Raw genomic sequence first — 61,187 nt, 5'->3', positions numbered from 1 at the left:
TGGGACTGTGGGCAGTGGTCAGGGTTTGGGGCTGTGGGCAGAGGTCAGGGTTTGGGACTGTGGGCAGAGGTCAGGGTTTGGGGCTATGGGCAGTGGTCAGGGTTTGGGACTGTGTGCAGAGGTCAGGGTTTGGGACTGTGGGCAGAGGTCAGGGTTTGGGACTGTGGGCAGTGGTCAGGGTTTGGGACTGTGGGCAGAGGTCAGGGTTTGGGACTGTGGGCAGAGGTCAGGGTTTGGAGCTGTGGGCAGAGGTCGGTTTGGGACTGGGCAGAGGTCAGGGTTTGGGACTGTGGGCAGTGGTCAGGGTTTGGGGCTGTGGGCAGTGGTCAGGGTTTGGGACTGTGTGCAGAGGTCAGGGTTTGGGGCTGTGGGCAGTGGTCAGGGTTTGGGGCTGCGGGCAGTGGTCAGGGTTTGGGGCTGCGGGCAGTGGTCAGGGTTTGGGACTGTGAGCAGAGGTCAGGGTTTGGGACTGTGGGCAGAGGTCAGGGTTTGGAGCTGTGGGCAGAGGTCAGGGGTTTGGGACTGGGCAGAGGTCAGGGTTTGGGACTGGGCAGAGGTCAGGGTTTGGGACTGTGGGCAGAGTCAGGGTTTGGGGCTGTGGGCAGAGGTCAGGGTTTGGGACTGTGAGCAGAGGTCAGGGTTTGGGGCTGTGGGCAGAGGTCAGGGTTTGGGACTGTGGGCTGTGGTCAGGATTTGGGACTGTGGGCAGTGGTCAGGGTTTGGGGCTGTGGGCAGAGGTCAGGGTTTGGGGCTGTGGGCAGGGTTTGGGACTGTGGGCAGAGGTCAGGGTTTGGGGCTGTGGGCAGAGGTCAGGGTTTGGGGCTGCGGGCAGAGGTCAGGGTTTGGGGCTGCGGGCAGAGGTCAGGGTTTGGGGCTGCGGGCAGAGGTCAGGGTTTGGGACTGTGGGAAGAGGTCATGGTTTGGGGCTGTGGGCAGTGGTCAGGGTTTGGGGCTGAGGGCAGTGGTCAGGGTTTGGGACTGTGGGAAGAGGTCATGGTTTGGGACTGTGGGCAGAGGTCAGGGTTTGGGACTGTGGGCAGTGGTCAGGGTTTGGGGCTGTGGGCAGAGGTCAGGGTTTGGGACTGTGGGCAGAGGTCAGGGTTTGGGGCTATGGGCAGAGTCAGGGTTTGGGGCTGTGGGCAGAGGTCAGGGTTTGGGACTGTGAGCAGAGGTCAGGGTTTGGGACTGTGGGCAGAGGTCAGGGTTTGGGACTGTGGGCTGTGGTCAGGGTTTGGGACTGTGGGCAGTGGTCAGGGTTTGGGGCTGTGGGCAGAGGTCAGGGTTTGGGGCTGTGGGCAGGGTTTGGGACTGTGGGCAGAGGTCAGGGTTTGGGGCTGTGGGCAGAGGTCAGGGTTTGGGGCTGCGGGCAGAGGTCAGGGTTTGGGGCTGCGGGCAGAGGTCAGGGTTTGGGGCTGCAGGCAGAGGTCAGGGTTTGGGACTATGGGAAGAGGTCATGGTTTGGGACTGTGGGCAGAGGTCAGGGTTTGGGACTGTGGGCAGTGGTCAGGGTTTGGGGCTGTGGGCAGAGGTCAGGGTTTGGGACTGTGGGCAGAGGTCAGGGTTTGGGGCTATGGGCAGTGGTCAGGGTTTGGGGCTGTGGGCAGTGGTCAGGGTTTGGGACTGTGTGCAGAGGTCAGGGTTTGGGACTGTGGGCAGTGGTCAGGGTTTGGGACTGTGGGCAGTGGTCAGGGTTTGGGGCTGTGGGCAGTGGTCAGGGTTTGGGACTGTGTGCAGAGGTCAGGGTTTGGGGTTGTGGGCAGTGGTCAGGGTTTGGGGCTGTGGGCAGTGGTCAGGGTTTGGGGTTGCGGGCAGTGGTCAGGGTTTGGGACTGTGAGCAGAGGTCAGGGTTTGGGACTGTGGGCAGAGGTCAGGGTTTGGAGTTGTGGGCAGAGGTCAGGGTTTGGGACTGGGCAGAGGTCAGGGTTTGGGACTGGGCAGAGGTCAGGGTTTGGGACTGTGGACAGTGGTCAGGGTTTGGGGCTGTGTGCAGTGGTCAGGGTTTGGGACTGTGTGCAGAGGTCAGGGTTTGGGGCTGTGGGCAGTGGTCAGGGTTTGGGGTTGTGGGCAGTGGTCAGGGTTTGGGGCTGTGGGCAGTGGTCAGGGTTTGGGGCTGCGGGCAGTGGTCAGGGTTTGGGACTGTGAGCAGAGGTCAGGGTTTGGGACTGTGGGCAGAGGTCAGGGTTTGGGACTGTGGGCAGAGTCAGGGTTTGGGGCTGTGGGCAGAGGTCAGGGTTTGGGACTGTGGGAAGAGGTCATGGTTTGGGACTGTGGGCAGAGGTCAGGGTTTGGGGCTGTGGGCAGTGGTCAGGGTTTGGGACTGTGGGCAGAGGTCAGGGTTTGGGACTGGGCAGAGGTCAGGGTTTGGGACTGTGGGCTGTGGTCAGGGTTTGGGACTGTGGGCAGAGGTCAGGGTTTGGGACTGGGCAGAGGTCAGGGTTTGGGGCTGCGGGCAGTGGTCAGGGTTTGGGTCTGCGGACAGTGGTCAGGGTTTGGGACTGTGGGCAGTGGTCAGGGTTTGGGACTGTGTGCAGAGGTCAGGGTTTGGGACTGTGGGCAGTGGTGGGGGTCGAAGCAAATGATGAGGAAGAGGGGTGAGGCAACAAATGACAGAGTGGCAACATTGGGAGGCTGAAGGACAGAGAAAAGAACTCGGTAAACTTTGACTGCACACATACAATGCGCTTTCCCCATCCCGTGTTTTGGCTGCACACAGCACCATGCCGGATTTGTCTGGGCTCTGGTTGCAGACGTGTTTTGTGGACTATACCAGAAGTCCTGTCATTGAGTAAAGGCACTAGTAAAAATTAAGACCGGACATACTTGTTGCCTCGTTCCAATTGGTTGGCCACAAACAGGAGAAAATCTGCAGGTGCCGGGAATACAAGGCAACACACACACAAAATGTAGGGGCAGGTGTGGCACTTGTTCCACTTGCAAGGAGAAGTGCCAGGAGGGAGATCAGTGGAGAGGGGTGAGTGGACTAGGGAGTCGCGCAGAGAACGAACCCTGCAGGAAGGTTGGCGGGGAAGGAAAAGATGTGCTTGGTGGTGACAAAAGTTATGAGGTATTATATGCTGGACATGGAAGCTGGTGGGGTGGTAGGTGAGGACAAGAGGAACCCTACCCCCGGTGGGTGATTTCAACTTCCCTCATATTGACTGGCACCTCCTGACTGCAAGGGGGATAGATGGGGCTGAATTTGTCAGGTGTGTTCAAGAAGGATTCCTGACACAGTATGTGGACCAGCCGACAAGAGGAGAGGCCATACTGGATCTGGTTCTGGGTAATGAACCTGGTCAGGTGACAGACCTCTTGGTGGGGGAGCATTTTGGTGAGAGTGACCACAACTCCCTTAGCTTCAGCATAGCAATGGAAAAAGATAAAAACAGACAAAATGGGAAAGTGCTTAACTGGGGAAGGGCTAACTATGAAGGGATGAGGCAGGAACTAGCGAGAGTAAATTGGAAACAGATGTTCAAGGGTGAAAGCACAAAGTAATGTGGAGGAAGTTTAGGGACCACTTGGGCTAGGTTCAGGATAGGTTTGTTGCACTGAGACAAGGAAAAAATGGTAGGAAAAGGGAACCGTGGCTGACTAAACATGTGAAGTAACTCATCAAGAGGAAGAAGGAAGCATATGTTAAATATAAGAAGCAGGAAGCAGGATGGGTTCATGAGAAATATAGGGTAGCTAGGAAGGAGCTTAAGAAAGGACTTAGGAGAGCTCAAAGGGGGCATGAGAAGGCCTTGGCATGTAGGATTAAGGAGAACCTCAAGGCGTTCAATGCGTATGTGAAGAACAGAAGCATGTCAAGAATGAAGGTGGGGTCGCTAAAGAATAAAGAAGGCAACATGTACCTGGAGGTGGAAGAGGTTGGGGAGGTCCAAAATGAATACATTGCTTTAGTATTCACAAGTGAAAAGGACCTTGATCAGGGTGAGGTTGAAATAGAACAGGCCTGTGTGTTGGACAATGTGGAGATTAAGGAAGAAGGAGTGTTGGATCTTCTTAAAAACATCAAGATTGTTAAGTCCCCAGGGCCAGATGTGATATACCCCCGGTTGCTGTGAGAAGTGAGAGAAGAGATCGCTGGAGCAGTAACTATGATCTTTGAATCCTCTTTGGCTGCAGGGGAGGTGTCGGAGGATTGGAGAATGGCATATGTGGTTCCCTCGAACTATAGACCAGTGAGTCTTACGTAGGTGGTCTGCAAACTATTGGAAAGAATTCTTAAGGATATGATCTACAAGCATTTGGAGAAGTACAGTCTACTTAAGGATAGTCAACATGGCTTTGTGAAGGGAAGGTCATGCCTCACGAGTTTTTTGAAGAGGTAACAAAAGAAATTGATGAGGGTAGGGCGGTAGATGCGGTCTATGAGGCATGGGTTTAGTGGAACCTTGGCTGTTTGGATGAAAAATTGGCTTACAGGAAGAAAGCAGAGGGTAGTAGTGGAAGGAAAGTATTCTGCCTGGAAATCAGTGACTGGTGGAGTGCCGCAAGGATCTGTCCTGGGACCCCTGCTCTTTGTTATTTTTATAAATGACCTGGATGTAGAGGTGGAAGGATGGGTGAGTAAGTTTGTGGATGACACAAAGATTGGAGGAGTTGTGGATGGAGCTGCAGGTTGTCGAAGGTTACAAGAGGATATAGACAGGATGCAGAGTTGGGCAGAAAAGTGGCAGATGGAGTTCAATCCGGATAAACGTGAGGTGATGCATTTTGGAAGGACAATTCAGAAGGCTGAGTACAGGGTTAATGGTCGGTTATTTAAGAGAGTGGATGAACAGAGGGACCTTGGATTTCGAATCCATACATCCCTTAAGGTCGCTGCACAGGTTGATAGGTTAGTTAAGAAGGCCTATGGGATTGAGTCCAAGAGTAGAGAGGTCACGTTGCAACTCTATAAATTTCTGGTGAGACCGCACTTAGAGTACTATGTTCAATTCTGGTCACCTCATTATAGGAAGGATGTGGAAGCTATGGAGAGGATGTTGCCCAGATCGGAAAACAAGTCTTATGAGTCAAGGTTAGCAGAGCTGGAACTTTTCTCTTTGGAGCGTAGAAGGATGAGAGGGGACTTGATAGAGGTCTACAAGATTGAGAGGCAAAGATAGGGTGGATAGCCAGTACCTGTTTCCCGGGACATGAATACCAAACATCAGAGGGCATATATACAAAGTTAAGGGAGGGAAGTTTAGGGGAGACATTGGGGTAAGTTTTTTTTACACAAAGGGTGGTGGGTGCCTGGAATGACTTGCCAGGGATGGTGGTGGAGGCTAAAACATTAGGGGTATTTAAGAGCCTCTTGGACAAGCACATGGATGAAAGAAAAACAGAGGGTTACTGGGTAGCGTGGGTTTAGTACTTTTATAAAGGAATATTTGGGTCGGCACAACATTGAGGGCCAAAGGGCCTGTACTGTTCTGTAGTATTCTAGAGTCTAGTGAAACGTTGACTGTTCGTTTCCACGGGTGCTGCCCGACCTGCTGAGTTCCTCCAGCGTGTTGTACGTGTTGAAGGGGAGATTTGAACTTCTTCAGGGTAGGCATCCCTGAAGAGACTTCGCAGTATAGTAGTCCAATCACAAACAGGAGAAAATCTGCCGATCTTCTAGCACAAGAGATTCTGCAAACACACACACAAAATTCTGGAGGAACTCAGCAGGCCAGGCAGCATCTATGGAAACGAGTAAATAGTCGACGTTTCGGGCCGAGACCTTTCATCAGGACTCATACCCCCGTCCATCCGTTTCTGGAGGAACTCGCCAGGTCGGATAGCATCGTGAAGAGTCTCGGCCTTAAACGAGGCTGCCTGACCTGCTGAGTTCTTCCTGCATTGTGTGTGTGTGTTGCTCTGGATTTCCAGCATCTTCAGAAGATCTTGTGTTTTGTTTTTGTTTTTCCTGCGAGTATGTTGGATTTTTTAAAAACAAAATATACTTTATTCAAAAATAAAATTATGTACCTTGACTATTAAAGCATTGAGTGACTGTTGTTAATTATAGTATTTTAGGATCTTGCTGTTAAATTAAGCGCTAAGTTCTCCACATTTAAACATTGACGGATTTGAGGCAGGTGGCAGAGGGGAGCCGGTACTGGCAGACACGGTTAATTCATTTTCAAAGCAACTCACACTAACTGCCGGGGGAACGTTTCGCACCGAGACCCTTCTTGCAACTCATTTTAAACCCCCATTAGCTAGAAATCAGAATTCGCCTTTTGTTTGGGGGGAGGGGTATGGCAGCTGATTAGGCGCGCATGCGCCGAGAGGAACAGGTTGGATCAGAAACCGCGCGTGCGCGGGGTGTAGTCGTTGTATCAGACAATCTGCGCATGCGCCAAGGGTAGCGATTTGTATCAGAGAAATGCGCATGCGTTGAGAGTAGCAATTTGTGCCAAAAAGTTGCGCATGCGCTCTGTTAACAGCTCCGGAGGATCGGCAGCAGGTAGGAGGGGGGGGGGGTACTGGGTCGGGGTTTGAGATCGGGAGTGGCGTCTGCACCCCGACTGGGGCCAGTTGCCGCGAGTTCTGGACAAGCCATCATAACCCTACACACTGGGAGAGTCCCAGTCTTTTCCCACCCTCTCTACCCTACGATCCGCACCCGGGCCCTGGGGAATTCTCGGCTGATAAAGCCAAGTGCTGGTGCCGGGTCCGGGGCGGAGAGACGATTCACTGGCTTGTGGGCATTTTGGGAGGGGAGGGCAGGCATGAGTGACTCCTACAGCTCTCCCCGACCCCCTCGGCTCCGGAAGCACAGGCGGAGGGACCTCCCAAACACTGTCGAGCTTCCGGTATCTAAACACAAGGATTTGGAACTCTTTGAGTAAAGATACAATTCCGATCCAATCCCGGATGGAGAACTTCTGACTGTCTGCCGGTGGTGTTTAGGGCAGCAATGAAGGTCCTCCATATCTGGCGGTGTCCAGGGCTTCTAAAACAGGTTCAAAGTTTCATTTATTAAAGTATACAACTCTGAAATTCTTCTCCGGGTAGCCAAGAAAGGCAGCACGATCATCAACCCCAAAAATTTCCCCACCCCCCCACCACCACCTCCACTCAGAAGCTTCCAAAACCCTTCAACAAGGTTGTGGTCCTCTTAGAGAATGGAGAACTTGTAACACAAGAGATTCTACAGATGCTGGAAATCCAGAGCAGCACACACACAGAACGCCGGAGAAACTCAGCAGGTGGGGAAGTGTCTGTGGAAATGACGTTTTGGGAGGGGACTCTTCAGGACTGGAAAGGAAGTGGGAAGAGCCACAATGGGGGTGGGGGAACAGAAGGAGTACAAACTAGAAAGTGATTGGTGAGTCATACAACACACGCAAAATGCTGGTGGAACACAGCAGGCCAGGCAGCATCTATAAGGAGAAGCACTGTTGACGTTTCGGGCCGAGACCCTTCGTCAGGACTAACTGAAAGGAAAGATAGTAAGAGATTTGAAAGTAGTGGGGGGAGGGGGAAATGCGAAATGATAGGAGAAGACCGGAGGGGGTGGGATGAAGCTCAGAGCTGGAAAGGTGATTGGCGAAAGTGATACAGAGCTGGAGAAGGGAAAGGATCATGGGACGGGAGGCCTCAGGAGAAAGAAAGAGGGGGAGAACAAGAGGGAGATGGAGAACAGGCAGAGTGATGAGTCATGTTCATTGCCACAGATGCTGCCTGACCTGCTGAGTTCTTCCAGCATTTTGTCTGTGTTGCCATGTAATAGGTGAAATGGGAGGCAACAGGTGGAAAAGGTAAAGGGTTGGAGAAGAAGAAGGAGAGAGGAGTGGACCATTGGAGGAAGTGAAGGAGGAGAGGAACCAGAGGGAGGTAATAGGAAGGAGAGAAGTGGCAATGGGTCAGAGTGGGGAATTGTAGAAGAGGGTTGAGTAAGGGGGAATAAGCAGTGGACCTTGAGAAATCGAAATAACTCATTCCATCAGAACATGAGATGTTGTTCCTGCATCCAGAGAGAGGCCTCATAGTAGTGTTAGGAGACAGGTTGGAATGTGAATGGGGATAGGAATTAAAATGGTTGGTCACTGATAGATCTTTTTGTGGATGAAGTAAAGGTTCTCGCCAATGCAGCCCCCCAATCTACAACAGGTCTCATCTGTATCAGAATCGTAATCAGTTTTAGACCATAAGGTATAGGAGCAGAATGGGGCCATTTGATCCATCGAGTCTGCTCCATCATGGCTGATCCAATTTTCCTCTCAGCCCCAATCTCCTCGTATCCCTTAATGCCCTGACCAATCAAGAATCTGTCAAGCACGGCCTTAAATGTACAGATGGACTTGGCCACCACAGCTGCCTGTGGCAAAGAATTCCACAAATTCACCAGCTTTTGGCTGAAGGAATTCTTCCGCATCTCCCTTCTAAAAGGACACCCTGAAGGAATTCTTCTGCATCTCCTTTCTAAAAGGACACCCCTCCATTCTGAGGCTGTGTCCTCTGGTCTTAGACTCTCCCACCACAGGAAACATCCTCCCCATGTCCACTCTATCAAGACCTTTCACCATTTGATAGGTTTCAGTGAGGTCACCCCTCATTCTTCTGAATTCCAGTGAATACAGACCCAGAGCCATCAAACGCTCTTCATATGACAAGCCTTTCAGTCCTGGAATCATTTTCGCAAACCTCCTTTGAACCCTCCCCAGTTTCAGCACATCTTTTCTAAGATAAAGGGCCCAAACCTGCTCACAATACTCCAAGTGAGGCCTCACCAGTGCTTTATAAAGTTCCAGTTCTCTTGAAATGAATGCTAACATCACACTTGCTTTCCACAGACTTAACCTGTAAATTAACCTTTGGGAATCCTGCACAACACTCCCAAATCCCTTTGTGCCTCAGACTTCTGTATTTTCTCTCCATTTAGAAAATAGTCAACCCTTCCATTTCTTCTACCAAAGTGCATGACCATACACTTCCCAGCACTGTATTCAATCTGCTATTTCTTTGTCCATTCTCCTAATTCTGTAGCTTCTCTACTTCCTCAGAACTACCTGCCCCTCCACCTAGTTTCATATCGTCTGCAAACTTTGCAACAAAACCAACAATTCCATCATCAAATCATTGACATATAACGTTAACAGAATCTATCCCAACACAGACCCCTGTGGAACGCCACTAGTCACCGGCAGCCAATCAGAAAAGGCTCCCTTTATTCCCACCCTTTGCCTCCTGCCAATCACCCACTGCTTTATCCTCACTACAGTCTTTCCTGCAGTACCATTGGCTCGTAGCTCGTTAAGCAGTCTCGTGTGCAGCACCTTGTCAAAGGCCTTCGAAAATCCAAGTACACACCATCAACCAGTTCTCCTTTGTCTATCCTGCTTGTTACTTCTTCAAAGAATTCCAGCAGAATCATCAGGCAAGATTTGCCCTTGAGGAAACCATGTGGACTAGGGCCTATTTTATCATGTGACTTCAAGTACACTGAGACCTCATCATTGACTCCAACACCTTCCCAACCACTGAGGTCAGACTAACTGGCCTATAGTTTCCTTTCTTCTGCCTCTCTTGAACAGTTTAATATCACTGACATATGTTGTGAAATATTTTGTTTCGCAGCGGCGGTACATTGCATTACGTAGTTTAAAAAAAGCTATAAATTACAATAAGATATATAAATTAAATAAGGAATGTAAAAAGAGAACAAACAAATGAACCCCATCTTTTCACAAAATCAAACATAGGTTCGACTTATAATTTTCTCCAAACTAAGACATAACATCACTTGAGAGAACCATTGTGATAGAGTGGGAGCCGACGTATCCTTCCACTTCAACAGAATGGCCCTCCTAGCTATCAATGTAACAAACGCAATAACAAGTTGGTCAGGCAAAGAACTACCGCGGGTATTTTGAGGAATTATTCCAAAGAGCACACAGTTAATTTGTTAGGTTGTAGATTAATTTTAAGCGCTTTAGAAATTGTAGGAAAAAACCTGACTTCCAAAACTGTTCCAGTAGAGAACAAGACCAAAACATGTGTGTCAGTGTAGCTGTCTCAGTTTTACATCTATCACAGTAACTATCAACGTTAGGAAAGATCTCTCCTTCGTCAAATAATAACGATGGGGTTCATTGGCTGGTTCGTTTGTTCATTTGAGTTAATTGATAGATTTTCTCCACGATCTAATTGTAAATTTTGGTGTAATTTTATTTTTGCTGGCGGTTTGATGTTCATCTTTAGAAGCTTTTTGTATGACGCGTGGCTCCGGGGTTGAACACCTAATGGGTCTTTTTTTTCCCCACACCTTTTTCTTGCTTTAGTAGGGTTTTTTCCTTTTTTTTTGTGTCACCATATTTTTCAAACCTTAATATTGTTTTTTTTTCTTTCTTTTGAGACATTGTAAGTGTTACCTACTTTGATGTACCCTTGTATTCTGGATAATAATAATTTAAAAAAAGATTTGAAAAGAGAGCAAAAAAAAAAGGAAAATTCAACCTGAGGTAGTGTACAAGGATTCATTGTCCATTCAGAAATCTGATGGTGGTAAAGGAGCTGTTCCTAAAACTTTGAGAGTGTGTCTCCAGGCTCCTGTACCTCCCCCTCAATGGTAGCAGTGAGAAGAGGGCAGGTCCTGGGTGATTGGGTGTCTTTAGGGGTGGATGCGGCCTTTTTGAGGCATCGCCTTTTGAAGGTGCCCTCAATGTTGGGGAGGCTGGTGCCCACGATGGAGCTGGCTGAGTTTGCAACTCTGCGGCTTTTTCCGATCCTGTGCAGTGGCCCCTCCGCGCCAGAAGGTGATGCAACCAGTTAGAATTATCTCCATGGTACGTCTGTAGAGTTCTCACCAATGAAGGGGCACCTCTCCTGATGTTCCACCTCCTTCCTTTTCGTCCACGCTCCACTCTCCTCTCCTATCAGACTCCTTCTTCTCCGGCCTTGTACCCTCACCACCTATCACCTCCCAGTTTCTTACTTCATTCCTCCTCTCCCACCCGCCTGGCTTCACCTATCTCCTTCGAGCTTGTCCTCCTTCCCCCTCGCCCAACTTTCTTATCCTGGCTTCTTCCCCCCTTTTCCAGTCCTGATGAACGGTGCCAGCCAAGAGTCTCGCTCATTTGTGCGTTTCGGTAGATGCTGCCTGACCTTCTGAGCTCCACCAGCAGTTTGTGTGTGTGTGTGTGTGTGTGTTGCTGAAGAACTTTGAAGGCTCCTTTGGGCAAATGGGTTAGCAATTTTCCACCAACTGAATCACAAGCTGAACACTGCACTGAGATCGGGTTTGGTGATCAGAACTAGCTGATTACCAAATCTTGGTAGTTAACTCAGTCGTAATTTTCACTGCATGTACTTCACTTCCCTAACACTCTTGCGTGTCCAGTGTACTGCAGATGCCTTCCACTGTGAAGACTTTCAAAATACGCATTCATTTGCTCTGCCATCTCTGCATCTATCATTACAATATCCCCAGCATCATTTTCTATTGGTCCTATATCTACCATCAACTTTCTTTTACCCTTTATATACTTAAAAAAGCTTTTAGTATCTTCTTTGATATTAGTTTCCAGCTTCCTCTCATAATTCATTGTTTCCTTCCTGACCTTAGTTTCTTTCTGTAAGTTTTTAAAAGCTTCCCAATCCTCTATCTTCCCACTAACTTTGGCTTCCTTGTATGCCCTCTCTTTTGCTTTTACTTTGTCTCTGACTTCACTTGTCAGTCCTTCTTCCATTCAAAAATTTCTTCTTGTATTCCATATATCTGGCTTGCACTTCCCTCATTTTTCGCAGAAATTCCAGCCATTGCTGCTCTGCTGTCCTTCCTGCTAGTGTCCCTTTCCGGTCAACCTTGGCCAGTTCCCCTCTCATGCCATTCTAATTTCCTTTATTCCATTGGCATTTAGTTTCTCCTTCTCAAACTTCAAAGTGAACTTGATCGTGTTATGATCACCGTTCCCTAACGGTTCCTTAACCTTAAGCTCTCTTATCACCTCCAGATCATTGTACAACACCCAATACAGCACAGCCGATCCCCTAGTGGGCTCAACAACGAGCTGTTCTAAAAAGCCATCCCTCAGACATTCTTACAAATTCTCTCTCTTGAGGTCCAGTATTGGCCTGGTTTTCCTAATCACTTTCATGTTAAAATCCCCAAATGATGATCATGACATTGTCCTTCTGACATGCCTTTTCTATCTCCTGCTGTAATTTGAAATCCACATCCCGGCTGTTGTTTGGAGGCCTGTATACAACTGCCATTTAGGGTCCTTTTACCCTTGCCATTTCTTAACTCAGCCCATACAGACTCTGCACCTTCCGATCCTATGTCATCCTTTAATAAAGCTTTAATATTATTTCTTATACACAGGGCCACACCACCCCCTCTACCTACTAACCTATCTTTCCAATACACTGTATATCCTTGGATGCTCAGCTCCCAGTGGCAGCCATCCTTTAGTCAAGTTTCAGCGATGGCCACAACGTCGTGCTTGCTGATCTATAGCTGAATTTCAAAATCGTCCATTTTATTTTTTATGCTGTGTGCATTCAAATATAACACTTTCAGTCCAGTGTTGCTTTCTGTTTTAACTGCACCTTGCCTCTATTGCCCTGTAAATCATCCCACTGGTTGTGATTATGCCTCATCTCCTGCCTGTTCTTTCTATAATTTGCATGCTACCTTTAATTTATTTCTGTTTTCCCCTTCCTCAGCCCTATCACTGGTTCCCATCCCCTGTCAAATTAGTATAAACCCTCCCTAACAGCTCTGTTAAACCTGCCTGCTGGGATATTGTACCCCTTTGGGTTCAGGTGTAATCTGTCCTCCCCCAGAAGAGGCCCCAGTGATCCAGGATCCTGTACACCAGTCTCTCAGCCACACATTAATACGCCTGATCATGCTATTCCTGCGCTCGTTAGCACGTGGCACAGGCAGCAATCCTGAGATTACTGCCCTGGAGGTCCTGTTTTTCAGCTTCCTACCCAACTCCCTGAATTCTCTCTTCAGGACCTCCTCCCTTTTTCTACCCATGTCATTGGTACCAACGTTTACCGAGACTTCAGGCTGTTTACCCTCTCCCTTCAGAATACTCTGCACCCAATCCGAGACGTCCCGTACCCTGGCACCTGGGAGGCAACACCCCATGTAGGTATCTCCATCACTATGGAATCCCCTGTGACTACCACATTCCTCATCTGCTTCTGTCCCTCTGCACCAGGGAACCAGGCTCAGTGTCAGAGACCCGGGCGCCGTGGTCGTCCTCTGTCAGATCACCCCCCCCCCCCACACACATTTTTGTGGATGTGCTGTATTTCTTTCTCTACAAAAAAATCTTTTAACAAACCAGACTTGAAAACCACAGCAAGGCTGTTTACAAGAAGGGTGTGAGCAGACTCTGTTTTCTAAGGAAGCTGAGATATTTCAATGTGTGCAGCAGGATGTTGGAGATCTTTTACCAGTCTGTTGTAGCGAGGGCAGTCATTTTTGTGACTTCATGTTGGGGGGGGGGGCAGCATCGGTGCTGGAGATACAAAAGGTCCAAATAAACTCATCAAAAAGAATCAATGGAGTGGGAAGCTCAAGAAGAGATCATACAGTATGGCCAAGTGAAATAGGAATTGAAAAGGAGAGGGGAGTAACGAATTAAAAGTATTATATATGAATGCACAAAGTATAAGGAATAAAGTAGGTGAGCTTGAGGCTCAGTTGGAAATTGGCAAGTACGATGTTGTGGGAATAACAGAGACATGGCTTCAAGCGGACAGGGCCTGGGAAATGAATATTCAAGGATATACGTCTTATCGAAAGGACAAACTAACTGGCAGAGGGGGTGGGGTGGTTCTGTTGGTGAGGAATGATATTCAGTCCCTTGCGAGGGGGGACATAGAATCAGGGGATGTAGAGTCAGTATGGATAGAACTGAGAAATTCTAAGGGTAGAAAGACCCTAATGGGAGTTATCTACAGGCCCCCAAACAGCAGTCTGGATGTAGGGTGTAAGCTGAACGAAGAGTTAAAATTGGCATGTCGCAAAGGTAATGATACAGTTGTCATGGGGGATTTCAACATGCAGGTAAACTGGGAGAATCAGAATGGTACTGGACCCCAAGAAAGGGAGTTTGTGGAGTGTCTCCGAGATGGATTCTTAGAACAGTTTTTACTGGAGCCTACCAGGGAGAAGGCAATTCTAGATTTAGTGTTGTGCAATGAACCGGATTTGATCAGGGACCTGGAAGTAAAGGAACCATTAGGAGATAGTGACCATAATATGATATGTTTTAACCTACAATTTGAGAAGGAGAAGGGAAAATCGGATGTGTCAGTATTACAGTTGAACAAAGGGAACTATGGAGCTATGAGGGAGGAGCTGGCCAAAGTTCAATGGAACAAAACCCTGGCAGGGAAGACAGTGGAGCAACAATGGCAGGTATTTCTGGGAATAATGCAGAAGGTGCAGGATCAGTTCATTCCAAAGAGGAAGAAAGATCCTAAGGGGAGTAGGGGGCGGCCGTGGCTGACAAGGGAAGTAAAGGGCAGTATAAAAATAAAAGAGAAGAAGTATAACATAGCAAAGATGAGCGGGAAACCGGAGGACTGGGAAGCTTTTAAAGAGCAACAGAAGATAACAAAAAAGGCAATACGCCAAGAAAAAATGAGGTACAAAGGTAAACTAGCCAAGAATATAAAGGGGGATAGTAAAAGCTTCTTTAGGTATGTGAATAGCAAAAAAATAGTTAAGACCAAAATTGGGCCATCAAAGACAGAAACGGGTGAATTTATTATGGGGAACAAGGAAATGGCAGACGAGTTGAACAGGTACTTTGGATCTGTCTTCACTAGGGAAGACACAAACAATCTCCCAGATGTAATAGTGGCCAAAGGAACTAGGGTAAAGGATGAACTGAAGGAAGTTTATATTAGGCAAGAAACGGTGTTGGATAGACTGTTGAGCCTGAAGGCTGATAAGTCCCCGGGACCTGATGGTCTGCATCCCAGGGTACTTAAAGAGGTGGCTCTAGAAATCGTGGATGCATTGGTAATCATTTTCCAATGTTCTGTAGATTCAGGAACAGTTCCTGCTGATTGGAGGGTGGCTAATGTTGTCCCACTTTTCAAGAAAGGAGGGAGAGAGAAAACAGGGAATTATAGACCGGTTAGCCTGACGTCAGTGGTGGGAAAGATGCTGGAGTCAATTATAAAAGATGAAATTACGACACATTTGGATAGCAGTAGAAGGATCAGTCCAAGTCAGCATGGATTTATGAAGGGAAAATCATGCTTGACTAATCTTCTGGAGTTTTTTGAGGATGTAACTATGGAAATGGACAAGGGAGAGCCAGTGGATGTAGTGTACCTGGACTTCCAGAAAGCTTTTGATAAAGTCTCACATAGGAGATTAGTGGGCAAAATTAAGGCACATGGTATTGGGGGCAGAGTACTGACATGGATTGAAAATTGGCTGGTTGACAGAAAACAAAGAGTAGCGATTAACGGGTCCCTTTCGGAATGGCAGGCTGTGACCAGTGGGGTACCGCAAGGTTCAGTGCTGGGACCGCAGCTGTTTACAATATATATTAATGATTTAGATGAAGGGATTAAAAGTAACATTAGCAAATTTGCCGATGACACAAAGCTGGGTGGCAATGTGAAATGTCAGGAGGATATTATGAGAATGCAGGGTGACTTGGACAGGTTGGGTGAGTGGGCAAATGTATGGCAGATGCAGTTTAATGTGGATAAATGTGAGGTTATCCACTTTGGTGGCAAGAACAGGAAGGCAGATTACTATCTAAATGGAGTCAAGTTAGGAAAAGGGGAATTACAACGAGATCTAGGTGTTCTTGTAATGAAAGCAAGCATGCAGGTACAGCAGGCAGTGAAGAAAGCTAATGGCATGCTGGCTTTTATAACAAGAGGAATTGAGTATAGGAGTAAAGAGGTCCTTCTGCAGCTGTACAAGGCCCTGGTGAGAGCACACCTGGAGTATTGTGTTCAGTTTTGGTCTCCAAATTTGAGGAAGGACATTCTTGCTATTGAGGGAGTGCAGCGTAGGTTCACAAGGTTAATTCCCGGAATGGCGGGACTGTCATATGTTGAAAGATTGGAGCGACTGGGCTTGTATACACTGGAATTTAGAAGGATGAGAGGGGATCTGATTGAAACATATAAGATTATTAAGGGATTGGACACGCTGGAGGCAGGAAGCATGTTCCTGCTGATGGGTGAGTCCTGAACTAGAGGCCACAGTTTAAGAATAAGGGGTAGGCCATTTAGAACAGAGATGCGGAAAAACTTTTTCACCCAGAGAGTGGTGGATATGTGGAATGCTCTGCCCCAGAAGGCAGTGGAGGCCAAGTCTCTGGATGCATTCAAGGGAGAGTTAGATAGAGCTCTTATAGATAGCGGGGTCAAGGGATATGGGGAGAGGGCAGGAACGGGGTACTGATTGTGTATGATCAGCCATGATCACAGTGAATGGCGGTGCTGGCTAGAGGGGCCGAATGGCCGACTCCTGCACCTATTGTCTATTGTCTAAAAAGGCTGGATCCGTCCTTGGCTACAACCTGGACTCTTCTGAGTTAGCGGTGGAGAAGAGGTCACTAAACAAACTATTATCCATTATGGACAATCTGACACATCCCCTATCCATGACCTACTGAATAGGCAAGTCAAGTCAAGTCAGGTCACTTTTATTGTCATTTTGACCATAACTGCTGGTACAGTACACAGTAAAAATGAGATGTTTTTCAGGACCATGGTGTTACATGACACAGTACAAAAACTAGACTGAACTACGTAAAAAAACACAACAACACAGAGAAAGCTACACTAGACTACAGACCTACACAGGACTGCATAAAGTGCACAAAAACAGTGCAGGCATTACAATAAATAATAAACAGGACAATAGGGCAAGGTGTCAGTCCAGGCTCTGGGTATTAAGCAGTGGAGCACTCTTTCAGACAGACTCATTCAGCCCCACTGTCACAAGGATTGTTACAGAAAATCTTTCCTACCAAATGCAATAAGCGTATACAACAGTTCATCTCTGAGTGACGGGAGAACGCATGTCATAGTAAATAGTCTCTGTTTTATTATTTCATATGTTATTGAACATTATTGCACATTGGTAAATTTTTATCGTGCATATTATTATTCTGTACTTTATCATTAGTTAAGTCTGCACACTTAAGTATGTGTTTATAAATCTTGCTGCTGTAACGAAAGAATTTCCCACTCGGGATCAATAAAGTAATTATTATTATTACAGATATCTTTTCCTGGGGTAACAAGTGACCAGTAAGATTTTACATTGCAAAAATGCCACACTTTAACAATCTGCATCACTAAAATCGAGTCTCCTCCCCTTTGTATTCACATTGCGGTCAGTGAATTTACTACTGGCAAGCATCTGGTGATTGGTCAGGGTAGTTAGACTGTCTCCTGGATGTAGTCCGATGTGCTCTGTGTATTGCTGGTGGGACGTGCCCAGAACGTGAAGTTGTACGAATGGGGAGAGTCAAACTGAGCCAAGCCGCAGATTGATGACGGGCAGAAGTGACCCATTCCGCTGCAGGCAGAAAGATAGAGAGAATTTGGTGTCGCGCCTGTTTGTCTGAACTGTGCTCCGTTAAAGATGAGGAGTCATGCCTCCGACTTGGGTTGAGCCTGGATATAACGGTGTTTTAAGTAAGATTCACTGTCAGGACTAAACTTGTCTTTAATGCTGTCCTTAAGAAATTGATTTTTTTTTGTCCTGTTAATCTTTTTACAGGGTAGAAAAGGCAAAGGATTTGTAGATGCAAAGCTTGACCACACCAACACGTCAGATCCACCGTATCGGCCAGTGTACCAGCACTTGAGTTCCGTCAGTCTCTGATTATGGAGGATGCTTAAGGACAGAGAGTTGGGTGAACCTGCCTGGAGTTTGTGTTATGAAGGAGCGACCAGTTATTCCCTTCGTAACACCGATATTTCTGGCGCCGATCCTTGGAGAAGGCGACGCATCTCGTCCCAGCTGGAAACGTGCTTTGCGTCTGAGGCCTCGTGCGGAGCCCACTGGAGCTGGGGTGCATCTGTTCACCGGAGACCAGGTCTTCGACTGCATTGAGTGTGCGAGGGATTCACTACATCAGGTCTCACTCGCTGAGTCGTCGGAGGATTGATAGCAGGGAGAGCGGAAATCAGCGACTCTTCACAACATAAAGAACACTCACCTGCTTTCAGTGTGGTAGGAGATTCACTCACTCAGCCCAACCTCAAGCACATGAGGTTGTTTGAGGGAATATACTCAGTCATCCCAGCCTGAGGATAATCAGTAAGTCTGGGCGACGTAGGGACTGTTCAGATGTTCTGACTGTTGGGGCGGGGCACGATTCATCCTAGCTGAAGATACTAACCAAAGAATTCACCGTGGTGAGAGGCTCTGGGTCTGAAGAGATCCACTCACTCCTACATCCTACTGACGCCAGCGAGTTCGCGTGTGAGAGGTGGAGGGGGGGGTACCGTTCATCTGTCAACGTGTGGGGGCTGGGACCCGCCAGTTCGTCCCACGGGATGAGTCTCCAGCAAGCTCACTCCACTGCCAGGCCGTTCACCTGCTCCGACTGCGGGAAGGGATTCACTCGGTCCTCCCACCTGCTGGCCCACCAGACGGTTCACACCGGGGAGCGGCCGTTCACCTGCTCGGACTGCGGGAAGGGGTTCACCGAGCAGTCCCACCTGCAGGCGCACCAGCGGGTTCACACCGGGGAGAGGCCGTTCACCTGTTCGGTGTGCGGGAAGGGGTTCACCCACTCCTCGCACGTGATGAGACACCAGGTGGTTCACTCCGGGGAGAGGCCGTTCAGCTGTCCGGACTGTGGGAAGGCGTTCACTCAGTCATCGTCCCTGCAGACGCACCAGCGGATTCACAGAGGGGAGAGACCGTTCGTCTGCCCCGACTGCGGAAAGGGATTCACTCAGTCATCTGAACTGCTGAAGCATCAGAGAGCTCACTCTGGGGAGAGCCTGTTCACCTGCTCTGAATGTGGGAAGGGATTCTCTCATACCTGCTATCTGAGGAGGCACCAGCTGATCCACTCTGGGGAGAGGCCATTCAGTTGCTCCGACTGCGGGAAAGGATTCACTCGGTCCTCCCACCTGCTGGCCCACCAGACGGTTCACACCGGGGAGCGGCCGTTCACCTGCTTGGACTGCGGGAAGGGGTTCACCGAGCAGTCCCACCTGCAGGCGCACCAGCGGGTTCACACCGGGGAGAGGCCGTTCACCTGTCCGGTGTGCGGGAAGGGATTCACCCACTCCTCCCACGTGGTGAGGCACCAGAGGGTTCACTCCGGGGAGAAGCCATTCACCTGCCCGGACTGCGGGAAGGCGTTCACGCAGTCGTCCCACCTGCAGGCGCACCAGCGGATCCACACGGGAGAGAGGCCGTTTATCTGCTCCGTCTGTGGGAAGGGGTTCATCCTGTCGTCTCAGCTGCTCAGGCACCAGCGGGTTCACACCGGGGAGAGGCCGTTCACCTGCCCCGTATGTGGGAAGGGATTCACGCAGTTGTCCCACCTGGGAAAGCACAAGCGCATTCACACTGAGCGGCCACACCCCTCTCCCGTGTGAGCAAAGAGGTCCACGCGGGCAAGATAGACCGGCGAGGTCAGTCAGGGAGTTCAGCTGCTCAGACAGTGGGAAACAATTTACTGTGTCGTCTTGTGAGGGTCACTAGCCTCTCAAGTGCAGGAATCAGGGAGGCTTTGGCTGTTAAAACAAAACTCAAGATCTCTTACAAAATTTAACTAGGAAAACTAACAAGAGGTCAGACAAACACAGAATCGTGAGGAACCCAAATCACTGACAACACACAGAAGGACTCTGTCCGAGTTTCACCAGACAAGGGAGCAAAAAGACCCAACACAGAGACACAGCATGGAGCATGCTCATTAAATTGCCCCAAATTGAATAAAAGTGATAAATACAAAGAAAGCTTAACAATCCCCATCATCCCACATGAGACACAAAGTGAAAACCCAGAGCTGGTCCAAAAACAATTAGACATAAAGGTAAACATGTGCAGTAGGTGACCCCAAGAAATTACAGTCCATATACTAGTTGACAATAAAAATCACTGTTTATAAATGACCTCTGATTTGACACATCTCACCTGCAGACACACCAGTGAGTCCACAGTGCAGTGAGACTGGTTGTCTGCTCGATGTGCGGGGAGGGGTTCACTCACTCAGTTCACCTGTGGACACACCAAGTTCACACTGGAAGAGGGCATTCGGCTGCTCTATGTGTGGGGGCGGTGGGGGGGTATACTCAGTCATCGGACCTGAAGACGCATCGGGGACCGTTCACCCGTTCTGACTGTCGGAAGCGATTCATTAAGTTGTCTGGCCTCGGGACAGGCCACAGAGTTCACACTGGAGAGTGGTCGTGCCACTTGTTCTGAGCACGGAAAGGGTTGCATTCGATAATCACAACTGCTGAGGCACCAGCGAGTTCACAGAGGGGAGAGGCCGTTCACCTGCTCGGGATTTGGGAAGGTATTCCCTCAGTTATCCCACCTCAGAAAGCATAAGCGCAATCGCATTGAGGGGCCACTGTGTGAGCAAAGAGATTTATTCGATTGTCACTGTTAGGGCGTATTCTGGAGTTAGGATATATAACAGACATTAAGTTCAACAGCAGCTATTCTCCAGACCTGAACATGGATTGTAGATTAAAGCCCTGAACAGTAGTTTTCCTGGAGTTGACTGCAAACCAGGCAATGCTGATTAACATTCATTTTGGGTGTCTGGAGTGTGGGTGCGAAGACGAAGGCGATTGAAAACTGTCTGTAATTTACAGGAAGCATTGTACATACATCGTAACTACAGAATTGTTCTGCCATCTTTGATCTTTAGCATATAAAATGTCGTGTAATATCTGGTCAAACAGCCCTCTTCCTCCCAGAGGGTCTCATTTTGTTGAATAAAGCACTTCTGTATCCACTAGCTTCAGTATCTCTCCACTGGCTTCAGTCACACTGTAACTGTCCCATCTGCTGAAATGCCAGCAACTTCACATGAGGGAGGATGTTCAAATAGCTGTCTATTAAATACCTAACCATCATGATGACTGAATCCAGTCGCAGATCCCCAAGGGGTTGTTGATGTCAGGTTTTGCGGTTATTGTGGCTGCTCGTCGCGCTCGGGACTGGACCCTGGTCCTTGAGGGTTCTGCGAATGCCGGCCTTAAACGAGACTGACGTTTAATAACGTGGACCTGTGACAAATAAATTTCTGTTTCATACCCTGTGTTTCAGCTGCTTACTGCTTCTGCCACAGGTCCAATATACAGTAGGGAGGCCACTCAGCCCATCTGGTCCCTGCCCATTTTTCTCTTCCACGTCAGTCCTTTTAAATCCATCCCTGCTGTTCGCCTCTCACTCTTCCCACGATGGCAGGTTCCACTGGATCACCACTCTGGGGTGAAGTGGTTACCTTGAATTTTATAGAAACATAGAAAACCTACAGCACAGTACAGGCCCTTTGGCCCACAGAGTTATGCTGAACATGTCCCTACCTTAGAAATTACTAGGCTTACCCATAGCTCTCTATTTTACTAAGCTCCATGTACCTATCTAAAAGTCTCTTAAAAGACCCTATCGTATCCGCCTCCACCACCGTTGCCGGCAGCCCATTCCACACACTCACCACTCTCTGAGTAAAAAACTTACCCCTGACATCTCCTCTGTACCTACTCCCCAGCACCTTAAATCTGTGTCCTCTTGTGGCAACCATTTCAGCCCTGGGAAAAAGCCTCTGACTATCCACACGATTGATGCCTCTCATCATCTTATACACCTCTAACAGGTCACCTCTCATCCTCCATCGCTCCAAGGAGAAAAGGCCAAGTTCACTCAACCTATTCTCATAAGGCATGCTCCCCAATCCAGGCAACATCTTTGTAAATCTCCTCTGCACCCTTTCTATGGCTTCCACGTCCTTCCTGTAGTGAGGTGACCAGAACTGAGTTTGGACCTCACTCCAAGTGGGGTCTGATAATCCAAGATTATCTCTGACAATTCCAGACGACAGAAAAGGACTCTGGACTTCAAGGAAATGTGCCTCATAAAGGCGGCCCCCATTAATTAAGGACCCCACCATCACCCAGGACGTGGCCTCCAAACTGTTACCGTCAGGTAGGAGGTACTGAACCCTGAAGGCACACACTCCGCGATTCAGGAACAGCTTCTTCCCTGTGCCATCCGATTCCTAAATGGACATTGAACCCCTGAACACTGCCTCTCTTTTATTATTTCTGTTTTTGCACTATTTTTAATTTAACCATTTAATATAGGTAAATATACTTACCGTAAATTATTTACTGTTTTTTTAAATATGTTTTGTATTGTAATGCTACCCCAAAAGTTAACAGATTTCACCACACATGCCAGTGATATTAAACCTGATTCTGATTTTGCCTCAAATATTCTGCGTTTCTCGGGGCTCCGGACGAGTGGAGAATATCGTGGGTTGTTGCAACACGCCGCTGCTCTCTGGAGTCCGACAGCGGAAAACGAGGAGGGCCCAGCACAGGGCAGGCTTGGGCTTCCAGATCAGACCAGGAGTATGTGGCAACGAAAGGCCGATTGATAACATTTCCTGAGGTCGCGGCCCGAAACATTAACTGTTTATTCATTTCCATAGATGCTGCCTGACCTGGTGAGTTCCTCCGGCATTTTGTGCGCGCGTTGCTGATTCCCAGCATCTGCAGATTTTCTCTGGTTTGGACCAGCCGCATTTGGAAGCTGATTGGCTGAATAAAAATGTTTTACAAGTGCAAAATGCTGGAGGAACTCCAGTAGGTCAGGCATGATGGTGCAGAGTCTCGGCACTTAATGTCAGCAGTCTGACCTGCTGGATTTCTCCGGCAGTTTGTGTGTGTCGCTCTGGGTTTCCAGCATCTGCAGAATCTCCTGTGGGTTTTTTTTTTGTTTCTGTGAGCCTGTTGGACTTTGACTTTTGACACAGAGATACTGAGTACATTGTTTTTGGGAGATGTCATGTTACATTGACCGCTTTGCTCTCGACCTGACGGGTCTTTGAGCCAGTGGCAGACACGGTCAGAGACTCTGCAGATGCTGGAAAGCCAAGCGACACACACACACGCAAAATGCCGGAGGAACTCAGCAGGCCAGGCATTTCCCCCCCAGCACTTTGTGTGAGTGTCGCCATCGATTGCCAGCCTTCGTTAATCCGAAACGTTCCTGCTTCCGAATTCGCCAGCAGACCGGGTGCGCATGCGCCTAGAATCGCAGTGTGGGGGGGGGGGGCAGAAAGTCGCGCATGCGCTCAGTGGATAAAAGGGGTTTGGAGTGGAGGGGGCAACTTCTTGCGAGTTCCGGGCACACTGGGGCATTCCCGGCCCTTCCCAGACACTGCCGGGCTTCAGCTGTCCAAATCCACGATTTAAAACTCCGAGTTCCGGTTTAATCCCCTATGAAGAACGCCCAGGGCCTTTCTAATAGGAGGATTTTCTGTGTTGTACTAGTTCAGAGTATTTTTTGTACTGTTTCATGTAACACCAAGGTCCTGAAAAACGCTGTCTCGTTTTTACCGTGTACTGTACCAGCAGTTATGGTCGAAATGACAATAAAAAGTGAGTTGACTTGATGTTATGGCAGAAACACAAGGCGGACACTGAGATCAGGTCCGGGGTTCAGAACCAGCTGTTGTCCAAATCCTGGTAGATAGTTGACACTGAGGTCCAAAGGAAGGTACTGGATCAATCCCGTACAAAGTACATCTATAATCAAAGTATGTGTACATAACGTATCCAACCTTGAGATGTGTCTTCAAAAAGACACAACACAAATAAAACGCCGTACAACCTATTAACCCACAGAACGGAGACGGTCAAACACCCAGTGTGCAAACATTAAAAAAGAGTAAACAACACAAGGGTCATGAACCGCAGTGTCTCCAAAAGTGAGTGCGCAGCCACGGAGCCAGCTCAGCCGCGTGTTGCAGGCCTCAGCTGAGCTGTCAGTGGAGGACTACACAGAAAAAAAGCAAACACAATCTCTACATCTGCTTTTGTTCTATAGAAATCCATCTTTCTTCAACCTCCTCTGTCTGAGGACCTTTCTACTCATGAGAACACGTTTTGCCCCATTCTCTCTGGGAACATAATTGATATCAGGCATTTTCCTCCAGGGTAACAAGTGATCCATAACATGCCCCACTTTAACAATCTCCTTCGTCAAGATCGAATCGCCTCCCCTTTGGATTCACATTGCCATCAGCATCAAATTCTCCGACTTTCTGCATCAGAATGGGGCATCTCTGCCCGTCATCAGTCTGTGGCCTGGCACAGTTTTCTCTCTGCTTCACACGCTGGGCATGTCCCACAGAGACACAGAGTGCTAATCACATGACATGGCTGTTCCTTGAGACTTTCTAATCCCTCTGACCACTCACTCACCCACCTTTGATGTAGAAAACGCTTATGTTATGGAAAACATGGGAACAGGTGGTAGAACGTCCAGCTGAATCCAAGATTTTTTTATGTGGCCGGAAGGTAGAAGTTAGGGTGGGAGCAATGTTCTCTAAAGAGTATGAGATTGAGCATGGCACATCACAGGAGTGACAGTGTAGCCCAGGCAGCGGAGAAATGGGGATGTCAGTAGAGGTGTAAATTGTCTGTTGCAGTGCCTCAAGTTACTTGTTTTTCTATGAGGAACATTACACCCATAATTGATCTCAAGCTATATGGTACAACTCTTAAGAGTCAGTGGTGAAGTTTCCAGGTATATGGATGGGCACAAGGCTAACATGGAAGGTGCATGTGAAGACAATTCTTGAGAGGTGTAAAAACCCTAATGTGCTCAGCTGGGTGGATTGGGGTGCGAGTTGGAGGTTGCTTAAGAAAATGTATATTGTTTTAGTCACATCTGTCTTTGATTTTGGATGTGTTGCTTATGGGTCAACCTTACCAGTGATCGTGAAGCGCCGAGATAAGATTCAAGCTCAAGCATTGAGATTATGTTGTGATGGTATTAAATAATCCCCGATTCCGGTATTACTGGTAGAATGGGTGAAGTGCCTTTACATCTACGCAAGTTACAGTTTGTAATTGTTTATTGGAAGAGGGCATAAACTTGGTCATCCAATATTGGCAACGCTGGCAGAGCGTTGGGAGCAATGCATTCGTAAGGTTTTCAGTTTTGGGTGGATGGGAAATGAACGGGCACAAAATCTTGGGTTGTTCAGTGTGGATTGTGGTCCCAGTGTATCTCTTTCTATCACTCCTCTATGGTGTTTCCATTTGCCTGTGGTTCAGCAATATATTCAAGGCAAATATTATAGAATATAGAAATCTACAGCACATTACAGGCCCTTCGGCCCACAATGTTGTGCTGACCATGTAACCTACTCTAGGAACTGCCTAGAATTACCCTACCACATGGCCCTCTATTTTTCGAAGCTCCATGTACCTATCTAAGAGGCTCTTAAAATAACCTATTGTATCCACCTCCACCGCCATCGCCAGCAGTGTATTCCACACACCCACCACTCTCTGTGTGAAGCAGTTACCCCTGGCATCCCCTCTGTACCTACTCCCAAGCACCTTAAAACTATGCCACCTTGCGTTAGCCCTTTCATCCCTGGGAAAAAGCTATCTGCGCGATCAATGCCTCTCAGCATCCTATACACCTCTATCAGGTCACCTCTCGTCCTCTGTTGCTCCAAGGAGAAATGGCCAAGGACAAGGAGTTATGGCCTCATGCATATTTATACAGATGATTGAAATGCTCCAATGACAGGTTATTCAGGTGTGTCTGTTTACCTTTCAAACTTTCAGGCAACTATTCAGAAAAGGTTATCAGACAAAGTATCAGTATTCACATCTGAGATGGTTACTATCCTTGTAGCCTTGGAATGGGCTGACAAAGAATGCCCTGATTATGTACTTCTGTGCTCTGATTCATTGTAGGTTTTGACATCCATCAAAGCTCTTATTTCAAATTGTAGGCCAGACATCCTTCTTGAGATCGGAAAACATCAGTTGAGGCTGCAAGGTCTAGGCTTGTGTTAAGGGTGAAAACCACAATTAAAAAATCTATCCAATCACTGTGGCAACGAAGTTGGGATGAGGAACAGGAAGGACAGGCCCTGAGAATATCTTCACTGGAGATCAGAAGATCAGCTGCTTGAAGTGTGGGAGGCATTCACTTCGTCATCGGACCCGATGAGACAGCAGAGAGCTCGTAGCGAGGAAAAAGCATCTGAGCATGGAAAGAGTTCCAGTCTTTCATCTAGCCTGCAGACACGCCAGCAGGTTCCTGGCCTGGGGAGACCAACTGTGGGAAGGGATACACTCAATCCCCTCATCTGGTGATACAGCAGTGAGTTCCAGCAGGGGACAGACCGATCATTGTGGGAAGAGACTCATTCATTTGTCCCATCTGATAATACACCAGCAAGTTCACATGGGGAGAGGCCATTACCAGTTCAGGCAGCGGGAAGGGATTGACTGGCTGCATCACGGCCTGGTATGGAAACACCAATGCCTTTGGCCCAGTGCATCATGAGTAAAGTACTCCATTGAGCACATCTACGTGAAACCCCGTTATAGGAAAGCAGCATTCATCATCAAAGATCCTCACCACCCAGGCCTCACTGCTGCCATCAGGTAGAAGGTACAAGAGCCTCAGGACTCACACCACCTGGCTCAAGGACAGTTACTACCCCTCAACCATCAGGCTCTTGAACGAAAGGGTATAACTTGCCCATCCATTGAGATGTTCCCACAACCAATGATCTCACTTTGAGGACCCTTTATCTTGTTATTTCAGGTTCTCATTATTTATTAAACGCAAAGCACACTGCAGATGCTGTGGTCAAATCAACACGTACAAACAAGCTGGAGGGACTCAGCAGGTCGGGCAGCATCCGTGGAAATGAACAGTCAACGTTTCGGGCCGAGACCCTTCTTCAGTCCTGACGACCTGCTGAGTTCCTCCAGCTTATTTGTACGTGTCTCATTATTTATTGCTGTTTATTTACATTAGCATTCACAGAGTTTGTTGTCATCTGCACTCTAGCTGATCTTTCACTGATCCTGTTATAGTTATTGTTCTATAGATTTGCTGAGTATGCCCGCAGGAAAATGAATCTCAGGCTTGTATATAGCGACATGTATGTACTTTGAAAATAAAATTTACTTTGAACTTTCTCATTGTATTTCTGCTGTCAGGGTTTCCTGACCGGAGTTCGAAAGCCGCCTGCACAGGAGGCAGAGGTCAGTGGTGTCCCATTGGAGGTCTCCACTATTCAGCCAGGTGACCCAAGGTATTGTTGGACCTTGGACATCCCTCCCAGGGAAGGCGGCTGTGCACGGTGAAATCCCCCGGATTCACGTCTCCTCCAAACTAGCTCATTTCTTCTCAGCGTGCGGCCACACACAAGGAACTTCTGCACAGAGCCTGCAACCAGTTTCCTGGAGTTGGGCCCGAGGGCGTGAGCCGTGGTCTCGAGAGGCCAGCTGAAATTAGAACAGCGTAGCCAGCTCTTTCCTTTCTGTCTGACCCCACTTCCTCATTCTGGAACCGCTCCTCCACACACACTCTTTTTCTCTTTCCACCTCACACCCTCCTCTTTGTCCCCCATTCTCACTTTGTGTCCCCTTGTCTCCGTCCCCTCCCTCTCTCTCTGCCCATCTGCCCTCATTCAGTCCCCTCCCTCCACTCTTTCTCTCACAGTCCCCCCCCCTCTAACCCGCTGCTGCTCTCGCACTGCCCAGTATGCCATCCCTGTCTTTGCGATCACATCCTCTCCCCCACCCCCGCGCCGGCTCTCCGTCCCGTGCACTGCTGAGAGAGAGGTTGTTACAGTGGCACCACTCAGCCCGATGACCAATCCCACTCCGATAAACTGACTCATTATCACCCAGAGCCCATTCAACAACAGCTGGTGAATCCCTTCACCCATCAAAAGGACTGTTTAATCTCTCCGAAGGGAGAGCGGTGCTGGCAGAACCTGTGGAGTTGTTACCGAGCGGAAGGGAGCGTCACGGTAGCGTACGGGTTAACGCGACACTATTACAGCTCGGGGCGTTCTGGAGTTCCGAGTTCAATTCCAGCATCATTCTGTGAGGCATCTCTGTACGTCCGCCCTGTGCTTGGCTTTTCCCCGGTCTGTTTCCACAGTCCAAAGACATGGTGGATTAACCTAGCTTAATTGGTCTTTGGTTAGGTTGGGGTTAATCGGGGTTGTGGGACAGCATGGCTCGAAGGGCAGGAAGGGCCTCCTCTGCGGAGTATTGCTAAATAAATAAATAGGAGGCCATTCAGGCCATCAGTCCTGGCTCCCGGTGTCACAGTCCGGTCCGTGGACAACGGATTCCGGGTCTTCCGGCTGTCCCCTGTTTCCGTTGGGCTTAATCACAGGCACCTGATGCTCGTCTTGGGGATGGGAATGTAAGTGGCCCTGGGATCGAGTGTGGGTGCTGGTTTGTCTCGTCAGTATCCCCTTGGAGCAGCTTGCTGCTGGAAGGCTAGAGCAGCTGTTCATGATCCCTAGGCCTGGTTGGAGGACCATTGCTTCAAACAGCCTTGTTGTCTCTAGTCGGGGCAGTCATCGGGGTATGGATTCGGCCGTTTCCAAGGCCAGCCAAGGTTGCTGGCCGTCCCGAGACTCTGAGCCACCCCGGATTGTGCTCCCTTCCTGTCCTTGCCTCCATGGGGTAAGTCAGGCTGACTTTGCCATTATTCTGAGGCAGGACTGTTCTCTTCCCCTCCCCATCTGAATCCCTGTCAGTTTCCTCAGTGGTTTACCTCGGCAGTCATCCCGATCCCGCATCCTAGAAAGCATCCTGGCCCTGCGTCCTAGAAAGGGTCCCGGCCCTGTGATCCAAGAAGGAGTACCTTGTCCTGCCCGGAAAAGCCTCAAAGAATCCAAGCCTCATCCAGTCCTGTAGCCACATCATGTCCTCGCCTAGTTCTGGGGTCTGAGCCCGAAACAAGACCCAGGTTCTGGGTCCTTGTCCAGTCTCTGGCTAGGAGTCCAAGCCCAGGCTCCTAGTTCCCAGTTCCTCGTCCTGGTCCCGTTTTCCTAGCCCTAGTCTGTGTCCAGTCCCATCCCTAACTCTAGTCCAGTCCAGTTCCCAGTACTTCAGTGTCCGTGTCTTGCATTTGGGTCTGTTCCCAGCGCCCTGTGGTCTGATGACCTTCCCTGCGCTCTGTCCCAGAGGCCTCACGGGCTGCTTCCGGGTTGACCCTTGTGTCTCAACAAGGGTTGTGGAGAACCCCCTGACTCTCCTCTCCTTCCACCCAACCACCACCCCCTCCTCTCTCTGCCAGGCAAAACAGCCCCAGAGAAATGAACCAGCTGCCTGCCTCCACGGAGACTCTAGGGTGCCATGGGCCCTCCTCCTGCCCAGAGGTAGGTTGGGGTTGGAGGTGGCAGGTGGCTGGGGATGATGTAGGGGAGCAGCTGATCTCTTTGGCAAGGATGCCTCCCCCACCTTGCACCGACAACCCCTTCTCCCACCATTGCAGACGTTGGACACGTCATCGCATCATGAGAAACGCCTGGCCAGCGTAGACACTCTTCCCGAGGATTAACCTCTCTCTTCTCTGCATGATCATGGAGGATCAGGGAAGCTTAGCAGATGTGCACGCAGCTATTTCATTGCATCAGTTCACATCCTTATGAACTGAACTAATACAGGGGCTTGCCAGCAAATACAGATTCGGTCTGTGCCTAACCCATGATTGTCATGAGGACTTAATCCTTGTAGCAAAACAAACAACATCCGCTGATTCTCCTTTGTCTATCCTGCCTGTTGTTTCCTCAAAGATTTGTCGGATGAGATTTCCTTTTCAGGAAACCAGCCTGACATTGGCCTATTTTATCATATGTCTCCAAGTACCCTGAACCTTCATCCTTAACATTTCACAATAACACCTTCCCAACTACAGAAGTCAGGCTAACTGGCTTATAATTTCAATTTTTCTGCCTCCCTCCTTTCTTATAGAGTGGAGTGACATTTGCAATATTCCAGTTCTCCGGGACCGTTCCAGGATCTATTGATTCTTGAAAGATCATTACTAATGCCTCCACAATCACTTCACCTACCCCTTTCAGAATGTAGTTCATCTGGGGCAGTTATTTCCTTTCAGACGTTTCAGCTCCCTAAGCACCTTCGCCTTAGCAACAGCAGCATTCACACTCACTTCTACCTCCTGACACTCTCCAATTTCTGGCACACTGCCAGCGTCTTCCACAGTGAAGACTGATGCAAAGTACTAATTAAGATCGACCACCATTTCTTTGTCCCCCATTTCTACCTCTCCAGCATCATCTCCCAGTGGTCTGATATCCACTCTTGTCTCTCTTTTACTCTGTAAATACTTGATTAAAAAGTTTTTTCTATCCTCTTTTATATCTTTAACTAGATTGCCTTCATATTTCTTCTTTTCTCTTTCTATTGCTTTTTCAGTTGCCTTCTGTTGATTTTTAAAAGCTTCTAAATTTCCTCTATTATATGCCCTCTCTTTTTCTTTTACGTTGTCTTTGATTTCTTTTGTCAGCCATGGTTGCATCACCCTCCCTTTAGAATGCTTCTTCTTTGGGACCTATTTATCCAGTGCCTACCAAATTGCTCCTCTGCTGTCATCCCTGCTGGTGTCCCCTTCCAATCAACTTTGGCCAGCTCCTCTCTTATGTTTCTGTAATTCCCTTTACTGTACTGTAATACTGCTTCACATTCCCATTTGGATATGTCCATACATGGCCTCCTCTACTGCCATGATGAGGCCAAACTCAGGTTGGAGGAGCCTCATATACTGTCTGGGTAGTCTCCAGCCCCTTGGCATGAACATCGAATTCTCCAACTTCTGGTAATTCCCTCCCTCTCCCTTCCCCCATCCCAGTTTCACTCTGCCTCCTCCTCCAGCTGCCTATCACCTCCCTCATGATTCTGCCTTCTTTTACTATCCATAGTGCTTTCCCCTTACATTCCTTCTTCACCTTTGCTGCCTATCCCCTCCCTGCTTTCCCTCCCCCACCCCTTGATCTTTCCTCTGATTGGTTTTTCACCTGGCACCTTCCACCCTCCCCCCACCTTCTTTATAGAGACACTGCCCCCTCCCTCTTCAGTCCTGACGAAGGGTCTCGGCCCGAAACGTTGACTGCTCGTTTCCATGGATGCTGCCCGACCTGCTGAGTTTCTGCAGCGTGTTGTACGTGTTGCTTTTTACAAAAGCATCTGCAGTGTACTTTTGTATTTACTGATATATATATGACCTTAGCTTCTGCCTTTCAAACTGCAGGGTGAATTCTATCATATTATGATCAATGCTCCCCCAACAGTTCCTTTACCTCAACCTCCCTAATCAAACCTGGTTCATTACAAAACACCCAATCCGGGATTGCCTTTTCCCGAGTAGGCTCAACCATAAGCTGCTCTAAAAATCTGTCTCGTAAGCATTCTACAAATGCCACCTCTTGGGATTCAGCACCAATCTGATTTTCCCCATCTACCTGCATATTGAAATCTCTCACTATGATCGTAACGTTGCCCAAGTTTCATGCCTTTTCTAGCTCCCATTGTAATTTGTACCCCACATCCCGGCTACTGTTCAGAGGCCTGTGTTTAAATCTCATGAGGGTCTTTTTACCCTTGCAGTTTCTTAACTCTGCTATATAACCATATAACATATAGCAATTACAGCACGGAAACAGGCCAGCTCGGCCCTTCTGGTCCATGCCGAACGCTTGCTCTCAACTAGTCCCACCGACCTGCACTCAGCCCATAACCCCCCATTCCTTTCCTGTCCATATACCTATCCAATTTTACTTGAAATGACAAAATCAAACCTGCCTCTACCACTTCTACTGGAAGCTCGTTCCACACAGTTACCACTCTCTTAGTTAAGAAGTTCCCCCTCGTGTTACCCCTAAACTTTTGCCCCTTAACTCTCAACTCATGTCCTCTTGTTTGAATCTCCCCTACTCTCAATGGAAAAAGCCTATCCACGTCAACTCTATCTATCCCCCTCATAATTTTAAATACCTCTATCAAGTCCCCCCTCAACCTTCTACACTCCAAAGAATAAAGACCTAACTTGTTCAACCTTCCTCTGTAACTTAGGTGCTGAAACCCAGGTAATATTCTAGTAAATCTCCTCTGTACTCACAAGTATTCCACATCTTCTGATTTCATGTCACATCTTTCTAAGAATTTGATTTCATTTTATGCCACGTCACCCCTTCTGCCTACCTGCCTGTCCTTTTGATACAATGTGTACCCCTGGATGTTAAGCTCCCAACTATGATCTTCTTTCAGCCACGACTCAGTGATATCCACAATGTCATACCTGCCAATCTGGAACTCTGCTACAACATTATCTACCTTACTCTGTATACTGTGTGCATTTGAATACTGTACTCAACACCTTTTTCAACTTTGCCCCCATGTTACACTTCAACTCATCCCACCTATTGCAATTTTGCCCATCTGCCTGTTCCTTCTCACAATCTCTCTACACACAGCATCAATTTGTATACCAACCACCCCATTCTCAGTCCTGTTGCTCTGGTTTCCAAACCCCTGCCAAATTAGCTTGAGCCGGCTCCAAAAGCTCTAGCAAACCTGCCCACAAGGATATTGGATCTCTCCCCAGAGTTCAAGTGTAACCCGCCCATTTTTTCCCAGGTCGTGCCTTCCCCAGAGGAGATCCCAAACTTTAGATCCTGCTGGAGGGTCAATCTACACCATACAGAGGTGTTCTATACTGGCCTCCTATTCCCTTTCCTTTTCCTGACGATGCTTGACCGCAAGACGTTCCAGGCCAGGGGCCAGGTGAGCAAGACTGAGGCAGAACCATCACGACTGAGCACAACGAAGAGTTAACCATGGAGCGCGGTCATTAAAAGAGATCCCAGAAGAAATCTGAAACCCTGATTCTTGCACCAGTTCCTCAGGCACGCATTCCTCTGCCAAATCTTATCCTCATTGGGGCATTAAACAAATCATTACTACCCTTTAGCTTCTGCTTTTCATTTTGGTACAGATATCAGCCTCCATAAATCAAAGTATTGAGTACAGGAGATGGGATGTTATGTTGAAGTTGTATAAGACATTGCTGGGGCCTAATTTGGAGTATTGCATGCAGTTTTTGTCATCTACCTGCGGGAAAGATGTAAATAAGAGTACTGAAAACATTTACAACTATGTTGCCAGATCCGGAGGACCTGAGTTATATGGAAAGATTGAATAAGTTAGGACTTTATTTCTTGGAATGTAGAAGATTTGAGAGAGGTTTACAAAGTTATTAGGGGTATAAGTCAAGTCAAGTCACTTTTTATTGTCATTTCGACCATAACTGCTGGTACAGTGCACAGTAAAAATGAGACAACTTCTTTTCAGGACCATGGTGTTACATGACACAGTACAAAAACTAGACTGAACTATGTAAAAAACAACACAGAAAAAAAACTACACTAGACTACAGACCCACCCCGGACTGCATAAAGTGTACAAATCAGTGCAGGCATTACAATAAATAATAAACAAGACAATAGGGCAGTAAGATGTCAGTCCAGGGTCAGTATTGAGGAGTCTGATAGTTTGGGGGAAGAAACTGTTAAATATGGTTTTGTTGCACTGGGGTTGGGTGGGACTGCAACTAGAGATTATGGATTTTTAGAGGTATAAGTCAAGTCAAGTTGAGTCAAGTCACTTTTATTGTCATTTCGATCATAACTGCTGGTACAGTACACAGTAAAAATGAGACAATGTTTTTTTCAGGACCATGGTGTTACATGACACAGTACAAAAACTAGACTGAACTACGTAAAAAACAACACAGATAAAAACTACACTAGACTACAGACCCACCCCAGACTGCATAAAGTGCACAAAACAGTGCAGGCATTACAATAAATAATAAACAGGACAATAGGGCAGTAAGATGTCAGTCCAGGGTCAGTATTGAGGAGTCTGATAGCTTGGGGGAAGAAACTGTTAAATAAGGTTTTGTTCCACTGGGGTTGGGTGGGACTACAACTAGAGGGTGTGGGTTAAGGGTGAAAAGTGAGAAGTTTGAGTTTCCCAGAATTGGAAAATCAGAACCAGAACTGAGCACGGTACTCCAAGTGGGGTCTGACCAGGGTCCTATATAGCTGCAGCATTACCTCTCGGCTCCTGAATTCAATTCCACGATTGATGAAGGCCGTACGCCTTCTTAACCACAGAGTCAACCTGCGCAGCTGTTTTGAGCATCCTATGGACTCGTACCCCAAGATCCCTCTGATCCTCAACACTGCCAAGAGTCTTACCATTAATACTATATTCTGCCATCATATTTGACCTACCAAGATGAACCACTTCACATTTATTTGGGTTGAACTCCATCTGCCACTTTCTTTTACTCTTCCAGTTTACAATACAGTGCATTGGCCTTCATAATTGTGGGATTGAGTTTGAGCTGAGAGGTAATGTTGCAGCTATATAGGACCCTGGTCAGACCCCACTTGGAGTACTGTGCTCAGTTCTAGTCACCTCACTACAGGAAGGATGTGGAAGCCATAGAAAGGGTGCAGAGGAGATTTACAAGGATGTTGCCTGGATTGGGGAGCATGCCCTATGAGAATAGGTTGAGTGAACTCGGCCTTTTCTCATTGGATCTGATAGAGGTGTACAAGATGATGAGAGGCATTGATGGTGTGGATAGTCAGAGGCTGAATCCCAGGGCTGAAATGGCTAGCATAAGTTTTAAGGTGCTTGGAAGTAGATACAGGGGTAAGTTTTTTACACAGAGTGTGGTGAGTGCATGGAATGGGCTGCTGGCGGTGGTGGAAATGATAGAGTCTTTTAAGAGACTCCTGGATGGATACATGGAGCTTAGAAAAATGGGTAAGCCTATGTAGTTCTCAGGTAAGGACATGTTCAGCACAGCTTCGTTTCTATGTTTCTTTATATATCTGAGAAAGATTGTATCCTCTTTTATGTCATTGGCTAGCTTAGCTTCATACTTCTTTTCCTTTTAATGGCTTTTTAGTTGCCTTCTGTTGGTGTTTAAAAGCTTCCCTTACACAGGCAAGTGTGCAGCCCACCTTGTGACAGAGGGGCTGCTCCTGAGCTTCTCTGCTCTTACCCGAATACCAGCCCGTGCTCAGTTGTGGCAAGCTCCACTGTTAGTGTTAATGAAGTTCCACTGTGTCCCCAACAGTGCATTGGTCTTCACATAACTGGACAACAAAGATTTTGTTTTCTGAATACTTTTGGGTGTATCTTGGGGACTTTGGTCTGCCAACCATGACATTTCCCTATCATGCTCCATTTTAAATCGACTATGTTCGCTACTTCAATTCATAATTCACGTCAGAATAACTGATGCCAGAATTAAGGAAGTTTTGTTGGTCCACAAACCAAATAGGTCATCAATGACAGGCAAATCGAAGAACTTCTAGTGGGACGGGAGAAAATCACATGGAAGGCATTCAAGGATGTTGCTGAAAATTTTCTTGGCAACTACAGAGCACCAAACTACCTGGAGCTGGTTGACAACGTGCTTCAAGCATACAAAGATTCATTTTCTGCATTCCCATTTAGACTTCTTCCCTGCAAATCTTGGCGCTGTCAGTGACGAGCACGGTGAAAGGTTTCACCAGGACATTGCGGTCATGGAAAAACGGTATCAGGGCAACTGGAATCCATCAATGCTGGCTGATTCTTGTCGGACACTTAGGCGAGAAGGCTCAGATATTTTTAGCTTAGTGGAACCATTGGAAAGTCATGCAGTCAAATGTATTATATTTAATAAAAATTAATTTCTTGTTTCTCCAAATTCCTACATAATACATATAGTCTGAAATTACATTTGTGTTCAGCTTCAAACGGTCTATGATAAAAAAAATTCAGAGGAAGCAACACTTTCGGAAAAACTCGTTGCCCAGTGTAATTGGTGCTTCCTGTGTTTGAATGTTACTTAAACAAATAAATTGCTCACATCCGACTGCGCTCAGAGTTTGCGCTCCGTTCTGTGCAGAAGTCGTTTATCCACACTTTCGGTCATCACCCACTCCCATTTTCCATCTCGCGTTTTTCATAGGGCTCGATTAACCCGCTAACAGGAAAATGGAGCACCGGTGGGAAAGCTAACTCCACGCACATGCACCTCGGTGGAGGTTCGGATCGAACCCCACTTGCTGAGTCTGTGAGGCAGAGTCAGACTCTGTACGCCACTCCCGACGAAGGCTCTCAGCCCAAGACCTTGACTCTCTTTCCATAGGCACTGACTGTCCTCCAGCATTCTGTGTGTGTGACTGCGCTCAGGAAGAGGCACGTAACCTCAGCTCATGTTACCGGGAGAAATCGCAATCGGCCCACAACGAAATGTTAAATATTTTAAATAGTTGGTTACTAAGGGCGTGGTAATTCTCCATCTGCCCTCCCCCCCCCCCCATTTAAAATTTACAGACAGAAAGACACATAGACAGGCGGGGAGACACACACACCCACACAAAGAATGAGAGATAGATAGAGAGAGAGAGATAGGTAGATAGGAGAGTGAAAGAGGGGGAAAGAGAGAGGGAGGAGAGAGGGGGGAGATGGAGAGAGAGGGGGAGAGGGAGAGATGGAGGGGGAGAGATGGAGAGAGAGGGTAGGAGAGAGATATGTTCACTAAAATACAGAGGTGCTGTTCAGCAAGGTAAAGTTCACACAACGTATTCACATTGGGAGAGACTCACACACACAGGACTTGAGACAGCACACCAGTCATGGCGAGGAGAACCCGCACATGTGTTCAGTGTACGGGTGAGATTTTAATGAACCAGCCCAGAGGTAAAACCTGAAATTTACCTTCAGTTGGACCAAGGCCCTAAGAGCACACCACCATCATTAGAGACCAGGTGCTCAACGGCTTTAAGTGTATGGGGGGGGGGGGATTCATTGCGTCCTGGTCTGACCTGAAAAATCGCCCTCGAGTTAATAGCTCTGAGATGTCACTCACTGGCTCTCACTTTAGAAGATATTCGCTGACTGGGCCATCGAATCTGCACATACACCAGCGAGTTCACACCGGGAAGAGGCTTTTCACGTGCTGTGTGGATGGGAAAGGATATACTCTGTCAGTCTGAAGGTACTTCAGCAAGGTCACACTGCACAGAAACTGTTCTGACAGTGGGGAAGAACTCATGCAGTTGTCCAACGTGAGAACGCATCCGAAAGTTCACACTGGAGAGCGGCTGTTCACCTGTTCCTACTCAGTCATCCCAACTACAATCACGTCAGTGAGTTCACATTCAAAGTAAATTTTTTATCAAAGTACATGTAAGTCACCACATACAACCCTGAGATTCATTTTCCTGCGGGCATACTCAGCAAATCTATAAAATAGTAACTGTAACAGAATCGATGAAGGATCAACCAGTGTGCAGAAGACAACAAACTGTGCCAATGCAAATGTAAATAAATAGCAATAAATAACGAGAACATGAGATAATGAGTCCTTAAAGTGAGATTATGGGTTGTGGTAGCATTCAACTGCTTTCTGTGTGGGAAGGGTTTAATTCAGTCACAATGGAGAGAGGCCATTTATTTATTCCGAGTGTGAGGAGGGATATATAAACTCACCTGAGCTACTGAAATATCAGGGAGTTCACACAGGGGAGTCGCTCTATACTTGTTCTGAGCGTGGGAAGGCATTCAGTTAACCCACCTTAATATGCTCCAGTGAGTTCACAATAAGTACAAGCCCAGAGTGAGCAGAGAAATTCATGCAATTGTCCCACCTGCGGAAACACCAGTTACTTCATGTTGAGGAGAAAGTTCAAATAAGCTGTGCGTTAAAGTTTTAATCATCACTGTGGCTGAATCCAGTTGCAAGTTCACTAGGGAAATGTCAAATGTTTATTCCTCTCCATCAAAGCTGTCTGACCCAGTGAGTTCCTCCAGCATTTTGCAGAAATAAAGCATTTATTTTTAGTCAATGTCTCCACGTGTTGCTGATCTTTCATTTATAGACACATCCTTCTGATCTGCTTCCCTCTTCCTCCTCTCTGTAGACTATTCCCCACTCAGCCCTAAAGCCCTGCCCAGTGCTTTCCGACCCTGCCCCATTGAGTGTTTTCCTGCACATTTCCAGCATCTGCAGAATGATTTGTGTTTTTAATCTGCATTTCTAAGTGGGTTGGACTTTGACAGCCTGTTGACATATTGTTGAGTATATTGTCTGTGCGAGCTTACTGCATTAAAGTAAGTGCAGAGTTCCCCACATAAAAATGTTGACTGGTTTCAAGGCTCGTGGCACAGGGGAACCGGTGCTTCCAGTAACTTTAAATGGCACCTTACTTACTGCCCGATATACTTTTTGTGTTCAGAACAGCAAGGAAGGCTATTTCCAAGAGGATCACAACCTTGTTGTAGTGTTTGGAGGCTTGAGTGCCTCAATGACCTGGAGAGCTATTTGGCTGGAGTCAGGGCGTTCTGCTTTGATTCTTGGTAGGATTACCCATGCCAAGCATGTGAAAGGGTAGAGGCCAGACTAAGGGTGGTCCACCAGTCCTCTAGCTTCGGGATTTTAGCTCAGGGCTAACAACCCCAGCTGCTGAAAACAAATTGTTAGGGAAATGGCACCTTGCTTACCCAGAAATCTCCGGGGTGCCAGAATCTGCCTGCTGTGACCCACTGATCAAATGCGCAGGCGTGAAGTCTGCCGAGAGTTCCGGAAAACCGCGCATGCGCCTGGAGGACAACAGGCTCTGGAGGATCGGCAGTCGGTAAGGAGCGGGGCTCCGAGGGGTGAGGGAGATAGAGACGTTGAGTTGATCGGCTCTCATTTTTTCTTTTTCGCGTTGAGCTAGACTCTGAAAATGGTCCCGAGGGCGTGTACGCGGCCAGGATCCGGCGGAGCGGGTTGCAGAATCGGGGTGGCTCCCACAAAAGGACCGAGCCCGCTGCTGCGACTTGCTCTCACGCCGGAAGTGGGGGGTGGGTAGCGGTGGCAGGAAGTGACGGAGAAGACGGAAGTAGCGAACGGGAGGTGGAACTGGGTGACTGGGCTTGTATAAAAGAAGGTGAAAGGCAAGTTTCTGGGAAAAGGGAAAATTTGGCGGCTTATCCACGATTGTAGTGGTGTGTCGTCTAGTGATGGAAACGGTAGACAGCGCTAAATAAGTTTAAAAAAGAGTTTAAGCTTTTGTTGAGTTTTGAATGTGGCCTTGTTTCTGATGTTAAAAAAAATCCAATTAGATTAACTAAGGATTTGAAAAAATAAGCATTTGGGGATATTGTGGACGCAGAACTTATGGGGCGCTCTTAGTATCCTGCAAATATAGTAAACGTTGTAAGGAAGCTTTGGGGTTAAAGCTGTGGGAAGGAAGGAAAGTACCTCCAAGGAATTATATTCAATAACAGTAGCTTTGGGGAGTATTCTCTGTCAGGTGTCTTAAAGTCAGAAGCAGGTTTAATATCACTGGCATATATCGTGAATTTTGTTAAGTGACAGCAGAACATTGCAATACATAATAAAAACTGTAAATTACAGTAAATATATATATTTAAAAAGTTAAATAGGTAGGTAGAACAAAAAGTAGTGAGGCAGTGTCCATAGGTTCAGTGTCAGTTCAGAAATCTTGTGGTGGGTGGAAGAAGTTGTTCTTGAATCATTGAACGTGTGCCTTTAGGCTCCTGTACCTCCTCCCTGATGGTAGCAATGAGAAGGTGTGTGGGTGATGAAGGTCTTCAATGATAGATGCAATATTTTTATTTTTTTTTAAATTTAGAAAGCATAGTACAAAGGACTATGAAATAGATGCACCCATAGTACAATCGTGCTTTGGTTGCCTCCCTGCCTCGACCTACCCCTCCCAATTCCCATCTCCAAGCCATCATTGCATTAGCAAAAAGGATTAAACAGAACCTTTATCCCCACAGAGCTCCATTGGTATAGAGAAGGTGTATTTTCCTAACACACAAACAGTTGTATGTTTACACATCTGAGTTGGTAGAATTTTACTGGAAAATGCTAAAAGTTAGGGAGTTATGTGCAGAGGAAAGGAAGAAGGGATGAACCTTTAGTTTGGCTGGGAATTCTGAAAGTATTCAAGAAAGGGCCCCCCACACCTTTTTGAACTTTATGTCTGAATTGAGAGTTGAATAATGGATCTTCTCAAGATATAGACTGGATATGATGTCCCTAAGCCACTGAGGCATCGCTGCTTAAAGATGTCCTGGATACTATGGAGGCTAGACAGAACTGACCGAGTTCACAACTCTTTGCAGCTTTTTCCAACCCAGCTGCTGCCCCCCACCCCCTTCCCCCACATACAAAATGGTGATGCAGTTTGTTAGAATACAGTCGGCCCTCCTTATCCGCGAATTCAACCAACCGTGAATCGCGAAAACCCGGAAGTGCACTTGCAGCGTTTGTTGTTCGAACATGTACAGACTTTTTTTCTTGTCATTATTCCCTAAACAATGCACTATAACAACCATTTTTAAATAGCATTTACATTGTATTAGGCATTATAAGTAATCTAGATATGATTTAATGTACAGTATATGGGACGATGTGCGTGGGTTATCGTGGATTGGGATCGAAAAAAATCGGAAGTTCTCTTACTAAATAAGTCGGAACAGGTACATCTGGTATTATTTAGCGTCAGTCAAACTTTTGCATTTGTATATCGTATATATTTTACCTTTCTATGCATATAAAACACTTAAGAACGTATGTTTCAGCGCCGGGCTTGGGAAGTTCCCGAGTTCGATCTGCTGACAGATCGCTATGCAGTGCGCTGTCCACCGTGCTGGGTTGATGTGGAGGATCAAAAACCCAAAACCCAATAATTAAACCAGTGCATTGCTTAGCAATAATTGTAGATTTCATCGAGGCACAGCCTTTCTCACTTTATCCTTTAAAATTGTTCCAATCGTTGACCAACATAGCCTAACGCTTTTCCAATGACCGATGGCATTTCACCTCTTTCCGATCGCTTTATTATTTCCACTTTAATTTCAATCGTTATTGTGATTATTTTCGTGAACAGAAACACTGCGGATTCAGAGCTCTGCCGCTGGGTCCTGAGGTCCACTGCATTGATACAGGTCGAATAAGGGACTTACTCGAGGGGTCCCAGAACCAATCCCTCGCGGATAAGGAGGGCCGACTGTACTCTGCACGGTGCATCAGTAGAAATTTGAAAGTGTCTTTGGTGACATAACTAATCTCAAATTCCTAATCTGCTATCTTACCTTCTTTGTAACTGCATTGTTCTGTTTGGCCCAGGATATATTCTGTGGACCAAGTTAAAGCTGATTTGTTGATTTATCATTGTTGATTAAATTTGATAGGAAAAAGTTGCTGGATAGGGTAATTTAGGTTAAATGGTTGAAGTCTATGTGCTGTTTTCTCCGCTGTAACTGATGTTTTTAGTGCCAGAATTTGATCATGCAGGGGTTAAGTGGGGCATGGTCAAGATGGTGGAGAACATGATTATCAATAGGTGCTCTTGATGTCAGAGAGATGTATACAATATACCTCCTGAAGTTCTTTTTCTTCACAGACATCCATAAAAACAGAGGAGTGCCCCAAAGAATGAATGATAGTTAAAATGTTAAAACTTCCCCACCACACACAGCAGTAAGGCAACGACCCCCCCCACCCCCACCCCCAGAAAAGCAGCAGCGCCCTCCACCGAGCGCTCAAGCATGCAGCGAGCATTATTAAAGACATGGGCTTGCAGTACCCCAAAATCTACTCATTCACCCGATAATTCCACACACCACCAGCTCTCTTAGTACCTTGCAAAGATAGTAAATGTTGTGGGAAAGTTTTGCGGTCGAAGGATAGAAGGAGAAAATGGGTGTCCCTGTTTCCCAGCGAGAGGGGAGAGGTAACAAACAACACGCTGACATACGATGTAAAAATCTGTTGCGTCGCTTTTTCCGAGCTCTTCGCCCAGAGAGTCGGCACCAGCAAGGTGCACCATGAAATTCCTGAAGGCTTGCTCACTATGGCAATTATGAAGAAAGTGTTAAGCTAAAATAAGCAACAGCGGATGGGAACATAGCTCTGCCTATGCAGGGTTACCTGTATATAAGAAAGCTGTGGAAGTGCAGTGTGCAAGGTTCAAATGAGCATTTCAAATGCAGAAAGCACGGAGCACTGTGTCAATGGAAAGTTCATATTTAGAATACAGAGATGCTAAAGGCATAGTGTAAAGTCCAGGATTTATAACAAAGGATTTGATTTTTTTTTAATAAACCAAAGTTCATTTTCATGGCAGATGTGGTAAATTGTCTAGCACGAGTAAAAGTAGAAGAGAAAAATTATATTAAATTATATTAATAAAAATTATATACACAGTAGCATAGTGGCTAGCACAACACTTTACAGTACTGTGACCCAGGTTCAATTCCTGCCGCTATCTGTAAGGAGTCTGTACATCCTCCTCTTGACCACGTGGGTTTCCTCTGGGTGCTCAGATTTCCTCCCACAGTCCAAAGACGCACTGGTCGGTAGGTTAATTGGACATCATAAATTCTCCTGTGGTTAGGCTGGGATTAAATCAGGGCTGTAGGGCTGGAAAGGCCCATTCTACACTGTATCACAATTTAAAAAAATTTAAATTGCAGGATAAAGGACTTTCGAAGTTATAAATTACACTTTACAAGATGGAGTCAATAGTGTTCAGACTTGTTAGCTAATGGTGAAGAAGTTAAGAAATGTATTGAAGATTTACCAGATAAACCTGATGTTATATGTGTACGTTCAAATCATCTGTAAGTTTATGAAACAAAGTTATGGTGATATAAGACGTGATTGGAAAATGGATCATGGTGGAGGAGTGGTGGAAATTGGGGCTGTTTATGAGTCAATTGTGGTTGAAATTTGGGGAAAGAACAGTAAAGTACAGTCGGCCCTCCGTATTCACGAATTCAACCAACCACAGATCGGGACCGAGAAAAAAACCCAGAAGTTCTCTCTCCAGCACTCGTTGTTTGAGCATTGTTCGCCTCGCGTCTCGTTCGGACGCTACTTGTGTTGTGTGCACCCTTTGTTTCTGTGAAAAAATGGCTCCTAAACAGCCATTAAATGGTCAAAACAAGGCAGCATCAACATTCCCAGAAGAGCTACGATGGTTGCATCTGTACTGAACATGTACAGACATTTTCTTCTTGTCATTATTCCCTAAACAAGACAGTATAACAACTATTTACATAGCATTTACATTGTATTAGGTATTATAAGTAATCTAGAGATGATTTGAAGTATACGGGAGGATGTGTGTAGGTTATATGCAAATACGCCATTTTATATACGGGACTTGAGCTTCCACGGAATTTGGTATCTGTGGGGGGGGGGGGGGGGGGGTCCCGGAACCAAACCCCTATGGATACGGAGGGCCGACTGTACAGATCATTTTTTTATAACCCTTGTGAAAGGTTAACACTTGATATATTGGAAAGTGTGGGTGGAAATGGGAAATATAAGGTTATATGGTCTGGAGATTTTAATACTCGTGGTACTATGTGGCCGTGTAGTGGGACGGAGGTGGATGACTTTTTGGGAGACAAAGTGGTGTGCTTGAATGATGGTAGGAGTAAATATTTGACAACACTGTTTCTGCTATAGATCTTACGCACTGTGTCTAAGGGTATAGCAAGTGTGTGTACCTAGGAAGTGTATAATGGTGGGGAGTGATCATTTCCCCGGTATCTGTACAGTGGATCTGTATCTGAGGAAGGTTTCTTGTATCCCCAGATGGAAGTTTAAAAATAGACAACTTGGGATGTATTTGATGATTTATAAGAAAGTAGGTTTCCTGAATAGTGTCTCGTGTTCTACACTCGACTCAATAGCTGAGGAATCAGTTGCCTAGATTGTTGGGTTATAATAAAAGGAGAGCTATTCCCTGTTGGATGGATGGTCTGTGATGGAACGGAATAAAACTTGTTGGAAAGTTAGGCAGTGTTACTCCTATTCAGCTTTCATACAATATAAAAAGCTCAAGTTTTAGTTAGAAAATTTATGAGAAAGGCAAATAAAATGGATTGGAGAACGTACTATGATGGTACTGGGTCAGAGATACTGTTAGAGAAGTTTGGGGTATGATACAGAAAATAGGAGTTAGAAAACTTGATGCATTACTGGTTTTAGTGGGGAGAAGGTGGAAGTAACCGACTCTGAAAAAGCAGAATTATTAGCGAAAACAGATGTCAGTGTACATGTGTTCTGATGTGGAGATTGGGATTGAACTCTGGTTGCTGGAACTGTGAGGCAGAAAGCTCTAACTGCTGAGACATCATGCTGCCCTTCAGACACCGCGAAGGGTCTCGGCCCAAAACGTCGACTGTACTCTTTTCCATAGATGCTGCCTGGCCTGCTGAGTTCCTCCAGCATCGTGTGTGTGTTACTCAGATTTCCAGCATCTGCAGATCTTTCCTTGTCAGTGTACATAGTTCGGTCAATTTTAGTAATGGAGAGAGGTCTTGTACAAAGCCAGCTTTGGCAACCAATCCTCAGATTGCTGAGAGGAAAGAATGTTCCACTTCTTGCTTGGATATTGAATTTACATTCTGTGAACTTAAAAGGGCTATTAATAGTGTTGGTCAGACAAAACCAGGAAAAGGTGATGTTTGTTATAATATGTTTACACAGTTGTCAGATTTGTAACTCGCATCGGTTTTGGAAACTTTTAATATACTATGGGCTGTCAGGCGACTTCCTGCTTCCTGGAAATTAGCAGTTGTTATCCCTGCATTGAAACCTGGTGAGGACCAATCAAATCCTTCCAGTTTTAGATCTATTTCACACATATGAAAGATAATGGAATGAATACCGGTAGTTATAGCCAAGTTTTCTTATTTTGTGGGAAGTAGTGGAAAATTAGCTGTATACCAGTCTGGATTTTGTAAAGGGAGAATGGCCTTGGACTCAGTGTTAAGTCTGGAATCTGATACTCGTAAGGCCAAAGAATCAGTGGCAGCAGGTTTCCATGATGTAGAGAAAGCTTATGCTATGTTATGGGCACAAGGGTTGCTGCTTAAGCTGGAAAAGATGGGAGTAGGTGGTAGATTGTAACATCAAATTAGTGAGCTGTTGGCCTCCCCTCTCACTGTGACAGGAGCAATTCCTCTCCGGCCCTCATTCATGAGAGAGAGTGCCTCATGTTGACATGGTGGGATGGACGGTAGTTTTTGATGGACTCCTGATCATGGTCTGTGTGGGCTGTGCTATTGCTTACATGGTGGGTGGGGGGGGGGGGGGGGTTGATGCTTTTGCTGGAGCAAGTAGAGAGAGGAGGAGAGGGGAGGGTTGATGCTATTGCTGCTGCTTGTGTGTGGCAGGGAGAGGGGGGCTTTGGGGTTCTAACGTTTTCTGTCATTTGGAGGATTTCATCTGTTTTGTGGATGTCTGAAGAGTTAAGAATTTCAGGTTGTATACAGGTTTCCCCCGCTATCCGAAAGTAGAGCGTTCCTATGAAACCGTTTGTAAGCTGAAATGTCGTAAAGCGAAGAAGCAATTATCATTAATTTATATGGGAAAAATTTTTGAGCATTTCCAGACCCAAAAAATAACCTACCAAATCAAGCCAAATAACACATAAAACCTAAAATAATACTAACATATAGTAAAAGCAGGAATGATATGATAAATACACAGCCTATATAAAGTAGAAATATTGTATGTACTGTGTAGTTTCACTTCTCAAAATTGGGAAGACAGCAAGCCAAAATTGATTTGGAGAAAAAAAATCGGCATTTACATGCATGTGTGTGTACACGCCTACGTACGTACATGCATACACATGTACACTTATGTACACACAACTGCCCGCACAAGACTTTGGGGTCATTGTAGTCTTTCGCAGGGTAAACACACGTATAAAGCGGGCATCTTTCTTTCGTAAAAGCGAAAATCCTCTTTGGTTAGCAAAAACAGGTACCAATGTAGGTCTTTCGAAACAGCAAGCTGTCGTAAAGCAAACGTTCAAAAAATGGGGGCCACGTGTACTATATACATTCTCTGACATTAAATTGAACCGTTGAAAATATTCAATTGGATTCAAGAATTTTTTGTGTGACAGGAAGATAGAGGTTGGGGTGAAGACAACATTCTCTAAAGACAGAGAGTGGGACTCCACAGGGAAGTGTGTGTAGCCCACTCCTTTTTAATGTTATGATTAATGATATTTTCTTAAATGTTGGCTCAGACATTTCCAAATCGTTATCTGCTGATGGTGCAGTGTGAAAGAGAGGCAGGAATATAAATTATATAGTTAGGAAAATGCAGGCAGCTTTTAATGAAGCAGAGGAATGGGGACATCAGCAGGAATTTAAATTTTCTGTTGCAATGACTCAAGTTAGTTGTTTTCCTCAAAGGCACATTACACCCACAATTGATCTCAACTCTTAAACAAGAGTCAGTGGTGAAGTTTCTAGGTATACGGATGGACAGAAGGCTGACATGGAAGGTGCATGCGAATAAAATTCCAGAGAGGTGTAAAAAAAGCCCTCAGTTTGGTGGATTGGAATGCGAGTTGGAGGTCGCTTAAGCGAATGTATATTGTTTTAATCAGATCTGTCTTTGATTTTGGATGTGTTGCTTATGGGTCAACCCACCAGTGATCGTGAAGCGCCGAGATAAGATTCAAGCTCGAGCATTGAGATTACATTGTAATGCTATTAAATAATCCCCAGTTCCGGTATTAGTGGTAGAAATGGGTGAAGTGCCTTTACATCTACGCAGGTTACAGTTAGTATTGGTTTACTAGGTTAACAGAAGAGGGCATAAAGTTAGTTACCTAATATTGGCAACATTAGTAAAGTATTGGGCGCACTCTACGAAGAAGTTACTCTGACACGTTTCCAGATTGGACATGCTAGGTTGAAAAATTTGTTCAGAATTAATATGCATGATATGAGCATTTGTATGGAGTGCTTTTCTCAAGAAACGGTGCAGCATATATTGTTTGGGTGCAGTTCCGATGAAGTGTAACTGTGGAATTCTCTGCCACAGGAAACAGTTGAGGCCGGTTCATTGGCTATATTTAAGAGGAAGTTAGATATGACCCTTGTGGCTAAAGGGATCAGGGGGTATGGAGAGAAAGCAGGTACAGGGTTCTGAGTTGGATGATCAGCCATGATCATACTGAATGACGGTGCAGGCTTGAAGGGCTGAATGGCCTACTCCTGCACCTATTTTCTGTTTCTATGTGTAAAGGCAACATCTAATTGCTAAACTGAGATCTTCGAGACAGACACAGTTGTTTTTTTAAAAAAAAATTTATTAGTTTTTCAAAACATTTTACAAAATTAAAAACCCCAAATCCCAATGGGGAGCATTAGTACAGTGCAAGATTAAGCATACAATAACAATATGCTACAAAGGAAGAGAATTTAACAAAAAAGCACCTAAATTAAAGACAAGTGAGCTTAGTGTCCTCCCCAAGCCCCACAACACAAGAAAAAAAGCAACAACAACTCCAGACCAACCACCACACAGTATAAAGAGTATAAGTCCGGACAGTCAAACTCCCAGACTGTGAATACACTTAGTAACAGAGGGTAAGAATGCCTACTACCAGAAAAAAAAAGGGAGCTGAAAGCAAGGGACCGAAAAGAAGAAGAAAAAAAGAAAAAAAAACCCTAGTCAAGAGGAAGGTTATGAAAGTACTCGATAAAAGGTCCCCAGACCTTATGGAACTTTAGATCCGAATTAAGAACTGAATAATGAATTTTTTCGAGGTCCAAGCAGGCCATAATGTCGTTAAGCCATTGCGCATGTGTGGGTGGGGCAACATCTCTCCATCTAAGGAGGATCAAGCGTCTCGCCAGGAGAGAGGCAAAGGATAGTATTCGGCATTTGGTCGGACCCAGACGAGACAGACACAGTTTAATGTGGAAAGATTGTCAGGGTGTCACCGCCATCGTAATGTATGTAAGTCTGTATTTGACTGTCTGAGCTTGTTGATATTATTTGAGGGGATTATAATTAAAGCAAATGTACTCGCTGTCTCTTTGCGGCACACTCTACCTCAGCAGGTCAATTTGGATGCCCGATCCTTCTGTTAACAGATGAGTTGCTGCTCCAACTTGGGTTGAAACTCAAAACAGTGTGATGACAGATCTGGCTCACTATAGAATCTAAAATTCTCTCAGCTGAATTTCTGATCTTCACCCTTTAATGTCTTTTGTAAATCTATTCACAGGTTAGAAGCGGCAAAGAATTTGTGTAAAGGAACCTCAAACACAACAACACCTCCGTTCTGCTCTGTCTGTCCAGATATTTAAGGAGCGGCCAGATATTTCTTCTGTAACCACAAAATACCTGTTGTTGATCCTTGGAAAGAAGAAGTATCTCATCCCAGCTAGACACGTGCTTTGTCTCTGAAATGTTGTAACTCCGTGAGATCAACTGGAACCGGGTTGCTGAGGACACACCAGCATTTGCTCACTAGAGATGAGTTCTTCAACTGCATTGATTGCGCAAGGGATTCACTACGTTTGACATCTAACTTGATAAATTGCCAGAGAGCTGATAGCTGCTCTCGGGGCGGGGAGGGATTCGCTCACTCAGCCCTCCTAAAGATACATCAGCAAGTTCACTGCACAGTGAGACGGTTCACTATTTCCGTGTGTGGGGAGAGATCACTCACTCAGCCCTCCTTCAGACACACCATTGAGTTCACAAGGCAGAGGGACCATTCAACTGTTCTGTGAGAAGTGATTCACTCATTCATACCTCGTGATGAAGCAACAGCCAGCTCACTCCGAGGAGAGGCCATATGTCTGCTCCCAGTGTGGGAAGGGATTCACTCGATCGTCCTACCTTCAGACACACCAGTCCGTTCACAGTGGGGAGAAACCTTTTGTCTGCTCCGTGTGTGGAAAGAGGTTCACTCGGTCATCTGATCTGCTGACACACCAACGAGTTCACACTGGTGAAAGGCCATACATCTGCTCCGATTGTGGGAAGGGATTCATTCGGTCATCTGATCTGCAGACACACCAGCGAGTTCACACTGGGGAGAAGCCATTCACCTGCTCAGACTGTGGGAAGGGATTTACTCAGTCATCTCAACTGAAGGTACATCAGCGAGTTCACACTGGGGAGAGGCCGTTCACCTGCTCAGATTGTGGGAAGGGATTTACTCGGTTATCACACCTGCAGACCCACCAGACAGTTCACACAGGGGAGAGACCATTCATTTGCTCTGAATGTGGTAAAGGATTTACACGGGCATCCCACTTACGGACACACCAGTCAGTTCACACTGGAGTGAGACCATTCACCTGCTCAGAATGTGGAAAAGGATTCACTCGATCATCTGACCTACTAGCACACAAGTCAATTCATACTGGGGAGATGCCATTCACCTGCTTAGACTGTGGGAAGGGGTTTACTCAGTCATCTCAACTGAAGGTACACCAGCGAGTTCACACTGGCGAGAGGCCGTACACCTGCTCTGAATGTGGGAAGGGATTCACTCGGTCATCCCACCTACAAGCACACCAGTTAGTTCACACTGGGGAGAGACCATTTACCTGCTCGGAATGTGGGAAGGGGTTCACTCGGTCATCTGACCTACTGGCACACAAGTCAGTTCACACTGGGGAGAAGCCATTCTCCTGCTCAGACTGTGGGAAGTCATTTACTCAGTCATCTCAACTGAAGGTACATCAGCGAATTCACACTGGGGAGAGGCCGTTCAGCTGCTCCGAATGTGGGAGAGCATTCAGTCGGTTATCCCACCTGCAGACACACCAGGCAGTTCACACTGGGGCGAGGCCGTTCACCTGCTCGGTATGTGGGAAGGCATTTACTCGTTCATCCCACCTTCAAACGCACCAGTCCGTTCACACTGGCGTGAGACCGTTCACTTGCTCTGAATGTGGGAAGAGATTCACTCGGTCCTCTGATCTATTGGCACACCAGTCAGTTCACACTGGGGAGAAACCGTTTGCCTGCTCAGACTGTGGGAAGGGGTTTACTCAGTCATCTCAGCTGAAGGTACATCAGCGAGTTCACACTGGGGAGAGGCCATTCACCTGCTCTGAATGTGGGAAGGGATTCACTCGGTCATCCCACTTGCAGACGCACCAATCAGTTCACACTCGGGAGAAACCATTCACTTGCCCTGAATGTACAAAGGGATTTTCTCAGTCATCCCACTTGCAAACAGACCAATCAGATCACACTGGGGAGAGGCCATTCACCTGCTCAGACTGTGGGAAGGGATTCACTCAGTTATCTGACCTACTGGCACACCAGTCAGATCACACTGGGGAGAGCCTGTTCATCTGCTCTGAATGTGGGAAGGGATTCACTCAGTTATCCCATCTTGTAAAAAACTGTTGAGATCACACTGCGGACGAAGTTTAAATAAGCTGCGTGTTGGATATTTGCCCATCGTGGTTGCTGTATCCAGAAGCAAGTTCAAAAGCGGCAGTTAATGTCAGACTGCAATTATTGCTGCTGTTCATCACACCCAGTGTTCCACCCTGGTCACTGGGAATTGGAGAAGTTTCTTCTGCTGATTTTCATCTTTAATGGGCCTGGAGTTTAATATTCTGCATCTGTGACAAATAAATTCTATTTTAAACTCTGTCTTAGGTATTTAGAGAACCTCCAAAACACCATGTGTACAGTAGGGAGTCAACTCAGCCCAGCTGATCCCTGCCAGAGTTCCTGTTCCATGACAGCCCTTTTCAATCTATGCCTGCTGTCCACCTCTCCCTGTGGTGAAGGGTTCCAAATGGTTACCACTCTGTGGGTGAAGAGGTTTCCCTTGAATTTCCTGCATGAGTTTCTGCAGACTGAAGAAGAAGAAGATGAATTCACTGCAATTATGTCTGATGTTCTTAGTCCCTTGAGATCTCTAGGCTGAGGAAGAATGAAATTGGTTGTTAACCTCCTTATTCCCTTCTCTTTTCTAAGGAATTGGGACTCAGACCAAAATTGTAATTCTGAGATAAAATATGGATAAGGTATCTTTCAGATGAGTAGATGATCAATTTTCTACCAATTGAAATGGAGCAATGAGATCAAGTCCGGTATCCATACCTCGGTAGATGAAGGGAATATCTACTGAGGCTGAGGCTTAAAAGAAAGTACTGGATCCAACTTACACTGAATTAAAATGCCAATTGGAGCTGCATGGGAAAAGCAAACTCTTTGCGTCACTTTTGCTTCTTTAGCAAATCACCTTTGTTGAACGTCATCTGCTTCTGGACCCTTCTGCCGAGTGAGGCCTTGCTTCTTCTTCTCTCTCTGGGTGTGTGATGTAGAGATTTTGGGCAACAAGTGACCTGTAGCATTCATATTGGAGAAGTTTCATATATTAATAATCTCCAACACGAATGTCTGATCACCTACCCTTGGCATTCATTAGCATTGCCGTTGCTGAGTTCACATCAATCTCCTCAGGGTAACAGTGATCAGAAAGTCTCCAAGTCTGACTGCAGAAATACTGTTAGCTTCTCGTTGGGCAGTGGGACGTACCAGAATTGTTAAACTATAACAATGGACTAAGCCACATCACAGATGCTTGCAGGCAGGATTGACCCATTGTGAGACATTCGGCGAATTTGATGCTGAGTCCAGACGCTTGAGCCATGACCAGATTAAAGATGAGGATTTGTTCTCTTAACCTGCGTGGAGTCTCACCGTAACAATGTGATGTAAGAGCTTACCTTAGAGGCTAAAGCTATCTCTTCTGAAATGATGCCCTTCACCCTTCAATGCCTTTTGTAAACTTTTTACAGGGTCAAAAAGGCAAATGATAAGCGTAAAGTGGTCTCAAAGAGCACTTCAGTCCTGCTGTGAATGTCAGTTCACCATCGATCTTTGAATGCGGCGGTGGATTTGCTGGATAGCATCTAGATCAATACCACACCAGTCGCAGCAAGGAGAACCCGGACAACCGTTTTAGTGTAAGGGTGAAGATTTTATGAAGCAACTTGGAAATAAACCTTGTAAATTGCCTTCAAGTTACTGAAGGGAGTGGACAAATATTTCCTTTGTTACACTAGTATATCAGATCTCAATCTTTGGAAAGGAAAGCATGTCATTCCAGCTGGAAACTGGCAGGTTGCAGTCAGCACGAGATTTATTAAGAGCTCGGGTGCTTTCATCAGGCTGCAATCATAATGATCTATTAATAATAATAAAAAGAAGTGAGGTGTAAGCTGAGTGGCCATTGTGCAAATGGACAGTGTTAGAGTGGCCAGGCTTGGGCAAGGTGGAGGTTCTAAGTAAGTTTTTTTTTGAGAGTACGTAGCTAGTGCACAGAAAATGTGTCCAAAGTTAGTGGCACGTTCCTTGTGTGAAGTGTGGGAAATTTGTGGGACCTCCTGTCTCCCTGATAGCTATCTGCATAAAGTACATCGAGCTGCAGCTGGATGACTTTTTGCTCACAGCGAAAAATGAGGAGGTGATATATGGGAGCTACAGGGAGGTAGTCACTTTCGAGCTCCAGGAGGCAGGTACTTGAGTGACTTCAGGAGAGGGAGAGGGGATAGGCAGCCAGTGCAGAGTAACCCTTTGGCTATTCCCCTGAATAATGAGTTCTGAGTTCCTGTCTGCATCTTGTGCATTGAGTGGCAACCTTGCCCTTGCACTTATCTGTTTTTTTATGAGGCCAAGTTGCTAGCTCGATGCTCAACACTGCATGGATGGAAAGCGTGCAAGGAGCTGGCCAGATTTGAACCTAAGACCGCTTGTCTCACAGTCTGGTGTGGATGCCACTACACCATTGGCCGGCATCAATATTAAGTATACAGCTGGGTGGGAGGGGATGACCTACCTGCGGAAGCCACGGTGACCTTATCTCTGGCACTATGGTTCAAAGGGAAGGAGGGAAAAGAGGAGTGCAGTAATGATAGCGGATTCCATAGGGGTAGAGAAGCGTTTCTGAGGACGTGAAAGAGTCATGCAGTTGGTACGTTGCTTCCCAGTTGTCAGGTTAGGGATGTCTCAGATCAAGTCCACAGCGTCCTAAAGGGAGAAGGTGAACAGCTGGAAGTTGTATTAGTACCGATGACATAGGTAGGAAAAGGGAGTAGGACCTGCAGAGAGATTATAAAGAGTTAGGCTGAAAGCTGAAAAGGAGAACCTTCAGAGTAGTAATCTCTAGATTGCTGCATGTGCCAAGTGCCAGTGAAGGTAAGAATAGGTTGATTTGAAAGATGAACGCATGGCTTAAGAATTAGTGAAGGGGCAGGGTTTCAGATTTCTAGATCATTGGGATCTCTTCTGGGGAAGGTATGACCTGTACAAAAAAGGGTGGGGTACACCTACACTCTAGAGGACTAATATCCTTCCAGACAGGGTTGCTAGAACTATTTGGTGGGGGGGGGGGGGGGTGGAATGTGGTTAAAGTAATTTTGCAGAGGGATGGTAACTAGAGTGATAGGGCTGAGGAAGGGGCAGCTGGTATACAACTAGATGCAGTATGTAGTGAGACGTAAAAGACAAATGATAGGGCAAAATTGCAGACAGTGCAATGCTCTTTAAGTGTAACAAAAACAAAATCGAAAAGGGTGATGAATACAGGACTGACGGTGTTATATTTGAATGCATACAGAATAAGGTCGGTGATCTTGTGGCGCAGTTAGGGTTTGACAGGCATGATGTCATGGGCAGCATTGAGTCATGGTTGAAAGAAGATTATAGTTGGCTTAACATCGAAAGATTCACATTGTATCGAAAGAATAGGCAGAGGTGATGAGTGAGCTCCACTGTTCCCTCTAAGCTGGGAGATTGCACAGCCACACAGTAACCAAAATGCTGCTGCACACATTGCCTTTGTTGCCACACAGATGGAATTTTATGTAATGTCAATATAATTTTGAAATCTATGTTAATATAATTGTGAAATAGTGTGAAATTGTGTGTTAATGAATATAATCCATAAATATTCTAAATAAATGTACCACAACATTTACTTTGAAACATTTTAGAGCTTCAGCGTATTTGTATTGTCAGTGTTTCAATTTAAAACGCTGTTACAAATTGTAACAGTAAGCACAGATTGGAAGTTGGTAGCTCCTTGTTAATATACCGTCAGTCACTGAACAGCAACGCCATCTAGTCAAAACATTTTACTTTTGCCATTGCATCTGTCAGTTGTTTTGACTGCCTGGCATCGTTTACTTGTGTTGTGGTTTGCGTTTGTTTGATGTGAATTTTTTTTGTAATCAAACTTCCAAAAAACAATCAGTGTAATGAGAGATTTTCTTACTTAAAATTGTTAGAAAAATGTAAAAACTTTTTTATAAAATTGTTTGCATGACTAGTTATTAAAATTATAATTTTTTCGGCTTACCTTGTTAAAATTTTCAAATAATAATTATTATTTTTTGTATTATCTAATAATAATTATTATTTTTGAGTATCCTAAGGATGTCAAAAAGAAAAGCTGAAGAGTTAAATGCTTTGAAGAACAAAGCTTGTACAAAATTTAAGGTAGAATTGCTTTTTTGCAGCTCATAGATACAGAACTACCATCTTCACGTCAAAAAAGAAAATTGAAATATTTTTACATAAGAAGATACTTGTGATGTATGCACCATTTGTGCAGCAGTGAAAGTAGAGGGTGAGTTCAGTGGTGGAAAGAAATTGGAAGAAGGGAAGTTAAATTACTTAAAACATCTTAACCAGAGAATTCATGTAGGTGGCATTGTCAAATTATACAACCAGAAGAAATGTTAAATTTTGCGCACGTTAACTGAAACTGGAAAAGAATGTGAAGCAAGAGTGAAACAAGATGTTTGAAAGAAATCTAACTCTGATCTGGTCTAAGTAGTAGTTGATAACATCATTGTGCAATTAAAATTTAATATTTTATTCCGGAAATTCATACTCATTTGGCTAAATCTGTATATATCTAAATGAGAATGTGTTTGAATCTGTTGAGTGCATCAACTTTGTGTTTCAGAAACAGATAATGGAAGAACTGTGGAAATCTGCTTTCCATACACTAATTGCTGACAGAAGTACAGACATTTCTGTACTGAAAATGACAAATTTTAATTTTGTTTCTACTGGAAAATGAAACTTCCTATGAGACTGTTGTGGGTATTTTGAAACTAACTATGTGACAGTATCACTATTGTTGAAGCAATCTTGATATTCTGATGTTTACGTCAGATGGGGCAAATGTTACGCTTGGCAAGAATAATGGTGTGACAATTCTTTGAAGAGAATGGCAGGATTTTGACCCTGCTGCTACTGCAAATGCAACCAATTCTGAATGTTGTGAGACTGACAAAAGAATACTCGATTACTCTTACAAACTATGACGAAAGTGTTGCCTCAAAAATATTGCAGCAATATTTTGATTTCAGATTTGTCATTTCTGAGGAAGTTAAGACTGGTTCAATTAAGAAATTCACTGACGAACAACATGCTTAAAAATGAAGAATCTGAAGAACTGTCAATCCTTGTCAGAACATTTCAAGCTTCTAGTGCTAACTGTGTACTTGAATTCAGTCTTATCAATTCACTCACTTGTAAATCCAGAAACAGACTAGAAGAGGAACATTTGGATGATCTAATGAGGATTAATATGTATCTTTCATCTGTGAAATTAACCGGACAGTGTTTATAGACCATGGATTTGTAGTAAAGATGGATGAGAAATAAGTTTACAAGACATGAAAGATTTTCTTTGTTGTACTGTATTTCATTATACCCTTCAATTAATAAATAAAATCAAATGTATGTGATTTTAAAAATTTTCATTCTAAATACACATGCATATTACAAAAAGAGTGACATTTAAAGTGCACACACAAAATGCTGGTGGAACACAGCAGGCCAGGCAGCATCTATAGGGGGAAGCGCTGTTGACGTTTCGGGCCGAGACCCTTCGTCAGGACTAACCGAAAGGAAAGATACTAAGATTTGAAAGTAAAGGGGGAAATGCCTCCTATCCCATGATCCTTTCCTTTCTCCAGCTCTGTATCACTTTCGCCAATCACCTTTCCAGCTCTTACCTTCATCCCACCCCCTCCCGTCTTCTATCATTTTGCACTTTCCCCTCCCCCCACTACTTTCAAATCTCTTAGTATCTTTCCTTTCAGTTAGTCCTGACAAAGGGTCTCGGCCCGAAAATTACTACAAGGATGTTGGGTGGCTCAGTTGGTAAAAAAATGAAATCAAATCTGTAGAAAGAGATGACATAAGATTGGAAGATATAGAATCCTTGTGGGTAGAGTTAAGAAACTGCAAGGGTAAAAAGACCCTAGTGGGAGTTATTTTCAGGCCACCAAACAGCAGCCAGGATATGGGCTATAAATTTCAATGAGAGATATAAAAGTCGAGTGATAGTCATGGGGATTTCAAATGTAGGCAGATTGGGGAAATCCCAAGAGGAGGAATTTGCAGGATGCCTATGAGATAGATTTTTAAAGCAGTTTGGGGTTGAGCCTACTGGGGGAACAGCCATTCTGGATTCGGTGTTATGACAGGCTTGAGTAGGGAACTAGGAACCCTTAGGAGGCAATGATCATAATATAGAATTCAACTTGCAGTTAGAGAAGGAGAAACTAAAATCCGAGGTAGTATGATAGTGGAGTAAAGGGAATTATAGAGGCACGTGAGATGAGCTGATAACAGTTAATTGGAAGAAGACACTTTCAGGGATAATGGCAGAACAGCAATGGCTGGAGTTTCTGGGAGCAATTTGGAAGACAGGATAGATACAGTACATTCCAAATATGAAAAAGTATTCTTAAGTGAGGATGAGTAACCATGGCTGACAAAGTCAAAGGCAATGTAAAAGCAAAAGGGGAGGCATATAGCAAAAATTAGTGGGAAGGTGGAATTGGGAAGCTTTTAAAACCAAAGGAAGGCAACTAAAAAGCCATAAAGAGAGAAAAGATGAAATATGAGGGTAGGCTAGTCAATCATATAAGATACAAAAAGTTATTCTCAGGTATACAAAGAGTAAAAGATGAGATTGGATATTGGACCAATGGAAAATGACGCTAGAGAGGTAGTAATGGGGGGTGGTGGGGAGAAGAAATGGCAGACTAACTTAATCAGTGTTTTCCTTCAGTCTTCACCTTAATGACAGTCTTCACAGAATGACAGAAATGTGAGTGTGTGATTGCCATTGCTATTATTAAGTAGAAGGTACTGGGGAAGCTGAATGGTCTTGATGTAGCTAAGTCACCTGGACTAGATGGAGTACATGCCAGGCTTCTGAAAGATGTGTTTATTGATCCCAAAGGAGGTTAGTGTCACAGTAGCATTACAAGTGCACAGCTAGACAAATAATAGAAGAGCAGTAAGAAAGAATAAAAAATAAGTTAGCTCAAACAGTCTAACAGGAAGGGTTCATTACTTCCCCAGCTGTAGGTTGGCCCAATGGCCGAGGGTAAGAATGACCTCGTAGCGCTCTTCAGAGCAGCACAGTTGTTTTAATCTATTATTAAAAATACCCCTCTGTTCAGCCAAGGTGGCATGCAGAGGGTGAGAAACACTGTCCAGGATTTTCCGCAGTGTCCTTTGTTCCACCGCAGCCTCCAGTGTGTCCAGTTTGACTCCTATAATAGAGCCGGCCTTTCCAATCAGTTTATTGAGCCTGTTGGCATCACCCGTGTTGATACCATTGCCCCCGCACACTGCCGAATATAAAATTGTACTGGCGACAAAGGCGAGTCGGTGGAATTTGTGTATTTGGATTTTCAAAAGGCTTTTGACAAGGTGTCACACATGAGGCTGCTTAATAAGTTAAGAGCCCATGGTATTACAGGGAAGGTACTAACATGAATGGAAGATTGGCTGACAGGTAGGAGGCAAAGAGTGGGAGTAAAGAGAGCCTTTCTGGTTGGCTGCTCGTGACTAGTGGTGTTCTGTAGGGTTTGGTGCTCCACCTCCCGCAGATAGGATATAGTGTAGAGAAACATAGAAAACCTACAGCACAATACAGGCCCTTTGGCCCATAATGCTGTGCTGAACATGTACTTACTTTAGAAATTATCCATAGCCCTCTATTTTTCTAAGATCCATGTACCTATCCAGGAGCCTCTTAAAAGACCCTATTGTATCCGCCTCCACCACAGTCGCCAGCAGCCTATTCCACACACTCACCACTCTGCGTAAAAAAACTTACCCCTGACATCCCCTCTGTACCTACTTCCAAGCACTGTAAAACTGTGCCCTCTTGTGCTAGCCATTTCAGCCATGGGAAAAGCCTCTGACTGTCCACACAATCTATGCCTCTCATCATCTTATACACCTCTATCAGTTCACCTCTCATCCTCCGTCACTCCAAGGAGAAAAGGCCAAATTCACTCAACCTATTCTCATAAGGCATGCTCCTCAACCCAGGCAACAACCTTGTAAATCTTCTCTGCAGCCTTTCTATATTTTCCAAATCCTTCCTGTAGTGAGGCGACCAGAACTGAGCACAGTACTCCAAGTGGGGTTTGACCAGGGTGCTATACAGCTGTAACGTTACCTCTCGGCTCGAACTCAATCCCTCGATCGATGAAGGCCAATGCACTGTATGCCTTCTTAACTCCACAGTCAACCTGCATAGCAGCCTTGAGACACGAACCCCAAGATCTCTCTGATCCTCCACACTGCCAAGAGTCTTACCATTAATACTATATTCTGTCATAATATTTGACCTACCAAAATGAACCACCTCACACTTGTCTGGGTTGAACTCCATCTGCCACTTCTCAGCCCAGTTTTGCATCCTATCAATGTCCCAAGGTAGACTCTGACAGCCCTCCACACTATCCACAACACCCTCAATCTTTTCAGTAAATTTACTAACCCATACCTCCAAACCTACAACCACTCTTTACCTTCTGTGGGCAGGCCAATTCTGGATCCACAAAGCAAGGTCCCCTTGGATCCCATGCCTCCTTACTTTCTCAATAAGTCTTACATGGGGTACCTTGTCAAATGTCTTGCCGAAATCCATATACACTAAATCTACAGCTTTACCTTCATCGATGTGTTTAGTCACATCCTCAAAAAATTCAATCAGGCTCATAACGCACGACTTGCCTTTGACAAAGCCATGCTGACTATTCCTAATCATATTATGCCTCTCCAAATGTTCATAAATCCTGCCTCTCAGGATCTTCTCCATCAATTTATCAATCACTGGTCTATAATTTCCTGGGCAATCTCTACCCTCTTTCTTGAACAAGCGAACAATATCTACAACCCTCAAATCTTCCAGAACCTCTCCATCCCCATTGATGATGCAAAGATCATTGCCAGAGGCTCAGCAATCTCCTCCCTCAACTTCCTAGGGTATATCTCATCCAATCCTGGTGACTTGTCCAACTTGATGCTTTCAAAAAGCTCCAGCACATCCTCTTTCTTAATGTCTACATGCTCAAACTTTTCAGTCCGCTGTGTCATCCCTACAATCACCAAGGTCCTTTTCCATACTGAATACTGAAGCAAAGTATTGATTAAGTACTTCCACTACACTTTTACACTGTCACACTTGATTGGTCCTATTCTCTCACAGCTTACCCTCTTGCTCTTCACATACTTAGAAGTGCATGATCATGAACTTTCGTAGAGAAAATAAAGGCAAGAGACTACTTTCTAAGTAGGCAGGAAATTCAAAAATCAGAGGTGCAAAGACCCTCGGGAATCCTCATACAGGTTTCATTGGTGGCAAGGAATGCAAATGCAATGTTAGCATTCATTTCATGAGGACTAGAGTACAAAAGCAAGGATGTAGTGCTGAGGCTTTATGAGGCATTGGTGATACCTCATAAAGGTATCATAAACCCTAACCTTGGCAAATTGAGAGCTGTTTTGGGCCCCTTATCTAAGAAAAGATGTGCTAACATTGGAGAGGCTCTATAGGAGTTTCAAGAGAATGATCCCAGGAATGCAAGGGTTAACGTCTGGGAAGCATTTGTTGGCTTAGAGCCTGTACTCGCTGGAGTTTAGGAGAATGGGGAAGGTGGGGGGGGGGTGGTTCTCATTGAAACCTATCAAATATAAAAGGGCTTGATAGAGTGGATGTAGAACAGTTGTTTCCTATAGTGGCCATCTAGGACCAGAGGGCACAGCCTCAGAACAGAAGCACATCCTTTCAGAATAGAGAAGAGGAAAATTTTCTTTAGCCAGAAGGTGAATCTGTGGGAGTTATTGCCACTGATGGCTGTGCAGGCCAAATCATTGGGTATATTTAAGGCAGAAGTTGATAGGTTCTTGAGTTACAGGGAGAAGGCAGGAGAATGCGACTGAGAGGGGTATTAATCAGCCATAATGGAATAGCCTAATATCTTATAGAGTCTTAGAACACTCCAGCATAGAAACGAGCCCTTCAGCCCATCTAATCTACCTAGCCCATCAACCTTCACTGGGACCATACTAACCATACCCCTCCCATCCATGTACCTACAGTATCCAAATTCCTCTTAAATGTTGAAATTGAGCCTCCTGTTGAACTTCACAACTTCAGAGTGAAGACGTTCCACCTTATGTGCCCCTTAAACATTTCACCTTTCACCCTTAACCTCTAGTTGTAGTCTCATTCAACGCCAATAGAAAATGCCTGCTTGCATTTACCTGATCTATGCCCCTCATATACCTTTATGAAATCTCCCCTCAATCTTCTAAATTCTAGGAAATAAAGTCCCAACATATTCAACCTTTCCCTACAACTCAGGTTGTTAATTCCCTGCAACATCCTCGTAAACCTCTGCACTCTTTCCATCTTGTTTACATCTTTCCTGTAGGTAGGTGACCAAAATTGGACACAATGCTCCAAATTAGGCCTCACCAATGTCTGATACACTTTCAACATAACACCCCAACTCCTGTACTCAATGCATTGATTTATGAAGGTATATTGCCAAAAACTCTCTTTATGACTCTATCTACTTTCAAGGAGTTATGGACCTACTTTCCCAGATCCATATGTTCTACCACACTCTTCAGTGCCCAACTGCTTACCATTAATGGCGTGCCCTGGTTGGTCCTCCCAAGCTGCAACACCTCACACTTGTCTGAATTAAATTCGATCTTCCATTGTCCAGCCCATATTTCCAGTTGGTCCAGATCCCACAGCAAGCTTTGATAGTCTTCCTCAATGTCCACTACACCACCAGTCTTGGTGTCATCCGTATATTTGCTGATCCAGTTGACCATACCATCATCCAGATCATTGATATAGATGACAAACAATAAAGGACCCAGCACCAGTCCCTGCAGCACACCACTAGTCCCAGGCCTCCAGTCAGAGACA

The 61,187-nt window shown here is 45.8% G+C and overlaps 1 protein-coding gene across 1 annotated transcript; it reads left to right on the top strand.

The window, feature by feature from the left end:
* Positions 1-6,339: 6,339 nt before the first annotated feature.
* On the top strand, positions 6,340-55,674 carry LOC140716516 (uncharacterized). Its single transcript, XM_073029315.1, has 3 exons — positions 6,340-6,448; positions 17,717-19,400; positions 48,841-55,674. Exons 2-3 carry the CDS (start codon positions 18,499-18,501, stop codon positions 50,303-50,305), a joined length of 2,367 nt encoding a protein of 788 aa, XP_072885416.1. The 5' UTR covers positions 6,340-6,448; positions 17,717-18,498; the 3' UTR covers positions 50,306-55,674.
* The last annotated feature ends 5,513 nt before the right edge of the window (positions 55,675-61,187 follow it).

The sequence above is a fragment of the Hemitrygon akajei genome, chromosome 25 (genome assembly GCF_048418815.1).
Source record: "Hemitrygon akajei chromosome 25, sHemAka1.3, whole genome shotgun sequence".
NCBI lineage: Eukaryota > Metazoa > Chordata > Chondrichthyes > Myliobatiformes > Dasyatidae > Hemitrygon > Hemitrygon akajei.
The sequence above is the reverse complement of the archived record's forward strand: the minus strand, read 5'-3'. Positions and strand labels throughout refer to the sequence as shown.

Coding starts and splice junctions, on each gene's coding strand:
- LOC140716516 (XM_073029315.1), top strand. CDS start 18,499: ATGAGTCTCCAGCAAGCTCACTCCACTGCCAGGCCGTTCACCTGCTCC. Junction 19,401..48,840: donor TGCTCCGTCTGTGGGAAGGG/GTTCATCCTGTC, acceptor GTGTGGAAAGAG/GTTCACTCGGTCATCTGATC.